This window comes from Microtus oregoni, unplaced genomic scaffold (assembly GCF_018167655.1).
Source record: "Microtus oregoni isolate MIOR12 unplaced genomic scaffold, Mior012 000023F_ref0000262, whole genome shotgun sequence".
Taxonomy (NCBI): Eukaryota; Metazoa; Chordata; class Mammalia; order Rodentia; family Cricetidae; genus Microtus; species Microtus oregoni.
The window spans coordinates 30,968,812-31,040,900 of NW_024543082.1; the positions used below are offsets into that span (position 1 = coordinate 30,968,812).

Genomic DNA, 72,089 nt, shown 5'->3' on the forward strand with positions numbered 1-72,089 from the left:
TTCTAGAAGGGAGGGGGTACCAGAGCTGCAGATGGGAGATAACAGTGTGAGCCTAGTTGGAGAGGCAACAAGGCAGGCATACAGGTGGAACAGGACTAGCCTTCAAGGTGACCACGGACGGTCTCCACATTGTCATGGAGAGGCAAGGTTGCTGGTGGGGACAAGAATGAGTAGAGCCATTGGTAGCTGCCCATCTCCAGGCTGCAGAGGAGATGAGTAGTATGGAGCACGGGGTGCAGAGATTTCCAGGGCTGCACATGAGATTAGTGGCACATGTTAGAGTCGAAAGGAGACACTTCTGGTTCATCCACTTTATTTCCATTTAAGTACACATGAGAGATCGAGGATCCAAACTGCACCTAAAAACAAATAATGATCAAAGATGCTGAAGGCACAGCCAGTGTACTCATAAGGTTAATTCCTTAGTCTGAAACAAAAGAAAAGTACTCCAGAGAGAAAATAATTCCAAAAGATGATTGCCTACCGTCTGGATTTATAGTTACCAAGAACGCCACATTGCTCATCCAAGGCTCACTGCCCCTGAAAGCCTTCCAAACTGTAGAGTTCTGTGGCTTTGCTCCAAAATATGAGTGAAACAAGAAGTCCTCTTATATTTCAAACATAAGCAAGACTCTTCAGCAATACTTTTCTAAGCATTCAAAATCAAAGCCATATTTTTTTAAAAAAAAATCCAGACACAAACATCAATGAAAAAAAAAGATAGCCAAATTTAGATCATACAGATATGGATAAATAACTTCAGAGGAACTGTAAGTTAGAACCACCCACATGCATTATGTTGCTTATAATTTAACTTTTATTAAAGATAAATATTATAACAAATAATAAATAGATACGTCTGCCCCCAAACACATAGTGTCAGCCTGTAGAACCTCCTCAATATACAGGCAAATGACAATTTCAAACACCATTCAATGACACAAACATTTAATTTTTTTATTCTTTAGAAAATCAGATTTGACCACAAATCTTTGTCCTCGGTTTCAGATGAGTGGCTTCCAGTCACGGAGGGTATTTCTTGTCTTACATGGCCAGGTGAAGTGAGTCTGCTCCCCACCTGTGATGTTTCCTGAAGCAGAATGTAAGAAGGGTATCACAGCTCTCTGGACTCACCTCTGTTCGGCACAGAGGGGTAGCATTTGTGATGACATCCAGGACATGGTGGGGAGAGAAGGGTCTGTGGCCCCGTGTGGGTAACGCCCTGAGCATCTGTTTTAGCTTCATTTCTGTTACTGTGATAAACACCCTGACTAAAAGCAGCTCCAGGAATACGGGTTTCATCGGATCACAATGCCAGGTGTAGTCTGTTCTTGCAGGGAAGTCAAGGCAGGAACTTAAAGCAGTGGGGCACATCCATGGTCCCAACAGAAACAGGAAAATACATGGATCCTTGCTTGCCCTCAGCTGGCTTCCTCCTCTCATACTGCTCAGGACACCCTGCCTAGGGAACAGTGTCAACCACAGTGGGCTGAGTCTTCCTACACCAATGGATACAAGAGAGATATTTCTCATTAAAACTCGCTGCAGCGTGATTGTAGGTTGTGTCAAGTTAACAGTCATAACCTCCCAACACAGCATTTGAACTGCAGGCATCAGGAGCTGATCCCCATGACCGCTTCATGGAGGTAGTAGATCGCATGATGCAAAACACTCACCAGGGGCTGGGAAGAGTTTGTATGCAGTCATGGGCTTCATCCCCAGCACCAAAACCCCAAAATAATATGCACCAAAAAAAAAAGACATTTGGCCACAGAATCCATTTTTCTACTTATATTTAAAATGACTATGCTTAGTTACTAGAGAATGCTGCTGGGGCACTTTCAATCTTCACCTCCAGGAACAATCTAAGGCCATCTGTGAGGATCTGTCTTTTCCTGAGAGTCAGGCTAAAAGGCAGGAGACACCTAAGGCAACGAATTTTCCCAACAAATTCTCAGCCAAACGAAAGCACCATACAAAACATAGAGGTGTGAATGAGAGTTTACTTCTAATTCACCTGTGCCAGTGTTCACGCACAGTTTACATCCTGGAGAGCCACAGAGAAATAAAAATAAGCAAAGAGCCTGGGAGGTCAGTGTTTGCAGGAGCCTTTGCAAAGATTATTTTTGTTTGCATTTCATTTATTATGTGTGTGCATGCACATGTGGGCAGGCCCACCATGGGCTTGTGAAGTTCAGTTGTCTTCTTTCATCATGTGGGTCTCAAGGACTGAATTGCATTTGCTAAAGTAATTTGGCAGCAAACACCTTAGCCCACCAATCCATCTTACCCTGGCCAGAAGAGACTCCCAGGCTAGCACCCTCACAGAATGCAGCAGCTTGGCTGGCATCAGACACCTCCTTTGGGAAGTCCCCTCGGGACCTGTGGATAATTACAAGACTCTCCTCCCCCACTATACCAAGCCAAAGTCGCAGCCAGAGAGGAGGAAGCATCCTGTCTACCAGAAGACCCAGCCTAGAGAAGGCTCAGATGCCTTCTAATGTGATGAATACAGGAAATTAGTTCTTAATTTTAAAACCGTGGTATGAGAAAGCAAAGCTTCCAAAAGGAGGGATGGAAAAGATCTAAGCAACATCTCATCTATTTTTTAAGTGATGCCCAGCAGCTACCATATTAAATTCAGCTTGTGAATTATTCAGTCTGCCATGAGGCTGCAGACTCAGTGGGGAAACCAGACGATGTCTGAAGCCTGGCTTTGTTCTTTCAAAACAGCATCCTGAGGCCAGCGATGGACATTCTAGTGTGAGCACTGGTGCAGCTGTGATGGTAAAAGCTGTGCTCCCTCAGCAGGCTGGTGGGTGTGTTTCACTTCTGCCTGGAGGCTGGAGGTCAAGAACCCTCTGGGTGTGCAACTGTGAGCCACTCCTTCAGCTCATGTCCCCACCATAGCTCACCTGGCCTCGTGACAAGCTTGCAGCTGATTGTGCAAGAAAAAGATCAAGGCAACCTCACACTCTAGAGAGAAGATCGGAGGCACTTGCTATATCTCATCCCAAGTAATAAAAGTAGCCTGGATCCTGCATGTAGACACCTGGATCTGTGTGTTCATGTGAAATGCACATGACCTCATGATAAAGCTAGTCTAAACGGGAGGTTTGTGAGAATTCCACGGGGGACCCCAGGGCCACGTGAGTTTCAGGGAGAACCATGAAGAAGTAGACCAACACTCCAGCCAACACCTAGGACAGAGGTGGCATTGTGCGGGCAAAGAGAGATGCTGGTGACTCCTTGGGTAGCACCAGCCCCAGGCCTCTGAGAGAAGTAAGCATGCAGGAAGGTTGTTAATGCTGTGCCAATGGAGAAGGCTGAGGGCTGGGCCTCCACTGCATCTCAGACCCTGGGTGAGTCACCGAGTCACCTCAGTTGCCTCTGCTGACAACCAGTTTGATTGTAAGAATGAAGTGCAGCTACCTGCAAAAAATGTCTCCATCTTCAATGCGAGAGCAAGTCTGGGCACAGGTGAGCACACCTGCTTATGCTCCCATGCACTGTGCATAGTTCAAGAGAACCTGTGCCCGACCAGCTTCTCAGCACTGAGCTCACTCAGGTCTGCTGTCTGGAGACCCTCACCTTGACCTGCTCATGATGTGTGTGAATGCAGTGAGCAAACATGGCTAAAGAAGGAATGAATAAAGGGAAGGTCTGACCCAGAGAGGCTGCTGCCAAGTCCTGATGTCAGCTCTTCCATCCTCTAGGTGGCAAAGCCACCATATTGTTACAAGCCTTTGCTTCCCTCTGTCAAGAGAAGACCTGGTTTGGTTTTGACGGTGTATGTAGTCTCTAGTACAGACCCAGGAACAATCACCCTTTCTCTTTCCCTGGCTCAGATTTTCATATATTCTGAACTAACGGTCCAGAACATGGTGCTGTAGGATTTTGAAGAATGTCACAGACAGAAGAATCCCCCCCCCCCCCTTATGAGGTATGGGAGAGACAGGAACATGTGTAGAAATGAGGCCCTAAAGTATTCTGACTTAAGTAAGATTTCCTGAGTTCAGATGAGAGCATATTGCAACGTTTACAATCACACAGTCACATGAAGCCTTTGCTCCAAGCACACCATAAAATCTAGTAAAATAAAAAGCAGGGTAAATCAATAATTTCAATGATACAGAGCAAGATTACATGACTGCTGGCAATGGCTGAAGGGCCATGAGCCCCTGTTTTTACTCAGTTTTGAAAACCATCAGGGGTAAATTCCAAACCAAAATACTCAGCAGATCTCTGACCATGTGATAAACCCAGTGTGAAGAGGTGGGGAAGGTTCACAGATGCAGGGAGAGCCCTTCCACTAGGCCTATCTCCATGCTCTGAATCCCAGGAGCTTGGACCAGTCCAGGTTCCAGCAAAGTTCCTGGACACAAATACAGGCCATGCCTGTGCCTGGCTGCCCTTGAGTCTGAGATCTGAAGGGTTTTAGTGCTGCAGCTGGTCACCACCATCAATCCATCAAGACATCCGCAACAGAGACAAAGTGTCCCAAAAGGCTCAGAGGAAATGTCACCCTTGCTAGGATTTCAGCAGTGTATTTGGCCTATACAGAAAGACCCAGCTATGGTTTCTCAGCCTGATTTATATGGTCATATAACCAGTTTTCTTCTAGAATGGAGGTGAGCTAGTGTCTGCAGACATGCATGTTTCACGTTGAAGATGCATTGGGTACCCAGTGGCTAACAGACTCAGTACCTAGCTACATCATTCAAGTGAGGGGAAAGTCCTGAGAAAGCTGGTTCATCCCAGACTTAGCATTTCCAAAGCAGGATGGGGAAGTGAGGGACAGGGGACCCTGAAAGGTCCTGAAGGATGCCAGTTAGCTTTAAGATACCCCCACATTAAGCTTCTTTCACCACTGGTCTCTCCCAAAGAATGAGACACTCAGTTGAGTGCCACCAACTGAATTATGATAGCACTTGATTCTCAATCCTGTTCTGTCTGCAGACTGGGAGTCTTTGGATACGTAAGTGGCCGTGGCTACTGGCTCCTGACCTGTAAAATGGGAATGATCACATCCATGGCTTCATATGTATACTGAGCCCTGAAATGAGTAGATGAGGGCATGTCTCAAACCTTGAGAACATAGTGCAAAAGCCTGGTAGATGAGATCTGTTATTGCTCTGGGTGCCAAGTGGGAACAAGTCTTGACTCTGTTTGTGTGTACATCCACTCTAGTGTATGCAGGGCATTGAGAACAGAACTCTTTGCCTTCCTCCTCCTTCTCTCTCTACCCCTGACAGTTCCCAGCAAGGCCATCCCAGATGTTCCCAAAGTATCACCAAAGGTTATTGGAAGTTTGCACCACAGGCTCCCCTCAGACAGCAGAACAATCCTGTTCCTGAGAGTTCTCCAGTGCCTGCCAGTAAGTGAGTAAGTCCTGGGGTGTCATGAAGTGGCAGGTCACAATTTTCTGAAAGCGACACACAGAGAAGCGTAAGCCACCTGGGAAAAAGGTCTGTTTGGTGTGGAGTTCCTCAGGCCGGATCTTCAGCTTAGCTAGGCAGAGTCCAACAAACACATCCTCCAGCTTGAGGAATGGAACACTCTCTGAGATATTGTATACTTTGCTGGCCACATCACTAGAAAAGACATAACCTGTCCCAGAGCAAAATGGTGGGTATTTTTCCCAGGGATATTCAAATTTACTCACAAACCACTTGTTGAACTTCTGCCTGATGGGAAGATCATTGGACTTTATGTAGCCCGTGAAGAACCTGGAGGTTTTGTTTTTTTTCAGCAGCAGGTCAGTCAGATAGCCAACATTCACAAACATGTCTGAGTCTGTCTTCATCACAAAAGCTGCCTGCGGACAGAAGTGGTGGACCCATTCCATGCCCATCAATGTCTTCAGGGTCAAGTTGTAATAGTCATCCTTGAAATCCTTCTGGATGATGTCACGGTGCTGCTTGCCCTCCTGGGCTGTGGCATTCATCTCATCGGTGCTGTCTGAGGCCCCCAGGAGGAAGAGGGTCTTCACAAGCTGTCCCTGCACCTCTGTTTCTCTACCCCATGTCTTGCGGATGGCCATGCGAGCTGCCAGCTGCTTGTGGGACGAAGTCACCAGCAGCACAAGGAAAGGTGGCTTCTGCTTGCAGTCTATATCTGGAAGCTGGAGAAACTTCCCGTGACCTTTCTTGAAAACAAATGGCAGTTCTTTGAAAGGCTCCATGCTGAAGTACAAGCAAAGAATGCCCATCATCAGAATGAAAGCATAAACCAGCCTCATCTTCATGAAGGCCATCTGAAAGAACAAAGACAAACTGCCAGGTCTCCCAAGAGAGAGGGTGGAGGAACAGATATGCAAACACATGGAGATCAGAGGGCTCTGTTCTGGTGTTCAAAACCTCGTAGTAGGGCCAGAATTTATACTTTATGAGCTACTTACAGAGAAGTATTTGATAGTTCCCAGCACAAGGCTAGAGAGACTACTCAGTGGTTAGGAGCACTTCTTGCCATCAACCACCTGTATCTGCTGTCCCAGTGGATCCAATGCCCTCTTCTGGTCTCTGTGGGCACTGAACACGTGGTGCACAGATAAACATGCAGACGAAATTTCCTTATATGTAAACTAAAAACTTTTAAATTTTGCCCGAAAAGTACCAAACAAAGGAAAAATAGATACTTAAGGAAATGGAACTGTGAATCTGTGTAAACAGTACACATTATATATGTGTACTGCATTATACCAAACCTCACATATACACAATTTAAAAATAAACTTTTAAAAAATATGAGTTGATGTGCCAGGTAGGTGAGATAGATGAAGAAATCCATGGTTTAGAAAACTCTGGAGGGGCTGGAGAGATGGTTCAGAGGTTGAGAATATTGGCTGCTCTTCCAGACTTCCCAATTTCAATTCCCAGAAACCACATGGAGGCTCACAGCCATCTATAATGAGACCTGATGCCCTTCTCTGACATGCAGGCGTGCATGCAGAGCACTCATACATAAAATATAAAGAAGAAAAAGAAAGAAAGAAAGATCTGGACTCCTTCAACACATAGAAATGGAAGCCATTCCTCTACAGTGAAGCACACAGGAGAGCCTGCCATGCTGTCCCCCAATGCCAGACTTACAGCTTGGGATTCTAGATGCTGATCCCAGCTCTGGGAACTGCCAGCCCTTCACTGATGGGGTATTCAAACTCCTTGTCAGTAGATGGGACCAGATCTCCCAACAGATCCTCAGCTCTGATCTCTGGTGACTCCATGGCCAAGAATGTCACAATGCATCTAGACAGCCTGTAGGTCTGGAAGCAGTGCATTCTGGGTACAAGCACAGATCTGGAAGCAGAGCATTCTGGGTGCAAGCACAGGTCTGGAAGCAGTGCATTCTAGGTGAAAGCACACGTCTGAAAGCAGTGCATTCTGGGTACAAAAGCAGCACTTAGCCACAGTCTCCTCTGCTCTTATTAAGCATGCTCAAAATTCAACTCTTAACACATTGAGTTCCTGGCAGGCTCATGTGTTTGAACTCTTGGTCAGCTGCTGATGCTGCTGTTGGAAAAGGTTGTAGAACCCTTTTTGAGATGGGGTCGAACTACAAGAAGTGACTCCTGGGGGATGAGTGCTGAGTTTATAGCACTGTCCACTTCATGTCCTCTGCCTCCTGATCCACAAGTTATGAGTAATAATCTCATACCCTGCTACCACAGCAACAAACTGCTCCCAGTGGTGTGTATGTGTTCCTGCTGCAAAGGAGAATCACCTCGAGTCAGGATTCAAAGTAAATACCCACATAAGTCATTTCTCTTTAGGTATTTGGCCATAGCAATGAGAAAAGTAATGAACACAAAAGGAGCTCTGGTTTTCTGATTTGCACAATTACCTTGAAACTCTAGAAACCTGGAGAGTGGTAAGTTTGAGATCACTGGTGTTAGTGTTGTAACAATGAGAAAGAAAGACACTCACTTTTGTTGAGCAAGAAATCAGCTCCCTCCAGAGGGCTAAGTCACAGGGTAGAAGCCACGATGAAATGAATTCCTTGTGAGGATCAGTGCTGACCGTGGCCAAGGTTCCACCTTATCTTCTGAGACAATCTTCTGGACTCGGTTTGTCTACCAAAAATGAAGCTTGTGTCTCTCAGGAATAACTAGGAGAGAAAATAATAGCATTCAAGTTGTTTTCATTTTACTTCATGCTTTGCCCTCTCCCTGTGTGACCTCGAGCAAGTGTGTGAGCTGCATTCCTGGACTCAGTTTTGTGACTTCTAACATAGGTACAGCTGAGGCACAGTGTCAACCATATGACTCAGTTGACTATAACAACAAACCAGTATCTGAGAATCCTCTGATGTCTGATAGATGAAGATAGGCCCTGTGGTGGTTTGTGGGAGAATGGCCACTGTGGGTTTATATGTTTGACGACTTTGTCATCAGTGGGTGGAAGTTTTTGGGAAGGATTAGGGGTGTGGCTTTGGTGGAGGAGGTGTGTCACTGGATGTGGGCTTGAGGTTTTCAAAATCCACACCATTACCACTGTGCTCTTTCTTCCTCATGGCTGTGAATCAAGGTGTGAGCTCTAAGCTGTTCCCGCCATTCAGGTCTTTGCTGTCATCATGGACACTAACCCTCTGGCACTACAAGACCAACTCTATGCTTTTACGAGATCCTTTGCTCATGGTGTTTCACCACAGCAAGGGAAAATAATTAACACAGAAGTTGGTACCAGGGAGTGGGATAGAGCTTGACAGGCCTGACCTTGTTGTGTTTTGGAGGAATGTAAAAGACAGTGGGGCTTTGGATGAGGAAAATGGTTGAACACTGAGTGCTGAGCTTAATGGGCCATCCTAGTAGGAGTGTGGCAGTAGTGCTGTGGACCGTGGGGGTCACCTCAAGAGGTTTCAGAGGGGAGCAATATTAGTAACAGGGATAGAGACAATTCTTGTGATATTTTGACAAAGAATGGGGCTGCTTTCTGTCCTTGTATCAAGAATTTGCATGATGCTAAACTGAAGAGTAAGGGAGTTTGAATGTGGTAGTTTGAATGCAATTGATCCTCATAAGTGCATAAGGAATGACACTATTAGGATGTGTGACTTTCTTGGAGTAGGTGTGGCCTTGTTGGAGGTCATGCTGTCTCTTCCCAGCAATAGAAACACTAGGACAGTTGCTCTGGAAGAGCAATTTCCAGACAGGCTAATACTGACTTTCTCATGTGGTTACTCATGATACCCTTATGCAAATATACAATAAAAAAGAGCATGTGGAACAGAAATTAATATAAAATGTTTGAAGAGAAAAAGAGCACCAGATGGATTTAATGTTGGAACCCAGGCTTGTGCTGAAAGAGATAAGGAGATTAAAGAAAGGCCTGATCCAAACTAGAATAATGCGAGGGTGTCCTCAGGGCAAGACCCCACTCATCTAATCTTCCATCTTGTAAGAGGGAGGCCTAAGGAATTTTCTGTTCCTAAAGAGCAACAACAAAGGATAGATCCTGCAAACAGGATTCAAGGAGGCATCCAGACTTGAAACTGTCACCCACAAGGTTCTGGGATAAGGGGTTGTGGAGTCTTTCTCTGTGGTTAAGGAGAGCTGAGGAGGCCAGACAGTAGTTTATGTTAAGAAATCCCCTGCAAGAGCTGGAAGCCCCGAGAGTTCATTGCATGAAACTGAAACTGAAGCTTGGGTTGCTAAGCCTGGAGACTCTAAGGTGTCAGACTTGCCAGAGCCATGGATGTTTGCCAAAAAGAGCTTCACAGAGGAGTGGGGCAGGAGAGGGATGTGTAGTGTGGGGAGCAAAGCTGGAAGGGAAGGGCCAGCTAAGCCCAGTGACACTGGGTATGGAGCCGTGTTTCGTTTCCATTTTGCTTTTATCCAATATTTCTTCACTATGCTCCTTTTCCTCCACTTGGAATGATGATGTATATTCCCTGCCATTGTGTGTTGAATGTATATAATATGTTTTTTGATTATGTTTTACAGGTGGTTACAGTAAAGAGACTGCCTTAGTCTCAAAAGGAGATTTTAGACTTTTAAACTGAGTTGACATTTGAAAGACAATGGGATTTCTGAAGGTGGACTAAATCCATTTTGCAGTTCAGTATAGCTACAAGTCTGTGGAGTCAGAGAGTGAACTGTGGTGGTTTGAATAGGAATGACTCAGAGCAGTATTCTCAGAGAACCTGAATTCAGGTCCTAACACCCATGTCAAGAGGTTCACAACTAGCTGCAACTGCAGTTCTAGGGAATCAACCACCTTCTTCTGGCCTCAGTAGGCAACTATATTCTATGTGAAAACCCACACAGAGAGACATAAGCACATAAAAACTTTAAAAACTTCATTTTTAAAAATCATTAGTGTGTGTATGTGTATGTTTTGTGTGTGTTTACAGTACAATGCAAGTGTGGAGTTCAGACAAAAACTTGCTGGAAGCCCAGTTTTCTCCTCTCACCATGTGATTCCAGGTCTCATGTCATCAGGTCTTGGGGACAAAGTACCTTTACCTCCAAGGTCCCTTTACTCAGGACACATCACAGAGGTAAAGGTAACTTTTCTCTAGACACTTAACAGAGGTTAACCATTCCCCTTCTCCACTGCATCACCCTCTATGTAAACACTGAATGGCAGTCCATGGCCAAAGTAGATGCCATACCCAATGCCAACACTCCCTGGATTTTCTGTTCCCATAAATGTAGCAACATTTTTCCTATCTATAATAGAATTACCAAGAAACTGTCCAGAGTGACACCCTCAGTATTCTCATGTACACAGTAGGTATATGTGCCTTGAGTTGAAAGGGAACCTTCCTCTTAGTAGACTTGGAGAGACACTGGACCATCAGGAAATAGATTAGGACAGCATTTTTCTTGAAGGACATGATGTCACTGTGTATCCTCAGATTGCAGCCCCAAGCTTCTGGTAGGCAGGAACATTTGGTCACTGTATGTGGAGTCAACCAAATGTGGGCAGTGTGGCATACATGAGTGACTAAGCTTGGGGCTGGGGAACAATCTTTGTACACTGTAAACAAGTACTGCTCTCATTATTAATAAAAAGCTTATCAGCTGATAGCTAAATAGGAGGTATAGGCAGGACAGCCAGACTAAGAGGATGCTGGGAGGAAGAAGAGCAGAGTCAGGAGTTGCCAGCAGATGCAGAGAGAAGCAAGATGGGTGTTCTGTACTCAAAAAGGTACCAAACCATGTGGAATAAAATAGATAAGAAATATGGGTTAATTTAAATATAAGAGTTAATTAGTAATAAGCCTGAGTTATTGGTCAAGCATTTCTAATTAAGCCTTGGTGTGTTTATTTGGGAGCTGCTGGTGTGACAGAAACCTCTGTCTACACCTTAGGTCATTTAATCTTTAAGCTATGGAACTGAAAAGATCCATTCTGATGAGTGTAGCAGAGAGGAGAAAGCAGGTAGTGACTAAGGGTGATGCACAAGGAATGAACTCATAGGTCACCCACAGCTTGAAGCCAGAGAAGAGCAATGGTTCCTCCCGTGAATCCCATCCCAGTATTACCAGGCAAGACTAAGCCAGTCCTTCTCAGAGAAAGGCCATTCCATGATTTGACAGGAAGACAAGCCTCAGGCCACATACTATTCTCTTTCTAAAAAAGAAAGACCTCCACCAAAATTATATAAGCTACAGAAACCACATACTGAGGAAAAGTGTTTCCAAGAGTGAGATGGGGCAGACATCCTTCATAGCTTCGACCAGTCATGGAATGGCAGGGCACAGTGAAATCTTTGGCAATGCCCAGATCCAAATGGGGCCATCAGCTTCAAGTTCCTAGCTGGAATTCAGCTCTTTTCCCATTGGGTGAGGGCCAGGCAGAGTAGCCCACACAGCTCCTGCAATGTGCTGGCTAATTTATATCAGCTTGACTGGCCATGGGGTACTCTCAGACACTTAGGTAAATATTATGTTGGATGTGTATGAGATAGTGTTTAGGAATGAAAATAGCATTCAAATGGGTGGACCTTCCATGACAGTGAAAACAGACCAAAAATTGGTCTGTTCAAAAGGACTGCTTCATTGAGATGACTGCCATTCCCTGTGTTCAGGTGAAACACCTTCATTTTGTGGTAACACCTTAAGTATAACTTTATAAATAATGATAGTGACCCTTAAAGAGGAAATGAAAAATTCCCTTAAAGAAATGGAGAAAAAGACAAACAAAAACATGGAAAAAAAATCAATAAATATCTTAAAGAAAGCCAAAAAAAAAAACCAATCAAACAGGCAAAGCAAACAGTTCAAGCAGTTCAAGACTTAAAAATTGAAATAGAGTCAATAAAGAAAACACAAACCAAAGGAAACCTGGAAATGGAAACTCTAGGTAAATGAACAGGAACTACAGATGCAAGCAGAGCTAACAGATTGGAAGAGATGGAAGAGAGAAACTCAGGAGTTGAAGATACAATTGAGGAAATATATTCATTGGTCAAAGAAAATGTCAAATCCATCATATCCTTAATGCAAACATCCAGGAAATCTGGGACATCATGAAAAGATCAAACCTAAGAATAATAGGGATAGAAGAAGGAGAAGAACTCCAGCTCAAAGGCACAGAAAATATGTTCAACAAATCATAGAAGAAAACTCCCCCAACCTAAAGAAGGACATGCCTATGAGGGTACAAGAAGCTTACAGAACTTACAGAAGCTTACAGACTGGACAAGAAAAAAAGTACCCTTGCCACATAATAATCAAAACACTAGACATACAGAATAAAGAAAGAATATTAAGAACACCCATATATGTGGAAAAAAACACTACTAAAGATTAAATCACACATCAAACCACACACTAATGGGGGAGACTTTAACACCCCACTCTCCCCAATGGACAGGTCAACCAGAAAGAAACTTAACAGAGAAATAAGAGAACTAACAAATGTCATGATGCAAATGGACTTAATATACACCCAAAGAACATTTCACCCAAACACAAAACAATATACCTTCTTCTCAGCATCTCATGGAACCTTCTCAAAAATTGACCACATCCTTGGTCACAAAGCAAACTTCAACAGATACAAAAAATTGGAATAATCCCTTATATCTTATCGGATCACTATGGCTTAAAGTTAGAGTTCAACAACAACACTAATTGTAGAAAGTCTAAAAATTCATGGAAATTAGACAATTTTCAACTGAATCACCCCTGGGTCAATGAAGAAATAAAGAAGGAAATTAAAGACTTCCCAGATTTCACTGAAAATGAACATACAGCATACCCAAAACTATGGGACACAAGGAAAGCAGTGCTAAGAAGAAAGTTCACAGCACCAAGTGCCTACATAAAGAAAGTGGAGAAATCTCACACTAGTGACTTAACAGCACACCTGAAAGCTCTAGAACAACAACAAAAAATCAGACTCACTCAGGAGAGTAGATGACAGGAAATAATCAAAATGAGGGTTGTAATCAATAAAACAGAAACAACAACAAAAAATGAAGAATCAATGAAACAAAGAATTGATTCTTTGAGAAAATCAACAAGATAGACAAACCCTATTCAAACAAACCAAAGGTCAGAGAGAGAACACCCAAATAAACAAAGTCAGAAATGAAAAGGGGGAGATAACAACAGATGCTGAGGAAATCCAAAGAATCATTATGTCATACTTTGAAAACCTGTACTCTACAAAATAGGAAAATCTAAAAGAAATGGACAATTTTCTATATAGGTACCACATACCCAAACTAAATCAAGCCAGATAAACAATTTAAATAGACCTATAAAGCCTAAGGAAATACAAACAGTCATCAAAAGCCTCCCAACCAAAAAAGTTCCAGGGCTGGAAGACTTCAGCGTAGAATTCTACCAGAACTTCAAAGAAGAGCTAATACGCATACTCCTCAAATTGTTCCACACAATAGAAACAAAAAGAACATTGCCAAACCCTTTTCATAAGGTTACAGTTTCCCTGATAACCCAAACCACACATCGACTCAATTAAGAAAGAGAATTACATACTAATTTCCCTTATGAACATTGATGCAAAAATACTCAATAAAATCCTGGCAAACTGAATCAAAGAACACATCAGAAATATCATCCACCAGGTGGTGTGGGAGGTTCTTCAGTCTGTGTGTTGATTTTATTGGTTAATAAATAGAGAAAACTGGCTTGGTTTATAGCATGGGAGGAGGAAGGCAGAGTGAGGAGATGCCATGGAGCTGTTGCTAAAGATGTGCTGAAACTTTGCTGGTAGGCTACAACTTTGTGGTGATGCACAGATTAATGGAGATAGGTTAAATAAAGATGTAAGAGTTAGCCAATAAGAAGCTAGAGCTAATGGGCCAATCAGTGACTTAATTAATACAATTTCTGTGCAATTATTTTGGGTCTAAGCTAGCCAGGCATCCAGGACGAACAAGTGACCCTTCCTCCTCCAACAACCCGGACCAATTAGACTTCATCCCAGAGATGCAGGGATGATTCAACATATGAAAATCTGTCAATGTAATCCACCATTTAAATAAACTGAAAGAAAAAAATGATCATCTCACTAGATGGTGAAAAAACCTTTGACAAAATCCAATATCCCTTCATGATAAAGGTCTTGGAGAAATCAGGGATACAAGAAATGTATCTAATGCTGAAAAAGCATTTGACAAAATACAATATCCCTTGGTCGTAAAGGTCTTGGAGAGAGCAGGGATACAAGGAACATACCTAAACATAATTAAGGCAATATACACCAAGCCAACAGCCAACATCAAACTAAATGGAGAGAAACTCCCAGCGATTCCATTGAAATCAGGAACAAGACAAGGTTTTCCACTCTCTCCACACCTATTCAATATAGTTCTTGAGGTCCTAGCTAGACACCAAAGGGAGATCAGGGGAATACAAGTTGGAAAAAAAGAAGTCAAACTATCACTGTTTGCTGATGATATGATACTTTACATAAGTGACCCCAAAAATTCTACCAAAAACTTCTACAACTCATAAACACTTTCAGCAATGTAGCAGGACACAAGATTAACTCAAAAAAATCAGTAGCCTTCCTGTATACAGATGATAAAAGAGCTGTGGAAAGATATCAGAGAATCAACAACATTCACAATAGCCACAAATAGCATAAAATATCTCAGAGTAACTCTAACCAAACAAGTGGAAGACTTGTATGACAAGAAATTTAAATCTTTGAGTAAATAAATTGAAGAAGACACCAAAAAGTGGAAAGACCTCCCATGCTCTTGGGTAGGCAGAATTAATATAGTAAAAATGGCAATCTTACTGAAAATAATCAACAGATTCAATGCAATGCCAATCAAAATTCCAGCAAAATTCTTCAAAGAGTTGAAAGAACAGAACTCAACTTCATTTGAAAAAGCAAAAAGCCCAGGATAGCCAAAACAATTTTGGGCAATAAAGGAACTTCTGGAGGCATCACAATCCCTGACTTCAAACTCTACTACAGAGCCACAGTACTGAAAACAGCCTGGTACTGGCATAAGAACAGACAGGAGGACCAATGGAACTGAATAGAAGACCTGGATATCAATCCACACATCTTCGAACATCTTCTTTGATAAAGAAGCAAAAAAATATCAAATGGAAAAAAGAAAGCATATTTAACAAGTGGTGCTGGCATAACTGGATATCAACATGTAGAAAAATGAGAATAGACCCATATTTATCACCATGAACAAAACTCAAGTCCAAATGGATCATAGACCTCAACATAAAAACAACCACACTGAACCTCATAAAAGAGAAAGTGGGAAGTACACTTTGATTCATTGGCACAGGAGACCACTTCCTAAATAGAACCCCAAAAGCACAGACACTGAGAGAAACAATTAATAAATGAGACCTCCTGAAACTGAAAAGCTTCTGTAAAGCAAAGGACATGGTCAACAAGACAAAACAACAGCCTACAGAATGGGAAAAGATCTTTACTAACCCCATATCAGACAGTGGTCTAATCTCCAAAATATACAAAGAACTCAAGAAATTGGACCCCAAAAATCACATAATACAATAAAAAATGGAGTACAGACCTAAACAGAGAACTCTCAACAGAGGAATATGAAATTGCTGAAAGACACTTAAGGAAATGTTCAACATCCTTAGTCATCAGAGAAATGCAAATCAAAGCAACTCTGAGATTCCATCTTACACCTGTAAGAGTGGCCAAGATCAAAAATACTGATGACAACTTATGCTGGAGAGGTTGTTGGGAAAAGGGAACACTTCTGCATTGCTGGTGGGAATACAAGCTGGTACAACCCCTTTGGATGTCAGTGTGGTACTTTCTCAGAAAATTAGGAAACAACCTTCCTCAAGACCCAATAATTCCACTTTTAGGTTATATCCAAAAGATGCTGAATCATGCCACAAGGACATGTGCTCAACTATGTTCATAGCAGCATTGTTTGTCATAGGCAGAACCTGGGAACAACCTAAATGCCCCTAGATCAAAGAATGGATTTTAAAAAAATGTGGTACATTTTCACAATGGAGTACTACACAGCAGAAAAAAATAATGACATCTTGAATTTTGCAGGAAAAGGGATGGAACTAGAAAACATTATTTTGAGTAAGGTAACCCAGACGCAGAAAGACAATTATCACGTGTACTCACTCATAGGTGGTTTTTAAAGAAAGCAAAGAAAGCCAGCCTACAAACCACAATCCCAGAGAACTTAGACAACAATATGGACACTAAGAGAGACTTACATAGATATAATCCATATGAGATATAGAAAGTATAAAAAGACAAGATCTCCTGAGTAAATTGGGAGCATGGGGCCTTGGGGGAGGGTTGAAAGGGGGAGGGGAAAGGCAGGAAGGAAAGGAGAGAAAAATGTAGAACTCAATAAATACCATGAAAAAAAGAAATGTATCTAAACATAATAAAAGCAATATACAGCATGCCAACAACCAACATGAAATTAAAAGGTGAGAATCCTAAAGCAATTCCACTAAAATCAGGAACAAGACAAAGTTGTTCACTCTCTACATATCTATTCAATATAGTACTTGAAGTTATAGCTAGAGAAATAAAACAACAAAAGGAGATAAGGGGATACAAATTGGAAAGGAAGAAGACAAACTTTTGCTATTTGCAGATGATATAATAGCATATATAAGTGACCCCAAAAATTCTACCAGGGTACTTCTACAACCCTTCAGCTTCAAACTGTGGCAGGAAACAAGATCAACACACACACAAAAAAAATCAGTAGCTCTCCTATAGACAAATGCTTAAAAGTCTGAGAATAAAATCAAAGAAGCATCACCTTTACAATATCCAAAAATAACATAGAATATCTTAGGGTAACATTAACCAATGAAGTGAAAAACTTGTACAAAAAGAACTTTAAGAAATTGAAGAAGATATCAGAAAATGGAAAAATTTCCCTAGCTCTTGGATAGGTAGGATCAACATAATAAAAATGGCAATCATACCAAAAGCAATCTACAGATTATTCAGTCCCCATCAAAATCCCAACACAATTCTTCACAGACCTTGAAAGAAAAATATTTAGCTTCATATGCAGAAAAAAAAAACAATAGCCAAAACAATGCTGTACAAGAAAGGAACCTGTTAGGAAAACTCTTCCCCCTATAAGCCTTCTCCAGCTTCACCCTCTGCTGACAAGTTTTAAGAACCGAACTATGAGGAGCCATGTTCAAAAGGTCCAGATCTATTTTCACAGCCTTTGAGAAAGGGCAAATTGGGAGCCCAGTAGGAATACACTGATACCTAAAACAGCTGCTGTCAGGAAATACGCATTAAGAGAAAGACAAATAAGTGAACTCCCACACAGCTGTGAAATACAAACAACATATGCACTGTGTGCTAACACAACAGACACTGTTGTAGAAAGGAACTACACAAGGATGGACACATTTATATGAAACAGGAAAAACCTTTCCACAGTAGTGGAAGACAGAGCAGTGATTATCTTTGGTGAGGGATTATTAACTGGAAGGGACAAAAGGAACATTTTGGAGAGAGCTAAATACATCCTATTCTTGATCAGAATGGTGTCTAAAAGGGTATAATTTTACGTTAATATCCATTGAACCAGACAGCTAAGACCTGTGCCTTTTGTTCTAGGCACACACTATGTAATGTGGTTTGAATGAGAAATGTCCCCAAAGGCTCATGTGCTTGAACACTTGGTCCCCAGTTGATGGTGACATTTGGGGAGGCTATGAAACCTTTAGGAGGTGGAGCTTTGCTGGAGAACTTACATCATTAGGGACAGGCATTGGGGATTTGTCTCCTACTCCAACCTCCTGCTCGCTCTCTCTCTCTCCCCCGCCTCTCTCTCTCTCTCTCTCTCTCTCTCTCTCTCTCTCTCTCTCTCTCTCTCACACACACACACACACACACACACACACACACACACAAAGCTGTTCTCATTCCAGCTCAATCCCAGCATGGTGTGTCATGCTCCACACCTCCGTTCTGAATCCCTCATCACATGGAGAACAGGGTAACTAACTTCTTCAAACTACAGTGTGGTAGCATCCACATAGGGTACTCAGGGATGCCAGCTTGGTTCTGCCCCTTGTGCCCCACCTTTTCAAGAGCCTTTGTGGGTACCAGCTTTCCTGTTTATGAATAGAAATTTCCTCTCCATGGATAACTGGAAAGTCCAAAGAATAAGAACCTTGCTCCAAGCTCTCGCTAACATTCCAAGCCTTGTCTCTAGGACAAAGAGCACAGCCAGGGACACACCCCTCAATGAATAATTTACATTGATAAAATTTTTGCTTCGTTGATATAAATTTAAGGTCAATTTTGTTATATGTATACGTATATGTATATCTATTTCTGATATTGATTAAGGTATTGTGATTGTGTAGTTCATTTAAAAATGTAATGTATAATTAGAAAATGTAAGTTCTTAGTGAATAATCATCAATAATAGTCAAGCTTGTCATGTTATATTTTCTAGATATATAGAGATATATTTCAGTTAGATAGACATTCTTCATATCTTTCAAAGACTGCAGAATATGGCATTTAATCTTTTAATAACTTAGGGTTTTCATGACAATAAGACACATCTGCTCCTGGCAGCACCAGCTACTTCAAGAGGAAGATGGGCATTGAAGAGGCTCTTTATGTAATTTGATAGCCATTTGGGCAAGAAACTGCTTTTGCCTGGATTGTTGCATAAACTGGACACAGACAACCCGCAGAGAGAGGACTGCTGAACTTGCCTAAAGGTGAGATGGTCTTTTGGGGTTCCTGATTAATGAATAAGTCTGCGAGACATTCTGCAGGACACAGCAGATAATGACTGAACTGTCTTTGAAATTTCCTGCTTCATGGAAATGTCTGCTGGATACTATGAACCTGAATGCTGAAGATGGATGCCCCAACGGTACAGAGGAACTTTGGGTGACTGTCCAGGCAGCAAGATGTCTCTGTCATTTCTAGAGTTTTGGAAGTTGCTTACTTCTTGTTTACTTACGTAATATTATATCCTTCTGGAGTCTTTGATGGAGTTGAAGAATAGATAGATAGTTATAGTTTTCCATTGTTATGATAAAAGATAAAATAGATATAAATATTGTAATTGCAATTCTTGCTTGATATCTGTTTTTGTTATATGTAATTTTACTATGTTAAAGTTAAACCTTTTCTTTTTTGTTTAAACAGAAAAAGGGGAAATGATGGAGGAGGGTCATCTGTCTATGTGTTACTCTCATTGGTTAATAAAGAAACTGCCTTGGCTTTTTGATAGGGCAGGATTTAGATAGGTGGAGTAGACAGAAGAGAATGCTGGGAGAAGGAAAGCATAGTTGGTCAGACGCCATGGAGTCATCTACCAGGTCAGACATGCTGAATCTTTCCCGGTAAGCCAGCACCTCGTGGTGCTACACAGATTATTAGAAATGGGTTAATCAAGATGTGAGAGTTAGCCAGTAAGAGGCTAGAGCTAATGGGCCAAGCAGTGTTTAAAGGAATACAGTTTTTTGTGTAATTATTTTGGGTAAAGCTATCCGGGTGGCAGGACACAGCCTGCTGCTCCTTCGACAAAGGAGGTTAAGTCTTTTTTATTTGTTTTTAGAAAAAATAAGTTGGCGACTTCAATATACCAAAAAAAAAAATCAAAGCAACAGGGTTTTCTTCTTAACAAAAATCAAACAAAACTACCTAATAGCTACAAAAAAAATTTAAAGATCTGTAGAATGACATCAATTGCAATGTTGGGTATTTTGACCATCCAAGTTAGAAACTATGAGAATTTTGTATTAGATCCTTGGCCATGAAAGCCTGATGAAAAAAAGTATAGAATATATCCTTGCATCTTTTGTACCCTGCAAAGGGTTGAATGAAAATGTCCCCACAGGCTCATATATTTGAATACTGGGTTCTCAATTGATGGAACTCAACTGGGAAGGACTAGGAGGTGTGGCCTTGGAGAAGGTGTGACATTGTTTGGGCTTTGAGGCTCATCATCCTGTTTTCTCTCCCTACATCATATTTGTGGATCGGATGGAAGCTCTCAGCTACTGCTCCAGGGCAATGTCAGCCTGCCTGCTGCCATATTCTCCACCATGATGTCCATAAATTCATGCTCTGAAACTGTACACCCTAAATAAACTCTTTCTTCTAAAATTGCATTGGTCATGATGTCTTATCACAGCACTATGAAAGTACCTTTGACAAGTGGCAAGGGCTTCACCAAGTCCAATCCCTTGTTCTTGACCATGCAACTACCTTAACACTCATGGCTTTTCTTGGTGAGCAAATTCAGCACTCTGAAAGACATGGCTCCCATGGTCTGCATGCTGGTTTGTCTAGTCCTGGTGACTCCCCAATGCCCAGCCCTCATGAAAGTTTTTGTGCCTTGGTCAGCCCCACCCTGTGTGGCTCTTATGCCCCCCATGTTCAACACCCCTGTCTACTACCACATGTCTCCACTTTCTGCCAGCTCCTCCATAGGCTACTCACATCACCAATGTGCTTTGTTGTGCAGGGAACCAGGGAGCTGGCCTGGCCTATCTGCTTTAAGAGGCATCATAAGTTTTTCCTGCTAGAATCCATAGCTCCTGGTGCACCCTGTGCCTTCCAGTACCTGAAAGACCAAGGCACTCCCTCAGACAATGAAGCATTCAGACTACTTTGTGTTTCTCTGTATGTTCCCTCAGAAGTCAAGGAAACAGAGAAGCCTGAGAGGACAATTGTTCTCAGACATTGATCTTCTGTACCCTGTGTAGTTTGCAAACTTCACTGTATCCTGGAAACTGTAGCTTTATTGATCCTGGCAACTGCTGCTACATTCTGTTTCTGATAAAGATCTCAAAAGTCTGTTTGCTCTCAGAAAAATGCCACAGTCTTATTTGTATTGTGACCATCCAAATGGCGTGACTTAATTCCCCATGGCTACATTAGGTGACACTGGTGTGGTAATAAATTTGGGCACTTACAGCACTGTATTATATGGATTTAATTACAAAGTTGTATAGCCCACCTTATCATTAGTTGACAACTCCAGAGAACCAGTTATCATCTATCTGCATTTTCTACTGTTGTAGACTCTGTTTGGACAGATGATTCAGCACATGGCCATCCAAAGGAAAGTTTTGAGCCAATAGATGAGAATGGAAGAGATTCCTGTCTCCAAATTCCCACATTTGTTGATTCATTTTTGCCATTTTGAAGCAGATACTTGGTTTATGTGGCTTCTCAACTACTGATTGAAATGTTGATTGAATCAGATATGTTTGCTTTCTGCATCTTTTCAAAGAAATTTTCATGATTTCTGAAAGGTGAGCCTGGTTTACTATATAAAAGAAGTGGTCAGGTATTTCACCCCCTGCTGTTTATGGGTGTGGCTTCAGGGCTAGTGGGTGGTTAGAGACCCAGTGTGCTTCTGGGACATGTTCAGCACTGGGGTGCTCTAGTGTCCCTGCTGCTAGCTTCCCCGAGCACTGGGAAGTCCTTATCACACAACTGTTTTCCCTTCTTTCTGTTGAAAATGGACTTTTAAAAAAGCACTGATGGCTGATTTTTCATAAGTGATTAGCTCCAAGAATGCAGGGAGGAAGAATAAATGTGGCCATGTGTGTCCACCAGCTGCCAAAATCAACACTCAAGCCTAAAACTTCTCTGGGAAGTATTTCTTCCTTGGTGACTCTGCTGAACAATGAAAGGTGTAGGTGGACATGGAGTGCTTATTATTCTCCTTCCCCTTTCACTACTGCCTGACCTGGCTCATGGCATTTCCCAAAGGCTGTCACTTAGGAAGAAATTTAGCTAGATCAGCTGGAATCAGTAACTAGCCACCTTTATTCAGAAGTCAAAAGTCCAATCTCCCCAGTTTGCCTTTGGCCAGCAGAGACTCTGAACAGAACCTCATCTAGGCATCATTGTTCACTGCCCCTTTATCCACATAAACATCCCTCACACCATGTGAAAATACAGAGATTCTACATGTATCTGATATGGAGCAGATGCTGGGACATACACCAAAGCAATGCCAGATATTCACATGGCTTGTGGCAAGAAAGCCATCCAATATTTGTGCATTCTGGTATATGGCTAAGAAATCATCAAGAAGGAAGGGCATTATGATATGGGAAGTCCTTCTGTATATGTGTTGTTTTTATTGGTTAATGAATAAAGAATCTTCTCTGGCCTGTGATAGGGCAGAATAGAGCTAGGCAGGAAAACTAAACTGAATGCTGGGAGGAAGAACACAGAGTCAGTGAGACACCATGGAGCTGCTGAAGCAGACAGATGCTGGAACTTTGCCCAGTAATCCACAGACTCATATATATATATATATATATATATATATATATATATATATATATATATGGGTTAGTTTAACATATAGGAGCTAGCTAGAAAGATGCTTAATCTATTTTTAAGTAATATAGTTTCTGTGTGGTTATTTTGGGTCTGAGTGACCAGGGAACAAGGAGCCTCTGCCAACAATTTGGTACCAACATAGTCAAGTATATCCACATAAAACCCAAGAGAGCTTGGAAAGGAGTTCTAGACACAGCAGAACAGAGTTATGCATGACTTCTTGGTAGCCAGCCCTTTGTTCATATGGGCTCTGTTTGCTGTCAGTGATCAGTGCCACAGTGGGATTGGGTCTGCTAGGAGTGTACAGGCAGGAGAGCATGGCACATTCCCTCTGCCATACACAGAGATCTATCCAGGCCACACAGTGTGCTACATGACATATTTAGCTTTTACTAAAATAAAAAAGGGTTTGTATGCTTCATGGTGCTACCCAGAGTTGTAGTGATGAGCATGACTCCCAACCAGCAGACCCAGAGCTGGCAGTTAGGTGGTGAACTACCTCTGCCATATTGAAAGGCAGAGAGAGGCAGAGCCAACATCCTTGGCTGCTGTAACCAGCTGTTTACCATGTTAAAAGTGCTCCTGGTCAGAAAATAATTACAGATACACATTATAAAGGCAAATCCAGATGGAAAAGACCTCTAAATGGGTCACAGTGTTGGATAAATGTATATAGACTTGGAGAGAGTAGAAACTGTTATAAAAAAAGTAAATAATTTAAAAAATAGATAAAGTCTTTCAAGGGACAGAGTACAGACAGTCATTGATTAAAGGAGTAATAAAAATATGCCACATAAAGATGGAAAATACACAGAGTCTTAATTATATATATTATTGTGTTTTCTTTGAAATTTTTTACTGTAAATTGATGTAGGAGGGTCATCTGTCTATGTGTTACTTTCATTGGTTAATAAAGAGACTGCCTTGGCCTTTTAATAGGGCAGAAAATTAGGTGGGTGGAGTAGACAGAACAAAATGCTGGGAAGAAGACAATGAGACAGACGCTATAGCTCTCCTTTCCGCAGGTTATCATCTTCCTGGTAAGCCACCACCTCATGGTGCAACACAGATTATTAGAAATGGGTTAATTAAGATATAAGAGTTAGCCAATAAGAGGCTAGAACTAATGGGCCAGGCAGTGTTTAAATGAGTACAGTTTCCATGTAATTATTTTGGGTAAAGCAGGGTGGCCGGGAGCCGGGTGGTGGGAAGCGGCCCACAGCTCCTTCTACAGTAAATGAACTAAATACAGAGAGATATTTCATTGTACAGATGGCTAAGATAAACCAACATATATATTTTAAAGGTATCTTGATGCCTGCTTTTGTTTCCACAGAGGAAGAGAGCCTATGGATTCCTTCCAACTAATGTTATTTGATGGACCAAGAACCTATGCAAGGTCTCCGTGAACCTTCCCCCTACCCCCCAAAAATTAATTTGACAAACAAAAAGCAGGAAACAGTTTGGAGAGAACTATACCCAAATTCCAAATATTGTTTATAAATGTTTGTTTATATTTAAAAGGGGATATGTTATAGAGATGTGCATTGGTATGGATCTTGGTTTATTGATACAAATTTTAGGTCAGTTTTGTTATATGTATACCTCTGCTCTTGATTAAGGTGTTGTGTTTGTGCAACTCATTTTAAAATGTATAGTTAAAATATAGTTAATAGATAGTCATCTATAATAGCCAAACTTGTAGTCATGTTATTTAGGTTTACTAGATGTACAGAGATATATTTAAGATGGATAGTTTTCCTTCAAAACTTTCAATGACTAGCATAATATAGCATTTAAAATGTTTTTCGAACTTAGAACTTTTCATGACGAGACACATCTCCTGGCAGCACCAATGTATTTCAAGAGGATGATGGACATCAAAGAGGCTCATAATGGAGGTGGCTAGCCATTTGGGTAAAAACTTTTCTTACCAGGACTGCTTGATGGTTTGCTGTGAACTGGACATTCATGGCCTGGTATGGGAATTGGTCTGTATTCTGTCAATTATATTTTAAATAAATACTGATTGGCCAGTATCCAGGCAGGAAGTATAGGTGGGATAACCAGACAGGAAGTACAGGCAGGTCAAGGAGTATTATGGGAAGAGGACATAGTCCTGACCCAGCCACAGAGCAAGCAAGATATAACTGCCTCACTGAAAAAGGTACCAAGCCATGTGGCTAACATAGACAAGAATAATGGGCTAATGTAAGTTATAAGAGCTAATATGAAACCTGAGCTAATGGGCCAATCAGTTTATAACTAATGTAGAAATCTGTGTGATTTCTTTGGGGCCTATCGACTGTGGGAACTGGTCAGGACAGAAAACCTCACACAACAAAGGCCCACAGAAAAATGACTGATGAAGTTACATAAAGAAGGTGAGGCAGTCCTTCAGGGTTCCTGCTTCATGAAAGAACTTCCAGACATTCTGCAGGACACAGGAGAAAGTGACTGATGGACTTTCATTAAAAGGCAGAACAGAGCTTAGAACTTCCTGCTTCATAGAGAAGTCTAATGGATACTATGTGCCTGTAGGTTGAAGATTGAATACAACAATGTTACAAAAGAACTTTGGGTGATTGTCCAGACAGCGAGATGTCTCTGTCAATTCTAGAGTTTTAGAAGTTGTTTACAATGTAATTCCTATTTACTTAGGTAATATTATACACTTCTGGAGTCTTTGATGGATTTTAAGAATAGTTACAGTTTTCCTGATTAAGATAAAATATGAAGTAGACATAAATATTATAACTGTGATTCTTGCTTGATAACTGTTTTGTTATATGTAATTTTACTATTTAAAGTTAAAACCTTCCTTTTTATTTGAACAGAAAAAGGGAGATGATGTGGAAAGTCCTTCTGTATATATGTTGCTTTTATTGGTTAATGAATAAACAAGCTCCTTTGGTTTGTGGTAAGACTGAGTAGAGATAGGTGGAAAAACTAAACTGAATACTAGGGGAAAGAAGGCAGAGTCAGTGAGACACCATGTAGCCACCAGAGCAGACAGACTCTGGAACTTTGCCTGGCAAGCCACAGCTACACGGGAATATACAAATTAATAGAAATGGGTTAACTTAAGATATAAGAACTAGCTAGAAAGACGTTTAACCTACTGGTCAAACAGTATTGCAATTAATATAGTTTCTTTGTGGTTATTTTGGGTCTGAGCAGCCAGTAATCAAATGAGCAGTCTCTGCCTACAGCATGAATAAAAGAAGGACCTGCCTAAGGGTAAATCTGTGCTATATATACTGTATAATAACCAAGGAACAGATTCCCAAGAAAGTAAAGAAAATCAAAAGATGTCAGTCAATTAAATTGACTTTGTCTTGTACCTGGGCCACATCATCACACAGCTGTGCCTTTGGTGCCTGAGGGTCAGACTCTAGACACAATAGGGACAGTATCTTTCCCTGTGTGCAACATAGATTCCTCAGTTAGAGGTGGATTGACCATCTCAAAGGAGACTTTCTCCATGACTTACAGAGTATAATTCTCATCAGTCATCCTGCCCTAGATCCTCTGGACCCTATGGTCACTTCTGACTGTGTAGTAATTTGGACCAATCATCTAACAAAGAAGGGAGATGTGAATTGCTCATCTTCTTATCTCATGGCTATTCGGGTAGAGAGAGCTAGTGGATCATAGCCAGCTTCACGGGAATACTAGTTGGATATTTAAAATGATACAGAAATGTCTCTGTGGCTCAGAATTGTCCTTTACCTTCAATACAATGCAAGACACTCCCAGGCACACAAACACTCTCACATATATACACATATGTAAAATAAATTTTGAAAATTGAGGGATAAAGTTGAGCAAGAAAAGGTTTTTTGTTAAGGTCACCCAAGAATGAGCTAGAGGAAGGAGAGCAAGTGATCTTGAGAAGAAGGCCAGCTGGAACTTGATCCCTACAAAACTCTATTGGTGACAGCCAACTCCAAAGGGAGGAGTTCTGGGTTTGTGGAATTCTGCTGATTATCAACCACAAGACCCTGGCTGTATCCTGTGGCCTGAAGAAGGGCAGTGATTTGGAGCATGTGCCAAGAGGGACTAGGAATGTTCTTGAACTCCATGGTGAAGGCATAGAGCCCATGTTCTTCTGTCCAAGACCTTCAAAAAGCTGTTAGACTTGATGAACCCAGATTCCTCATCCATTGGAAGGGAGTGACCCCCAGAGGCAACATACTTAGGGATGAAGATATCCTTAACCACACAAAAGGCTTTGACACACAACACGGGATTTACCATTAAGAGCTGTGGAAATTGTTTAACACTGCAAGGACAGATTCCCTCATGCATGGCTATGGTAAGCCTCCTGTAAGCTCTGCACCTTCAGGGCAGCTGTGGGGCCCACAGCAAGATGGAAATCTAGTAATAATATAGTTTCTATGTGATTATTCAATTCTAGGCAGCCGGGAAATGACTTTTTACATTTAGCTACTGCTATAGAACCATGCTTGCCTGCCTATTGCCTTACTTCCCACACTACGATGGTCATGGATTCTCCTAGGAAACTAAGCAAAAACTCGATTAAGTGCCTTTCTCAGGGTGCCTCTTAACAGTAGTAGAAAAGTAATCAAGATAGTCCTTTATTTTATTTGTCATTTTAGGACAGAGTGGGGAGAGAGAGAGAGAGAGAGAGAGAGAGAGAGAGAGAGAGAAAGAAAGAGAAAGAGAATGTGTGTTAGGTACATTTAGTTACTCATGCACACATGAAAGCTAAAAGAAGCAGAAGGCTTTTTGATGCAATTCAAGGTCTGGCCTTGACAGTGGCCAGAAGATGTCACTCAGCAGAAAGAATCTGAAGAGAATTAGGAAGAGGGGGGAAAGTCTGAGCAGACTGAGCCTGTTAGCACAGACAACAACCAGTCAAGTCAACTGAAAGCAAGGGAAAGGAAGCAGAGTGGAGATATATCCTCTACCATTCCACCCACTGCCCAGCTTTCCACAGCTGTTGACCACAGGCCAATGAGCATCCCTTCCTTCCTCTCCAACTGTAGAAACATGCACATCTCTTTCTGTCTTTCCTCCATCACCAACCTTCCTCTACTACTTCACAAAGGAACAACTGAATACATGTTTTATTCAAACTGTATCATGGCCTATGTTTGTACCATGGGATCACCTTAATAGAACAGGATACTAAAAGGAAGATAGAATTGAGTAACTGAACTAGCAATCACAGGAATAGCAGAAGTAAGTGCTGTGTGAAGGATCTTATATTTTCTGGCTAGATTTGTTGTTGTTGTTGTTGTTGTTTTTGCTATAGTTTGTTTTTTTTTTTTTTGAGCTTGACACAAGCCAGGGTCATCTGGGAAGAAGGAAGCTTAGTGGGGCACTATCTTGATGTGGGGAATCTCAAACCACTGTAGATGGTGCTACCCCATAGGCAGATGGTCCTGTATTATATAAGAAAACAAACCGAGCAGGATACAGAGAATAAGCCACATACTGCATTTCCCAATGGCCTCTGCTTCAGTTCCTGCCTCCAGGATCCTGCTATACTTGAGTTTCTACCTAGGTTTCCTCTGATGATAAACTGCAAAGTATAAGATAAAATAAACCCTTTCCTCCCCAAGTTGCTTATAGTCATGGTGTTCATCACAGCAATAGAAGGCAAACTAAGATTCTATGTGTGAACCAAGTCAGCTAGTGGCAGGAACTAACTATGGTTCAAGAAAGCTAGAAAAACAGTGGTATAATGACAACCCAAGGTAGTCACCCCATACAGAATATTATAAAGCCTCTCCCAGTGCCTGAGGTTCTTCCGAATATCCAATACTGTTTGATTTTAAACAAGTTTCTTAAAACCTTGAGCCTCCGTGTCTTCAAGCTTAAAGTAAGAAATATGATAATGGATTAAAAGAATGCATTCACAGAATAAAGCAAATATGCAGAAAGGGATTTATAAACTAAGAAGAACATTACAAATGTGAGTAGCTATCACCTTAATGCAAAGATCCTGCACATTTTGAAGTTTGTCTTTAGGATCACAAGCTTTGCTCTCTGCAAACAGCATGGCTAGTATAATATGGAAAACTCAGGGCCACTGCCAGGTTCTTCATTCATGCACAAGAATGCAATGACTGTGTACAACAGGGCAATAGCCTGGCCGTGTAGTGCTTACCTGTCACACACAAGGCCCAGTGTTTGGTCTCTAGAGTTGAAGAAAAGAAGACAGGATTGCAGAAAAGCTTAAAATGAAGTCCTTAAGTATGTCTTAAGACTATCTAAGAAAACAAACTATAATAGAATATTCTATAATCATATTTTAAGTTGTATTTGTACATGGATACTATGTGGATTACATTGATTTGTGCGAAGATCACAGTTCAAGATTGCTCAAGATGCCCCATAGTAATATCCTCTTAACTAGTTTGAACTGGTTTCAACAGAAACCAGGAAGGTCAGTGTCACAGTGTATCATGAAGTCACCCTTTTAAACTGACCTTTCCCCTTCATTTGGGGGCTGCTTTATCACAGTGGGGACAAAGACTGTTGAGTCATCTCTGGTCATGATTCACTCAATATGTTGGGACCTAAACCCAGGAAATCTGGCCGGAGCAAACCCTTGTAGAGTCCAGTGTGCGGGAATGCCAGTCTATTCCATTCATTCTCTGATGAACCAAGGTGACCATTCCCCTGCCCCAACCGTCCATTACTCAGCCTTCTAATGTCAAAGCAGGGTAGCTGCATTCCAGTGGCAATCCCTGGGTCAGGAAAGTTGGTACAGATGGACATTTCCGTAGCATGCTGTTTTCAGGCCCTCTTAGGTGAAATTCTACCCACAAAACTATCACGCCGCTTTCTGTCCCTGTGTGCTTTTTCCTTTCCTCACTAGACCTTCATTTTCTTCAACCTTTATTTTATGTATGTTTTTCCTGCATTATGTCTGTGTGCCATATGTGAGTAGTATCCACAGAGGTCAGAAGAAGTTGGGGGAGCCCCTGGATCTGGAGTTTCAGATCATTGTGAATCACTGGATATATGCTGGGAATGAAACCTGGGTCCTCTGAAAGAGCAGCCAGTGTTATTAACAGCTGAGCCATCACTCAGGCCCTAGATCTTCATTTCTTTGAGGAGACCATGCTGCATATAGTGACGTTACCAGAAGACAAGTGGTCACAGAGGTCTAAAGACAGCAGGGACCTCTTTTCAGAATTGGATCCCACTCTTAAGCTGGTGTCTGCCTCATCTTACCTCTCTGAGTTGGAAATGTCAGGGAATCACTTGTCAAAGAGGGTTTAGACAAAACTCAAGATTCTGGGGCTGCCCACTCTAGCATCTGGGTTACTTTTGGAATCTGATTTTAGCTTCTCACACTCACATAACTCCAAGTCTGACTGCAAACACATGGCTTGCAGTGAAGATGACTTTGCCAGGAAGTCTACAGATTTACTGTAAAATGATTCACAGCTAACACACAACACATTTTACAACCTTGTTAAAATTGTTAAACATTGATAGGTTTGTTAGAAATTCTTCCTGTTTGGTAGAAAGAGGCCTCCTAAGTTTTAACAGGTGTCTGGCTTTTCATGTTGGCTGTAATGGAACGGGCTGAAACTGTTTTCCCACGAAAACTCACAGTAGTAATTCTGTCTACAAATTTTATCGATAATATATATTTTACTTGTTTAAAAACCTGTTGAGTGAGGAACCAGGGAGGTAGCCCAGTGGATGAAGATCTTGCTGAAAAAGTGTGATCATCTGAGCTCAGATTTCTAAAACTTGGTAGGCATAGTGACTCTCCTGTAATCCCAACAAGGGAGAGGCCGAGACAGGGGATCCCTCACCAGCTAGGGGCAGTGGATCCCCTGGGAATGAAGTTACAAATGATTGTGAATCACCATGTGTCTGTGGGGAGCCAAACTTGGGTCTACTGAAACAGCAGCCAAATCCTTAAGGTCTAAGTTCGATAAGAGATCATACCCCAGGAAAATAAAATGGAAAGCGATTGGAGGAAATTATCCTCTTCTGTTATCTGCATGCATCCACCCACATGTAAGCACACACACACACAAACACACACACACACACACGTAAAAAAATTCAGTTGAGGGAAAACAATCCTTAATTTTATACTTAAATTAGTGACTTGTGAGTACGAGTTCCAGATTCTAGTTGCCTTCCTGTTAAACCAGCATTTTGGTAATTGTGTAAACATCCACACATCAGTACAATAACGCTGAATTTAAGCAGTGAGTTATCATCCTGGTCACAAGGCAAAAATTTACAGCAAACTTCATAAAGATCAAAACTTCCAAGTACTTAGAAAGAAAATTAGTATCAGGTGTAATCCCAGCATTCAGGCTACTAAAGAAGGGAGATGTTACATTTGAAATCAGCCTCACTAGATAGCAAAACTTTGTCTGAAGGAAGACAGGGAAAGGGGAAATCAAAAATGAAGGGGTAGGGATTTGAAGTCATGTCAAATGCAAAACTAAATATGCAACAGCAGACTACTCGACAAATCAAGTAAGAATTTTAGATTCAATCTCTTAGGTGTATTTAAAATTACTTTCACAGATAAATCCGTATATAGCCTTAGGAATTTCCATTATTAAGCCAGGCTTGGTGGCACATGCCAGCAATCCCAACAGCTTAGGAGCCTGAAGCAGGAGAGGCACAAATTCCCAACAGCCTTAACTATATAGTGAGATCTTATCTTGTTCTTCCAGTGCTGGAGTGGTAGAGACAGGAAGATCCCTACAGTTTGCTGGCCAGCCAGTCTAGATGAACCATCAAGTCCAGGCCAATAATAGACCCCATCCAAAAACTAAAAAATAAAAAAATAAAAATAAATAAATAAAAATCTCCTGAGGAACTACACCCAAGATTGACTTCTTGCTTCCAAGTACATACACACACAAATGGGAACATGGAATGTCTCTTTGACCTATCTTTGTGTCAGATCATTTTAACAACTGCTGTTACTCTCAATATGAGGTAGAACATGGAACTTTTGTTTCTCTGCTGTTCACACTAAAATAAAAAGAAAGTTCAAGCCAAACGCTGATGTGAGATTCCCCTCTGTATTCTGTGAATAAGCTTTATTACCATTGGTTAATAAAGAAGCTGCTTTGCTCCTATGGCAGTTAAGAATAGAGCAAGGTAGAAATTTTAAGCAGAGATAGAGGAGAAAAGAAGGTGGAATCAGAGAGATACCATGAAGCTGCCAAAGGAGACAGATGCTAGAACCTTTCCAGTAAACAATGAGCCTACTGGAAATACATAGAATAATAGAAACTGGTTAATTTAAGATGTAAGATTTAGTTAACAAAAAGCCTGAGCTAATAGGCTGAGTAGTGTTTAAATTAATACAGATTTTTGCATAATTATTTTGGGTCTGGGCAGTCGAGAAATGAACAAGCAGCCTCTGCTTACAAGGCATGGTGATTCATACATGAAACCACACTCTTAGGAAACTGAAGCAGGAGGATCATCATAAGTTCAAGACCTGCTGTAGAGTGAGCTCCAGACTCTGTCTCCAAAAACAATCCCACAAACTTTAGAAAAGCCAAAAATATACAAAGGGCACCCAAAGAGGCACAGCTCTAGGTAATTCTGTCACATTGGAGGTCAGAGGAGGGACAATGGAAGTATCAAATTTTTACATGTACCTTTTCAGCAAAAGGAAAGATGAAGCACTGAAAATTAAAGTCTCACTAATAATCCCCAGGTTAGAGAAAAGGGAACATGGGCATTAAAGGGGAGATCCAAGGGAGATGATCTCTTGGCATGAACTCAGATTTCTGGCCTTGCCCCTCCACTAATTACAGAAGGCTGAGGCAGGAAGAAGAGCCATTTTCATTAGAAGTAACTGTCTCCATAGTAACCTGCATTAGGCAGAGGGGCTGCTGAAGAGGATCAACCTGCTCTGATAAACACTGCTGATAAAAGGAATGGGGGAGAACAGGAATAGATGTGATGAAAAGTTTGCTGATGACTATGCCTAATTGAAAATGTGAGTCCTTAGATCAAAGCTGTACCCTAATTATCACCAGGACAGATTCATACTTCATTATAACAGTGAGACTGAAGAACTGCCAGAGGAAAAGTCAAATTACTACAAAGAATTGATAATGAAGCTAATAGCAGTTTCCTATAATTAACAATATGAACCAAAGTTATCCTCAAAACGCTGAAAAGAAATGCTTTCCAGGCAAGAATTTTATACCCTGCTAAATTAACATCCAAAAGCAAAGCCATAATTGATACATCTTCAAACACATATGTATAAACTGTAGCATCCATGTAGCTTCTGTCATACAACATAGTTCATACTACAAAAAGGGAATGAAAGAATTCATTCTGATCCAAATATGAGTGATCATAGTCAAGGAAATCAAGAGTCACCTTGCCACAAATGACATGCACCACTATGGAAAGTAGTTGCATGTACTTTTTATAGTCACAGAACAAAATCCATCATAAGTGAGCACACTAAGTACATTGGTAGAGATGAGAGATTTGTAGCTCAGTGGGAAAACTTGGCTATAGCTTCAGATGCTAGCTAATAATATAACTTGGAGTTGGTGGAAGCCAATGGTCTCTTAAGTTCATACATGACAAATATTTTACCTGAGAGTCAAAGATTTTAGATCAGATACAGAGGTGGGTGATAAATTGCTATTAAAGGGACTAATGATGATGTAAGATCATTTTGGCTCTTGAGTTACAGCATTCCAACCCTACACAAGCAGGAAGTCCTAAGCAGTCAGTCAGCGTGCAGGATTTCCCACATGGGTAGGTGTGTTTCTTTTCCAGGGAACGAGAGTTGACACAGCCTTATTCTAAGGATTATAAATGGATATATTTGGACAAGATACTGTATAAACCCGTGTATATGTCACAGAATATAGGACATCGAAAAGAACACAGAGCAAGAGGCTGTGGTAGTGGGAGATTCCATCCACTTTAATCCATTAGCAGAGATGAATATTTGCTACAGTGAGTGAGGTGGAGGGTCTTCTGTGTCAGGAGAAGAAGGCAAAGCAATATATTGAAGCCATGGAACAAATCAAGAAGAAGGCAGAGAAAACTACATCTGACAGCTGAAGAAAGAGACTTTCTACCTTTTACATACAAAAATAGGATTAAAGCTAGAGCCCGTTGGAGACTAGACAGCAGCATTGAACAGACAGAAAACAAAAAACAAACAAGAGAGAAAAAAATGATTAAAGAAAATGGGCAAGGGGATGAGGTGGAGCTGAAGTTGGACTGGTTGCACCCTGGAAGTACAGCAATGCATTTATTCCAGCTGATACTGATGAATCTGAGGCTTTCCATAAAAAAATATTTTAAAAAAGGAAAGAGGGGCACCATGGGTATCCAAAGAACTGGGTGAATCTGTAGTAATAGGCTGGCTATAAAATGAATCTTGACTTCTTTGAAACCTGGGGCTCCTGGTGGTCACTGTTTGGGGATAAGATCCTGCCTCCCATCTCAGTCACCTTTTTTCTCCCTGAGTGGAAGAATAGCCTTGAAGCAATTGTATGTGAGGCAGCATACAAATGGTTCCTTGTTTCTTCTCTTCCGCTATTCCTACAACCCACCCTCCTTCTCCATCCAATAACTTTTGTTCCGTATGTGTTACTGCTTATGGAAGCTGTAGATGCAACAAATGAAACTAACTTACGTTTAAAATGACAAAGAAAAGTATAGGAACTGATCAAATACATGATTAAGTTCAGTTTATGCCCATTAAAATGATTACAATTTCATATTTACTAAATTCTTGGTAATAAAGACAAGGCAAAGAGGTTTCTTGATGATTACGTAATGGGAATGCAAATCTTCCATTATATATAGCTAAAATACACGGCTCATAACCAAGACAAACAGCAAACAGATGGAAACATGGTTTCTAGACAGCACAGCAGTGAAGGGAGGAAAAACCAGAGTGTGAGAAATATCCAACAGAAGAGAAAAAGTAGAGAAGAGAGGTGAAGAAAATGTGGCAAAGAGGAAACACATAATGATCTACTCACATCCAATTGCCGTAAGACATTTATTTAAAGGGCTGGAGAGATAGCTCAAAGATGAAGAGCACTGGTTACTCTTCCAGTGGATTTGGGTTCAATTCCCAGTACCCACATGTTAGCATTAACTCCAGCTCCAGGAGATCCCACACCTTCACACAGGTACACATGCAGGAAAAACATCAATGCACATAAAATAAAAATAACTAAAAAGGATAAAGACAAAAAATAAGATTTTTTAAAAGACAAATTTTTAAAAAATGAAATTATCAGATTGGGAGAAATTAGCTATATATAAGTTTAAGTAATATTCTCAAAGGAGATGTGGGGAGCAAGTATGATGTGGGATGCCTTTGTTTATACTGTGAATATGTTTTATTATCACTGGTTAAGAAATAAACTGATTTAGTCAATAGTCAAGGAAGAAGAGAGCCAGGAGGGAAATCCAAATAAAGATACAGGGAAAAAGAAAAAGTCAGGGAGACACTGGAGAAGTAACATGTGAGGTAACAAGACACGAGACTCGTGAAAGGCCTTACCATCTCTTTGGAGTGGATGTGGGATAGGGGGCCCGTGTGGGGTAGGAAGGAGGGGGAACAGTTGTTGGTATGTAAAATGAATTAAAATATTTAAAAGAAGATGAAGAAAAACAAACATACACACAGAATACTATTATCAATTCTCTCCATAAATTCCAAATCTGAAAATATTTTATGGCAAATCATGAATTCATAAAGTTTGCTAAAGAAGAAACAGAATTTGAATAACCAGAGAATGATTAGACAATAAGTCTATAATCAAATGTTGACCTGCCTCTATTCCAAAGTACAACCCAGAAAAGATTAAGGGACAAGGTTTACAAGGATTTTAAAGGAACAACAATGATTATATATATTTATATAAGACATGAATGATTTCAAAGAAACAGAATAGCCAGGTGTGATGACACATACCAATAATCCCAGTATTAGGAAGGTAGTGGTTTAAATAGGTATGGCCCCATAGACTCATGTGTTTGAATGCTTGGTCCACAGAGAGTGGCACTATTAGGAGGTGTAGCCTTGGTAGAATATGTGTGATTTTCTCAGAGCAAGTTTGTACTGTGGAGGAAGGCTTTGGGTCTTATATGCTCAAGCTATGCGCAGTGTCGCACACAGTCAGCTGCTGCCTGCAGATCAAGATATTGAACTCTCAGCTCCTCTCCAGCTCCATGTCTGCCTGCATTCTGCCATGCTTCTCACCATGATGATAATAAATTAAACCTCTGAAAACGTAAGCCAGCCTCCATTAAATGTTTTCTTTTATATTAGTTGCCATGATCATAGTATCTATTCAAAGCAATAAAACCCTAAGACAAGCTGTATCCTAAGTATTCATAATAAAAATATCTAATATAATTAATTGTATTAAAATGCTGAAGACAGGAGTTGGAGAGATGCCCTAGTGGTTGGGAGCACTTCCTGCTCTTTCAAAGGACTCCAGTTCAGTTCCCAGTTGCCATTTGAGCAGTCCACAATTTCCTGTCATTCCTACTCTAAGGGATCAGACAACCTCTTTTGTCCCCTACGGTTGTATGTACACAAGGCATACATTCACAAGACACATATACATGCAAATAAAACATAGCAAAATGTATTTTTTAATATAAAGACATTCTTATGATGACATATGAACATTAGAACCAATAAAAATATAACAAAGTTATCATTTCTTTACAGTATCTCTCTTTCTGGGTTTTGATTTTTTAATCAGGGTTTTTCTGTGTAGCCCTGACTGTCCTGGAACTCACTCTGTAGACAAAGCTAGTCTCAAAGATATCCACCCGATTTTATCTCCCAAGTGCTGGGAGACCAATGTCATGAACTAAATGGTGCCTCCCCTAACAGTCATGTCAGAGTTGACCCCAGTATGACAGAGCCTTCAAGCTATAATTAAGGTTAGATGATGAGGCTCCAGGGTGGAGCCCTAATTTAATTGAATATCAGAAGAGAAAGAAAGAGAAATGCCAGGCCCTTCAAATGACAGAAAATGGAAATCTGCAACCAGAAGAGAGACCTCACCAGAAGCCAGCCACTCAGGGACTTTGACCTAAGACTTACTTGGGCTCTACAAGTTTCTCCTCTAAGACCTGGACTAAGATGTCTGCATAGCAGACATCACAGTGAAAATTAAGGCTCTAAGGGAATGGTGTTCACAGGTAAATGAAGGCTCTAACAAGCCTATGCAACCACTAATAAAGAGGCATCAAAATGAAAAGTGAACAGAAGGTACAAACAGATCCCTCACAGAAGAGCAATGCCAAGGGGTAGGCAGATAGACAGACTTCCTTAATATGAATGTGAAATGTCCCCCATGGCTTGTGTGAATAAATTATTGCCCTTAACCAACGTTTTGGGGAGGCAATGAGCCCTTTGTGTGGAAGCATAACTGGATAAGGTGGAGGCAGCCCTTTAAGTATTGTAGCCTGGTCTCCTTCTTGCCTAAGCTCTATACTGCCTGGTTGGTGTGGTCTGACTATTCACCTTATTTTCTCAGAGACAGGAGATGGTCCTCACTCCATGCTCTCCCTGATGTAATGGACTGTACCTTCTCCCCTGTGATCTCAGGGCAATCCTCCCTCTCAAGTTACTACTGTCTTGATAAGTATTTGGTCAAAGTGACAAAGAGACAGACATAGATGATTGATGATATAGATAGATAGATAGATAGATAGATAGATAGACAGATATAAATATAGATATATAGATACATACATATATGTGTGATAGATAATAGATTATAAATAGGTATATGGTAGGTGATAGAGAAATGATATATGATTTTAAACCAAAGATAGACAGATGACAGATAGATAATAGGTATAGCAAAAAGATATACAATAGAAGTTAGATAAATTGTGTAGAGTATAAATAGAAGACAGATGATAGACTGATGAAAACATACAATAGACTCTTGATAAGTGGTGTGGGACAATTCTATATTCTGTGAATTATATTTTAAATAAATGCTGATTGGCCAGTAGCCAGGCAGGAAGTATAGGCTGGAAAACCAGACAGGAAGTAGAGGTGGGGCAATGAGAACAGAAGTATTATGGGAAGAAAGAAGCTCTTTTCCCAGTCCTGCTTAGACACCCAAGAAGCAGGATGTGACCTACCCCGCTGAAAAAGGTACCGAGCCATGTGACTAACATAGGTAAGAATAATGGGTTAATATAAATTATAAGAGCTAGTACAAAGCCTGAGCTAGTGGGCCAATCAGTTTATAACTTATGGAGATCTCTGTGTGATTTTCTTTGAAACCAAATGACTGTGGGACCTGGTGGGAGAACAGAAACCCCAACAAGCAGCCCTCGTGTTACAGATAAGTGATAGATATGGATAGATGATAGATAGATTACAAGCTGATTGATAGATACACCAGACAATATTAGATGATAGATAAGTGATATATATTATGAATAGAAAATGGACAAGTGATAGGTACATAGGTAGTAGAAAACTAATAGGTGATAGATGGATATATGATAGACAAGAAAATATAGATGATAAATACAAAGACAGTTGAAAGACGGATCAATCAATAGATGATGATGGCAGATTGATAAACAAGAGACAGACAAATCATAGGCCAATACCTATATGTAAATGAAAACACAACCAGCTATGCTAAAATCGGGTAAATGCATCTTCTTCCTTTTTCTCTTCTTTGGTTTTTTGAGACAGGGTTTCTCTGTGTAGCCTTGGATGTCCTGGGACTTGCTCTACAAACTAAGCTGGTCTTGAACTCACAGAGATCTAGCAACCACTGATTCCTGAGTACTGGGATTAATGGTGTGCACCACCACCCGACTTCGGTAAAAGAATATTAAAACATGAGACGGAATTACTACTTTTTCTATTAATACAAATGTAAAGGTCCAATGAATCTAAGTCTTGGCCAAGCTGTGGGGAACCAGACACTAAGTTATTGAACCATATGGTTGGTGGGAGTGTGATTTAGTGCAGCCCCTAACCTCTCAAGTAGCATCCTTCAGGATCTAGGACAGATTGAGACCTATCTAGAACAGCCCTGGAAGTCAATTACATTCTTATGGAAAAATCCTTAATCTACAGGAAATCACACAGTTGTGCAAGAGGAGACAGACCAGGAATGCCTACCACTGTGTTTTATATAAAAGTGCAAAACATTTAGATACCCAACAATAGTGATGAAAATGCAGAAATTAGCACTACAGCTTAATATCGGCAAATTTCAAAAGCATAATAGTAGAGACATGAGATACAGACTCACACGTAGAGATATGAACACGAACACAGGAAGGATGGAGGAAGGATCCAGAGCAGGGAGGAAGGGTAAAAGGCAGGGAGAGAAATGAAAGGCGACACTTTATGACCAACTCACTTTTTACTATCTCACCTTATAAGTCACAGCAGGTGCCGCCCATGTGACAGGGACATGCTCACACACAGCTTGTCTGATTGGTTTAAAATTTCAAGAAGTATAAATTTTATTCCTTCCTAACCTGAGTAGCCTTGAAAACCTGTTTTGGTAAAAATAACATAAATAGCAATCTGCCAAACATGACCATTCACATTGCCTGATTCCTCTCTCTGTTTTTCATAACTTGGGACAACAAAGAAGTAGATTGTGATACAAAGGGTTACACTGAAGCTCTGAGAAGAATTTGAATAAAATCTACATAAGAGAGGCAATAAGGAATGATCAAGGTAACTTGTACCCACAGAGGCAGCCAAGCAGGTGACCCTGCCCTGTTAAACGAGAATGACAGCCTGGCTAATCTGGAAGAAGGGACTCCCAGAAGTGGATCAAAGGGGAGCCTGATAAATGTCTGCTCCCCAGAGAAATTGGGAATGCTCAGTCAGCAAAACACAATGGACATAAGAAATTACAAGATACCCAGGAGATTAACAGGGAACTTGCATAGCTAACACATGGCAATTAACACACCCCTAGGGAACAGAGAAATGAGGTCTTGCAAGAGAGAGAACAGACAGCCTTGAACAGTGACACAGGGAAGGGAGTTTAGACAGAGAGAACAAGCTACATGGAAGAGAGCCCAAACCTGAGTCAGCACACTCGCCACTGTGCCCCAAAGTCTGTCCTCTCTTCTGCTAGTCTACTGAGCCACAAAATATATAGCTCATGCTAATTGGCAATTATTCTTAAGACCAAGTTATTTTATAATTTGAGAAGCTTTTTATTTCTTTCCACAACCAAGCAAAATTCAACAGAGAACTTAGAAAATGATAGGTAATGTAATAATCATTGTCGCCGGTGTCACAAGGAAAGGTGTGACCATATTGTCCTCATGTTCACCCAGAGAAATAATAATATCAGCCTCTGTGGTTTTAATGGAGAGAACTGAAGCACAGTGTTGAATTAATGTGCCCAGTTCCTCTGTCTCCATGAGTACACAGAGAATGAGGAAGTGATCAACTACATTTTTAGCCCTGTTTGGTCCCAAATGACTTCTAGCTCTTACTAAGGATGTGGGATGATGTTCAAAATCAGATACAAAGAGTCTGGATGACAACTTTACCAAGTGAGTATCATTACATAGCATTCTGAGCCCTTGATTCTGGTTTTCAACTCACTACCAGGCTGTTTTTATCAGGTCCAAGAGAAACTAGGGATAAATTCTCTGTGATGCCTATTAGCATCACAAAGCACAAACTGACCTCCAAGCTCACTCAGTTCCTGTGGCTCCTCTCAGCTCCACTAACCCTGCCCCCTAATCCTCTCCAGCTCAGGGGATCCCCTCCCCACCTTCTCCTTCCTCTAAAACCCTTCCTTGTCATTCATGAGCCCCTCTTGACCTCTTCTTTTTGTTCTCCTCTCTTCTCTTCTCTTCTCTTCTCTTCTCTTCTTCTCTTCTCTCCTCTCATCTCTTCCCTTCCATTCCCTTCCCGTCCTCTCTCACTTTACTTTTCCATTCTCCTCTTCTCTCAAAGCTCAGTTCAGTCTACTACTGTCCAGCTCACAACTCTTCCAGGTGCCTCTAATTGTTCACTCCTAATGCCTACAATAAGAACCTTCCCCTCAGCTATACCTTGAATCATCCATGTCCTTGCTTTATATAATTTTGTGTAAAGCTCGTTTATTGTATTACCATAGCTGGGTCTTCAGGCTCTTTCCCTACTAGGTACAGAATACAGATGGCTAACCAGTTCAGAGAGCCAGCTGGAAATTTGACTAGATGGCCAATGACAATCACAGTCAGCTTATATTCCAAAGGACCCTTCTTCTCTCCCAGAGCAAATGTGCTCTCTGAACGGCCATTCATTCAGGCTGAGTTATAAGGGCTGTGACAAGCTCAGATCTTTCTCAGCATGGGATGGTGTGTTTTTATCTCTATATTGAGATTATAATGAGCCTGAGTTCATCTGATATGTCAATGTAGCATCTAGGCCACACGGTTCTGGTCTGGAACATCACCACCCAACTTTCCTTTAGTTGGGTATAGGGAATACAAACTAATAATAACTAGCAACCAAGGATTGTGGTTTCCAGAGTCCAGGCTTTAACCTATTCATGCCATACGACTACCAGGACAGCTGGTCATCAGTTATTTCAAATTCAGTCTGGGGACACTCAATCTCATGATCCTGGCTTTAAACTGAGATTAGGTAACTTTACCAAAACCTCTATCATTCATCTTACCCAGCCTTTCACTCTGCAGCTTCAGACATGGGCTCAGATAATTCCCTCTTACCAGAAGATAAGGGAAGTGTTGTCCAAACCCATGTGAGGCCAGTCACAAAGTCTGATGGAGCACAATCCCCAAGCCTGAGATCAGGAGAAGTGGAAAGATCCCTTGCCAGTTGTGTGTTTCCCTGATGGCAGGGAAGTGAGCAGAGACAAGCAATAGGGATCAGGAGAAAAGCCAACTGGGTACTGGAGGCCACTCCCCAACTCCCATCCCCACCCCCTCCCCCTCAACACCACCCCAACCCCTATATATACACCACACACACACACATACACACACACACTCAGCTCACCCAATTCAGGGTGGGGCAATAACAATGCAGTGAGTTCCTGGTAGTTGATACTTAGAGTCAGGAAAAGGACACACTAGCTCTGTCAGGTTCAAGAAAGGATCACATCCTATTCAGTCAACTCACTTACTGGGGACAGAAGATACCACACAGCTATTCAAGACCACAGGAACCAAGAGTGACTCTCAGGACCAGAAAACCCAGGAGAAATAGAATCTGATGCCCAGTTAAATGGGCAAACAGGACAGATGGCAGGTTCCTGAGCTCAGCATCCAAGGCCCAAGTCAGGCTCAGGAGAGCAGAGACCACCTCTGGAAGTCCTTCTCAGGACTGACCAAACCTTTCCTGACCACTATCTATAACTAGCAAGTGGGAACAGAAGGAGGAGATCCCAGCTGAAAAGAGACTCCCCAGCATGTCAGAACACCTGGCCTCATCTCATAAAGTCCAGTCTCAGAGAAACCCATTGTTTATTCAGAGCACCTGCCCACAAAAGAAGGAACATCTGGTGAGAGGAATGTTCATAAAGGAAGAACTGTCTGGGTCAAGCTGGGGGTGGGGAGGAGGGAGAAAGATCTGCTTCCTCAACATCTCTTCTGGGACTTGGCGACAACAGCCTCACCCTGAGCTTTCCCCTCAAAATTAGACTTTCTTTTTAATTTTCATTTTGCATGAATGACTTGGAAAGAGAAGACAAAAAACTGAAGGTAACAGGAAACAGAGCCATGCAGTCACTCCTTAAGACAAACATCTCTTAGAGGATAGATTGGCATATTGCTCAAACTGTATTTTTTAAAAGAAGAAACACTGAAAAAATGGGGCAGATAGATGTAGCATATACAAGACTGATGGATGATTGACAGGCAGGTAAACATACAGGTTTTTGCTTTCGTTTTCAGTAATGAAGATTGAGCTGTGGCTTCCCACATGCCAGGGATATATTTACCGCTATGATATATTGCTTGTCCAAACTATAATTTAACTGAAAAGCTTCATTATACAAGAATAAGCAACTGGGTCATGGTGGTGGTGCACACTTTTAATTTCAGCACTTGGGAAGCAGAGGCAGAGGCAGGCAGATCTCTATGAGTTTGAGGCCAGCCTGGTCTATGAGTAAATTGTAAGTTTCATGGTGTCCAGGACTACAAGAGAAACCTTGTAACAAGATGGAGAAGAAGAAGAAGAAGAAGAAGAAGAAGAAGAAGAAGAAGAAGAAGAGGAGGAGGAGGAGGAGGAGGAGGAGGAGGAGGAGGAGGAGAAAGAGGAGCAAGAGGAGGAGAATGAAGAGGAAGAGGAGAAGAGAGAAGAGAAGGAAGGAAGGGAGAGAAAGAGACAGAAACAGAGAGAGAGAGAGAGAGAGAGAGAGAGAGAGAAAGAAAGGGAAAGAGAGAGAGAGAAGAAGAAAGAAACAAAGAAAAGAATGGGTATAGGCATATAAGTGTATATATAACTCAACCATGCAACTAAGAATTCCCTACAATCATAAAATGTGCAAAAGCAACCACTGGGCACCACAGCACTGACTGGACCCTTCCCCAGACCCCATCTCATTAAAATCTATTCCCTCATCCCCTTGACTCATGTCAGAAATAGTAAATGAAGGAGAAACAAACCCAGAGCAATGCTATAGAAACACACACACACACACACACACACACACACACACACACACACACACAATGTTCTTTAAGTTGATTGAACAAATAGAAAAGTGAAAAAGAAATCTATAGCAGCTTTCTTCTAATTCAGTTTCCATTATTTGAAAGCTGACTCTGTCCCCTAAAATTAGAAACCTGTGAACTGAAACGGGATGAGGGGGCAGAGGAGTTTCTCAAGTGCTGTATTTTCTGTGTTTACCTTGATGGGTGCACACAGGCACGCAATCGTCGTCATCGTCATCATCATCATCATACCACGGCTTTCACCTACCCCACCCCACCCACCCCCCCCCAAAAAAAGAAAATGCTGATTACCAAGCACAAGGCACTCCTGGGATTTAGAAATGACCAGGAGAACAGTCCCTGGGAAGTCAGCCCCTGGCTGTCACCCCTGGCTGAGGCTTTTTCCTTTCTTGTTCTCAACCCTGGGCCCACACACTGCAGGAGCTGCTGCAGCAGGATGCTTCCGAGTTGGTTTTAGAATTTGGTTTGATTGATGTGATTTCCTCTAGCTCAGGCTGTTCTTTTGAATCATGCGCTGTGTCCATATGATGTGTAGCCCTCATGTATGTGTGTGTGTTGTTACCCACCCAGAAACACAACTTCCTTCAGTGTGTGTATACAAGACTCTGTCAGTGAACCCAGGCTCGCACAAGCTCTGTGACATCTCTGCCTTAATTTTACAGGAAGAAGGAACACATGGATGCCAGCCTGCCCTGCGGTTCCCTCGCCCTGGGGTCCCGGCATTTCCTTACCTTCTTCAGGCTGGAGCTGAGGCAGGGGTAGTGCCAGGGCTCAGGCGGCCCGCAGGCGCTGTCCAGGCTGGGGCGGTCGCTGACTGGGCAGGCATTTGCAGGTGGGCGGAGCGCAGGGCAATGCTCTCAGGGTCTGTGATAGGTGCGCAGTGGAGGGAGGAGGCACACTGGACTCTCAGGGTGCACAGCAGCGGGTCAGTCAGTGCCTGGGCCGCAGGACCATAGACCTGCTAGCTGCTCTGCTGACAAGCAGCCTAACTGACTGCGAAGGTCCCGCCTCCAAAGTGCGCCGGCCAGAGCATCTTCCCTGGCACCAGCAATTGCACAGATCCTCTGCGGAAACGCTGCTGGCTCTGTGCTCTGTCCTTCCCAGGGGACAGTCTCGAAGTTAACTTTGAAATTACTCCAATGCAAGCCAAGTTTGGGGTCCCGAGTTCACAGACACCGAGGTCCCCAAAGACCTTGATGCTCCCTCAAAGAGGGAGGGAGAGAGGGAGGGAGGGAAAAAGGGAGGGAGGAAGGAAGGAGGAGGAGGAGTAAGGGGAGGAGGAGCAAGGGGAGGAGGAGGAGAAAGAAAGGGGGGAGGAGAGAGGGAGGGAGATGATTCTCATATGAAACATTTCTGCAAGGTTAAAGAACTTCATGGGGAAATGTGCCTGCATCCTGGGGCAATGATGAAGGTACGATTCTTTTTTCTCATTTTGCAGATGGAGAAATTGAGGCACAGGAAAGTTAAGAGGCCAGTGCTGGGTAATGCCCTCTGCCACAGGCCAAGTGAAAACAGAATACAAATGTGTTGATAGAACGGAGGGAAAGAAGCTAGCTGGGGTGGCAGAAGACACCAGACCCTTCTCAGGACTGAAAAGTGTTCATTTATTTTTGTGTCCTTATGTGCAAAACTGCACAGTATTTTTGTCAATTGAACACAGCTCTAACTCAGTGCTTAACCTGAATCACACAGTTAAAATCTTTGGGAAGTTCCGAAGATGCCCAGTGCACAGTTCCTATCCCTAGCAAGTGCGTGTTGCTGTTTTCCCATAAAGTCCTGTGTGTGGTGGTCTCAGACAGTGCAGGACCTTATCTGCCTACAGTTAGCATGCCATTGTTGTTACACAGAGACAAACGTGCTCCTGGGCTAGGGACCTGGGGCAAAATTTTAGGACAACTGGAGTTCACGGCCAGACTGATGTGAAATCCTTTCAGGTATGAGAGCGGGGACCTGTGGGTTGCGGGAACTGCAGTCCCTGTGGGAGAGGAAAGGAGTTGAGTGAAGCACCGCCCTCACCCACAGTTATTAAACTCCCACGCTATTCTGTGCAGGGCTTCAAGCAGAAGCTCAGTTTCCTGTGGTAAACAGGCCCTGATGCACAAGCAGAACCAGGTTGTACAGAGCCTCCTGCAGCCAGGGATTGGACCACCCACAGAGTGCAGGACTGTGTCCACTACTTTCCACACCTGACCTCTCCATCCTGACCCTCCCTGACCTCAGGGCAGCCCCTCTCCCCAGCTATCTCATAGCCTTTTCGCCAAGGTCACTTTGACTCTGACAGTTCATGGACCTCAAACAATTGAGGGATGTGATCAGAGGCAGGAATGTTTCATTTCTTTGTTTCTGTGTTTGCTTAGCTTACAAAATTGTGGGTTCAATTATGACATTACTTTAGATTGCACTTTGCTGAGATTCTCTCTGGCCTGGGGTGAAAGCACTGGGGATCCCCTCCTAGGGTGTAGCCTAGAATGCAGGGGAGAAATCCTGTCCTGGGAAGAGTTGTGGTTGAGACTTGGATGATGAAGACACAGGGAAAGGATAAGGAGAGAGCATTCCCGGAAGGAGCTGGCCAGACTCAGTCCTGCAACTGGAACACACCTTCCTGGGACTCCGTGTAGGAGATGAGATAAGAGCAGACATAAGGTGAGGCAGGTCCATATGTTTACAATGCTGGTCACAGGAAAGCCCAGTGGGAAATGAGCTAGGCTCGGCCTTGAGGCTTGGAGGTGTGAGTTAAAATATGGTAGATGATTCCTGACCAAAGTTCAGACTCTAAAGTTCTGACACCGTTCCAGGCTGTGAGCTGTGCTGTTTGTCATGAGCGTTGTTCTGTTATCTGTGAGCTACGTAAACTATACCACTTTCCCTGTGCCCAGTCCACATGCAAACAATCTCCAGAGCCTAGTACCAGAGACTGTCAGTCTTAGCATTCACTTTTGGGGGCCAAAGCAGCACTCCCTTCCTCAGCTGTAGAGACTGTTGTCGGGTCTGACCATTCTTTGTTGTAGTAAAATGTTTAGCAATATCCCTGGTACCAATCCACTCCTGCCAGTGCCATACCTGCCTGCACACACACACACACACACACACACACACATTATCTATGGAACAGCAAATGTGCCATGGAAAGAAAAGTTGTCTACAGTTGAGAACTACCACTCTGGGACAAAAGGACCCAGCCTGGCATGTGGACGAGGAAAAAGAAATACTTTCTGGACCAATGTAATGGAATCCTAACTGGTCTTACTAAATAAAAACCCAGAGTCAGATATTAGGGTGTGAAACCTGAAAGATCAGAGAAGCAAAGCAGCAGTCACTAGTTCTTACCTCTAAAAAAAATCTTCAGACCAAATGGGCTGAGCTCCTGTCTCAGAATGAATGCCATCTCTATGAAACCTCAGACTGCATCCTGAGTTCCTGTCTCTTTCGGCCTTATATTCCTCTCTCCACCGAGTCATATCTCTTCCCATCTCCATCTTCCTATGCCTGGGATTAAATGTGTGAGCCACCACTGCCAAGCTCTGTGTCTCTTTTATACTGATTCAACCTCATACAACCCAGGGTGGCCTTGAACTCACAGAGATCAGTCTGCCTCTGTCTCCCATGTGCTGGGAGTGAAGGTGTGTGCCACCACTGCCTGGCCTCTATGGGAACTAGCATGGCTAGCTCCGCACTCTGATCTTCAGGCAAACTTTATTTGTTAAAGCACAAACAAAATATCACCACAGGACCAGTCAATGAGATGAGGAGTGATGCTGTCTGGTGTCTGTGGACAGCAGCTGGGGATGGAGAAAGGGATGCCTTCTTCCACAGTGTGGGTAGCCTGACACAGGGACAGACCAATGCCTTCTTCCACAGTGTGGGCAGCCTGCCAGGACAGACCAATGCCTTCTTCCACAGTGTGGGCAGCCTGACAGGACAGACCAATGCCTTCTTCCACAGTGTGGGCAGCCTGACAGGACAGACCAATGCCTTCTTCCACAGTGTGGGCAGCCTGACAGGACAGACCAATGCCTTCTTCCACTGCTGACCTGGCTTGGTCAAGGGACACAGAGGAACTGTAGCTCAGCTGTCTCTCACTATTTTCAGAGCCTCAAACCATTGCCAGTAAGATATCTCTGGCTTCTGAGTCAAGAACCTGCGTAGAGGCAGCCTCTGGCTGAAAGATCCAGAGACTTTCCGTGAGGTTCTATGAGGCCTGGAAGATGGTTCTCCCAGAGAAGCCCCTATCCTGATCACAATGACTCTACTGGGAAGGCTTTTCAGACTCACAGCAGTTTTCTGATCCATTAAACACAACTGTCTAGTCAACCACGAGAAGGGTCACTGGGACAGAGAGCTGGAGGATAAATCAACTGCAGCTCAGAGTGTGAGCACTGGGAGCAGAGAGCCATGGACAGTGAGACCACTACCCCAGGGCCCTTGTGATCTGCATTCTCTTCCACCAGGAGATACCCGCTGCCTATGTGTGCCAGGTTGTCCTTTTCTTACCTGGGCGGGAGCCCTCAGTGGGTGGCAGAGTAGAACAGGGTTTTATGCCCTCCCTGGTCCACATTGGTTGCAACCTGTCCCTATGCATGGTAGAGAGGCAAGGCTGGGGCCAGTCATATCATATGTGCTGGCATGTGAGTAGCCCTCATTCCTGTAAGCAGCTGGATCCCAGTGACCAGGTGATGGCATCCACCCTCTGGAAAGCTGAAGAACGGACCACACTGGAGGAAAGGAGGGTCAGGTTAGTGGAGGATGGCTGCCTTTTGAGGTCTTTGTTTGCCTCTGAAGTGCAGAACCTACCAGTCCTGCTGCCACAGAGAGAGGATAGGGCTCTGGATGTGGAGTGCCCAGCCAGAGTTCATGTCTTAAAGACTTGTTGGAGAAGCAATTGGATCCCGGGACTCTGACCTAATAAGTGTCCCTTGGTGGATTTGTACTTGATAGCGCTATTGGGAGATAAAAGGTGAAACATGTTAGTGTGTCCTGGAAAGTGTGTGTGTGTGTGTGTGTGTGTGTGTGTGTGTGTGTGTGTGTGAGAGAGAGAGAGAGAGAGAGAGAGAGAGAGAGAGAGAGAGAGAGTTAAGCGAGATTCCTGATAGGCAGCAGATAGGGAGAGGGGTCTCTGATAGATAATAAAATTGACACATGTAGCTTCTTCCTTCCCCCTTTTACCCAAAACTGTAACATGAAGTGTAATTGGTCTTAATAAATAAAACCTGGAGTCAGATATTAGGGGCTGAAAACCGAAGGATCAGAGAAGCAGTGCAGCCAGCCACTAAAGAGACCTTTTACCTCTACCAATGCTCAAACCAAAGGGCTGATCCTGTCCTCAGACTGCACTAAGCTATTGTCTCCTCCTGCCTTCTATTCCTCTCACTGCCCAGTCATATCACTCCTGTATCCTCCTGCCTAATGCAGGGCTTAAAGGTGTGAGTTCCCAAGTACTGTGATCACCTTTGTGTGAGCTCCATTACTCTTTTAGACAGATTCAATCTTATATAGCCAGGGTGGCCTTGAACTAATGGAAATCCTTATGCCTCTTTCTCCTGAGTCCTGGGATTAAAGGTGTGTGCCACCACTCCCTGGCCTCTAGTGGCTTAGCTCTGCACTTTAATCTTTAGGAAAACTTTATCTGTGAAAACACAAACAAAATATCACTACATTTTCCTTATTTTGTCTAAAATAAAGAAGGGTACAACTAATATAAGAATAACTATATACAATATATACAGGCGATATGTACATCAACAATGTATAGTCCATTTGCATTTGAGTAATTCAGAGTAAATACTTTGATGTGTAATTCCCCCCTTGTATGTTGTGAATACCATTGGTTAATAAAGAAGCTGCTTTGAGCCTATTGCAGCACAGAATAGGGCAAGGCAGGAATTCAAAGGAGATGGAGGAGGAGAGAGTAGGCAGAGTCAAAGAGAAACCATGTAGCTACCAAAGGAGACAGATGCTCCGGAACCTTAATGGTAAACCACGAGCCTTGTGATAAAATATAAAATAATAGAAATGGGTTAATTTAAGATGTAAGAGCTATCTAACAATACTCTTAATCTACTGGCCAAGCACAGGCAGGAGAGCATGGTGAATTCCCATCATCATACAAAGAGGTATTTCTAGGCCACATAGAGCATTGCATGGCAGATTTAGCTTTTACTCATATGAAAAATGTTTATATGCTGCACGGTGCTTCCCAGAGTGGAAGTGGTGAAGACGGCTCCCACCTGCAGTCTCAAAGGCAGTGAACATGCCTCTGCCATGTTGGACTGGGCAGAGCAAGTAGGCAGGGCCTAGGTGGTCCTTGTCACACCTGCTTATCATTTAACAAAAGGGTGCTCCTGGTCAGAAAAACAATTACAGATACATATGCAATAAAACAAATTCAGATATCAAAAACCTCTAAATGGGTCACAGTTTTGAATAAATGTACGTAGGCTTGAGAGAGAGAGGAAAAAGAACATAGAGAGTTATAAAAAGAAGTAAATTCTTTAAAAAAAATAAAACTAAATCTTTAAGGAGACAGAATACAGACAGTTATAGATTAAAAGAATAAAGAAAAATAAGCCATGTAAAGATGGAATATACACAAAAAGTCTGGATTATGTGTATTATTGTATTTTCTTTGAATTCTTTGACTGTGAAGGAGCTAAGTACAGATAGACATTTCATTGTACAAGCGGCTAAGCTAAACCAACGTATATACTTTAAATGCTTAATTTTTGCATTATGCGTTTTATTTGTACAGGTATACCTATAATGGCCAAAACTTCCAGCAAATGTGTGATTACCAAATCAATTGAAAACCTGAATAAGTACAAATGGTGTGCTGTACGTATTTTAGTTTTCCAAATTCTACAAAATGGAACACATTCATCTGCCAGATCTCATTCCTTTGAGTACCCTTTGAGTTACTGCCTCCAGGTAGTGGTGCTTTGTTGTATAAAGAACAAGTAGTACATTTCCTTATAATTTCCTTGGTTTGTTGCCATGTGACTGAAAAGCCTTTTTTTAAACCTGTGTTATTAACATGATTTTTATGAAATTCTGAGGCCTCCAGCACTTTCCAATCAATAGCTGATCAATTTCTGCACTACCTTTTGCTAGAGAACCTGGCAGACCCATAGGGATCAGATAGATGTTATGTATATGGGATGATTCCTATTCCTGATTATTTCTTGTAACTGAATAAAAAATAAAGTGGATTCTGTATCATGTGGTATAAATCCAGCAGTTTCAATATGCAAAACAATGCATATTGTGAGTTAGTAACTATGCTGAAAGGTTCTATAAAATCCTTTAGTACCATGATAATAGCATGTAATTCTGACTTTTGGACAGATTCATAATGTCTTAGATCTACTTTATTAATATTTTCTTGGTGCTGGACAAATCTGTATTCTGTCAATTATGTTTTAAATAAATGCTGATTGACCAGTAGCCAGGCAGGAAGTATAAGCAGGACAACCAGACAGGAAGTAGAAGTGGGTCAAGCAGTACAGAAGAATTCTGGGAAAGAGGAAGCCCAATCCTCTCCAGTTCTGTCCAGACACCGAGGAAGGAAGATGTGACCTGTCCTGCTGAAAAAGATACTGAGCCATGTGGCTAACATATACTAGAATAATGGCTAATATAAGTTATGAGTTAATAATTTGCCTGAACTAATGGGCCAATCAATTTATAACTTATAAACACCTCTGTGTGATTTTCTTCAGGGCTAAACGGCTGTGGGACCTGGTGGGAGGACAGAAACCAGGAAGGACAGAAACCCCAACAACATTTTCTAACTTGTATCCTGCCTTTTCTGATTTATTTGCATCAGTATAGAATGTAGGGGCTCCAGATATTGGTGATTCCTGTATAATGTGAGGAAGTATACAATTAATTCTCTTTATAAGTAGAATGTTTTTGCTTTGGGGACATTTATTGCTAATCTCCCCCCCTCCAAATTACTATAAGCTCCTTGTCAGGGTTCACTTTCTTCTCATAGTTTGCCCATCTCTTCACTATTAAACAGTCCTACAACTTCTGGATTTATTTCTGCTAATTGATGAAGTTTCAACTTTTCTTTTAGGATTAACTTTTTTTTTTCACATAAGTTTTTAAGTTTTTACTCGGTTTATATAGTAAAAAGATCCGTTCTGAGATGCTACCTTCCCTCTACATTAAAACTCCTGTAGAGGAACTCTTCGAGGGTAACATGACCAGAATGCAGCTAAGCTTCAGATCTCATGATTCACATGAGCATTCTGTAATTCTTCTGCCACCAAAGCTTTTTCTGATAATTTCCTGGGACTATTTAAGTCCTTTTTACCTTCTAAGGTTTTGAACAAATTATTCAGTTCATTTTTTTCTATTCCAATACTGGGCCCTAGATAGGAAATGTCTTCTAGAGATCTTTGAAAGTCACTAATAGTCAGTGATGGAGCTCTCCTATTTTGAACAATTTGCGGTCTAATTTTCTGGAGAAAATTTATATTTTTATTCTAAATAATTAATATAATCGCTTTTTAAATTTTTTTTCAGGAGCAATTTGTAATTCCCACCAAGGAAAATACTTCCTTACTTCTTCAAACATTTCTTTCTAAAGTATCTACATTTGGGTCCTTAAGTAAAATATCATCCATATAATGGTAAACTATAAATTAAGGAAAGTGCTTACATATTATTTCCAAGGGCTGACTTCTTATATAATATTCGTACAGGGTGGGACTATTTAACATTCCCTCTGGGAAATTATTCCAATTCCACTGAAGTCTCCTAACAGGACGATAATTACTGTAAGCAGGCACTGTGAAGGCAAATTTTTCTCTGTCTTTTTCTTGTAAAGTTATGTTGAAGAAATAATCTTTTAAATCAATAGCTGTAAGAGGTCATCCTTTAGGCAATAGAGAAGGCAAAAGAATGTCAAACTGTAAAAAGCCCATTGACTGAATCACCTTATTATCAGCTCTTATGTCTGTCACCATTCTCCATTCTCCAAATTTCTTTTTAACAACAAACACAAGAGAATTCCAAGGGCTAGTTGATTCTTCAGTATGCTGAGAATCTAATTGCTCCTGTACCAGCTGTTCTAAAGCTTGCAGTTTCTCTGTCTTTAAAGGGTTAAAGGTCATTGCATAGCCCATACAGGTTTCTCTGTCAACCATTTTAAAGGTAGGGCTGTTGGTGCCTTTGAAAGATCAGCAGATACTGTGCACTGTTCTTGTACAATCTGAATGGTCAGTGACTGTTCTTCATAATACTTTCTAATATTTTTTCCCAGAAAAAATTGTTAATTTATTTATTTCTGAGATTGGGGGAATATTAATCTAGTATTCCATTGCTGTAACAAATCACATCCCCACAAATTCATTGCTATGTTAATCACATATGGCTTTAATTTTCCTCTCTGCCCTTCTAGTCCTATATATATCTCATGCTCTGCTTTACTTGAGATAAAGTTCCAATCCCCAAAATCTGAACATTTACCTCCTGAAGAGGCTAGTTTGTATGTCAAGATTCTGATGCAATTATTGTAGACATGCACCTATGTCTACCAAACCTTCAATGACAACATCATTTATTTATATTTTTAATTTTGGTCCTTGTTTGTTTATAGAAGATTGCCAAAATAATCACTTTATGGTTTTTCCTTAATTTCTCTTTTCTTTTATATAGCTGTTCTGTCACCCAGACCAGTGTGGTTTCTTACAATAGGCCTTAGGTTTTTTAATTGCTCTGGGAAGGAGTTTTCTCCATAATGGCAGGAAATGATAAAAGCCCGTGAGAGGCCCCTCAAAGGGTTTCCCAGTCCTAATGTCCCTTCTTGATCTACATTCATTAGTTCAATATTTGCCTTTGCCACACCTTCTGCATATTCCAGAAGAGAGGGGTATTGTGTTTGTATTATGCTTAGAAAAAATATTGCTTCTAGGAATGCCCTATTTAGAGCCCCTTTTAAGTGACCTTGTGTGCCACAATTGAAACACTTGACATTTTGATTTTTCCTCAAACCTCTGGAAATCACCTCTCCTATCCAAGTATCATCATGGTCATGAGATTCAATATTGATTGTATCTCAGATCCATTCCTCCAAAGGCACTTATCTTGCCTTTGAAAGCCTAGTTGTCCTTTTGCATTGAGAATTAGCATTTTCAAAAGCCAGAGATTTAATTATTATTTGTCTAGTTTCTGAATTTGGTATCATTCTACTTACTGATGATGTCAGTCTTTGTAAGAAATCCATGAAGGTTTCTTTTGAGCCCTGCATGACTTTAGTAAATAACCCAATCTTCTTTCCTACTTCAGTACTGTCCCGAGCATTCAAAGCTGCTGCGTGGCATAAAGTCAGGATGTGGTCATCATATAAAGATTGCCTTTCTCTATTACTATAATCTCCTTCTCTAGGAAGTTGATCTTGGGAGACTTCCATACCTCTAGCTCTACTCTGTTGTTCAATGCTCTTAGCCTCTTCTTTCAACCAGGTCCTCCATTGTAATTATGGACCAACCTCCAAGAATGCTGTAAGCAAGTGGTATGGGAGGTCCTTCTGTCTATGCGTTGCTTTTATTAGTTAATGAATAAAGAACTGCTTTGAGCCTATGGCAGGGAAGAACAGACCTAGGCTGGAAAACTAGACTGTATGCTGGGAGAAAGAAGGGCGGAGTCAGAGAGGAGCCATGGAGCTGCCACCAGAGTCAGACATGCCGACACTTTGCTGGTAAGCCACTGTCATGTGGCAATAAACAGATAATAGAAATGGGTTAAATTAATATGTAAGAGTTAGCCAATAAGAAGCTGGAACTAATGGGCCAAGCAGTGATTTAAATAATACAGTTTCTACGTGGTTATTTCAGTGCTAAGTGGCTGGGAACCAACAAGCAGCCTCCTGCTACAAGAGAACAATGAGTTGGTACATGGATAGCAGTGCTTGGAAGTCTTTCTCTATGCTTGTACAATCCAGGATCCCCTGCTCGAGGAGGAGTGCCACCCACAGTAGGTGGGTCTTCCCATCTCAATTACCTGACAACTCCCCACCCCCACAGTAGCTACCACAGACCAGCCTGATCTGAAAAATCCTTCATTGAGGAACTCCTCCCACATGATTCTAGATTGTTTCAAGTTGACAAAGTTCCACCACACTTAGACATGGGACATCTACTTTAGGCAGTAGGCTAGCTAGTCATACAAAGCTACTCTGTGACAGAACTCTCCAGCAGGTTCTGGAAAGTCCAGCCCTAAGATGAGTCAAAAGGTCTTCGAGACTAAAATCCACCTGGAATCATAGGACAGAAGTTCTAAGCCAGAGAGAAGATGTATTGGTGGGATATGAAGTGCTCGGCCAACTGTCTATAACCTCCCTACGTTCTGGAAGTTGGCTCTACCCCTCCATTTCTTCATCTAAAGACCAGGTACCAGCTCCAGTGATGGAGGAAGGTCATTGGCTAATAAAGAAACTGCCCTGGCCCATTTTATTGGTTAGGACATAGGTAGGTGGAGTAAACAGAACAGAACACTGGGAGGAAGAGGAAGTGAGGTCAGAGACTCTACAGCTCTGCTCTCCGGAGCAGACGCCTCAGCAGAGACGCCATGCTCCTGGCTCCTGGGCAGACGCACGCTAAGAAGCTCCGACCCAGGATGGACATAGGCTAGAATCTTCCCGGTAAGCGCACCTAGGGGCGCAACACAGATGATTAGAAATGGGCTAAATTAATATGTGAGAATTAGCCTAGAAGAGGTTAGAGAGAAATGGGCCAAGCGGTGTTTAAAAGAATACAGTGTCCGTGTAATTATTTTGGGGCATAAGCTAGCCGAGCAGGCGGCCAGGGTGCTGGGAACGCAGCCCCGCCGCCCCTTATTACTTCACTCCAGGTCACTGCAGGGACTGTAGAATAACCATGCAAGCAGAAGCTCATAGTCTCTTGGGAGCCTCGCACTTGGCATTGTTAGCAAATATAACATTTGTTTGGTTTTATTTCTGCCTTGTTTAACAGGTGACAGTCTATGGGAAAGAACCGGCACTATCTTACTGGTGTTACTTCCCCAGCTGCTGTTTTAGTGCAGGGCCTGAAGTGATGGGTATTATAAATTGTCAACTTGACATAACCTAGAGTTTCCTGGAAAGAGAGTGCCAGTGAGAGACTGTCTCAGTCAGGTGGCCTGTTGCACACCTGTGGAGAATTAGCTTGACTATGTTGACTGAGTTGAGATGATGGAAACACTACGGGTGAAAGCATTCTCAAGACATGAGATTCTAAACTGAATGGGAGTGGAGGAAGAACTTACAAGATGGCTTAACTAGTAAAGGTGCTTGTCTGAACTGGAGCTGCACGGAAGAAGGAGATAACTCCCAAAAGTTGTCCTTTGACATACACACACACACTGTTCCCCATGTGACCATCACATACACATGCACACTCATACACACAACCAGTGTAATTTTTAAACAGTGAAGAGAAAAAGCTATTGCTCCTTGCTTTCACTGTGGATGCAATGTGACCTCCTGCTCTGAGTTTCTTACGCTTTGATGACAAACTATGACTTGGAACTGTAAGTCAAATAATCCATCTCTCCATTAAGTCTCCTTTCTCTGGATATTTTATCACAGCAACAGGAACAGAAGGGACTGTATGAGCACTCAGACGAGTGGCACAGGATAGGCAAAGCAATAGAGTACCAAATGCATTTAAAAATGAGCAGAGGAGTAAAACGATCACAGAGGCCAGAAGGTCGCGAGCATGCCATGCACTGTCTGCTCCATTTGTCATCTTCAGGGCTCATCATTTCATCCGTTGCTTTTGGAACAACGGGCCTTTTGTTAAGAAAATTGCTCAAGACAAAGATGACACCATCGGTGGCATTTTGGGGGAAGGACGACCACAGGAGCTCTCTTCCTGTGCACAAGCAAACAGAAGACACTTTCCATTGGTCCTGTCTATATCTCATTCAGAAAAGAGGATGGAAACAATATGGACCATGGCTGGGTAAAGCACTTGCAATGTAAGCATGAGGTATCGAGCTAGGATCCTCAGCGTCCATGTAAAACCTGGGTGTCATGGCACTTAGGAGCCACAGACAGGCCGATCCCTGAAGCTCATTGGCTGGCCTGCCTCACCCACTTGATGAGTCAGGTTCACTGAGAGACCTTCTCTCCCAAAATAAGATGGAAAGTAACAGAGGAAGGCATCCAACATCAACATCCCTCTGGCCTCTACATACATGAGCACGTATAAGCTAGAGAATACACACATATTTAAACATGTACCTAGCCATTAGCCAAGCATGCATATCACATGTATACACACACACACACACACACACTGAGAACTATCTTTCTCTCTGACACTAACAATGGTACATGCACATACAGAGAACCAGAGCTTGGAGAGAGGAGACAGCTCTGGCTGTCAATCAGATTCAAGGATGCCTGGACTTTCATTTATTTTTATTTTTTTAGATTTACTTATTTATTATGTGTTCTGCATGCATGTATACCTGCATGGCAGAAGAGGGTACCAAATCTCATTATAGTTGTTTGTGAGCCACCATATGGTTGCTGGTAATTGAACACAGGACCTCTGAAAGAGTGACCAGTGCTCTTAATCTCTGAGCCATCGCTTAACCTGCCTGGACTTTCTAAAGTACCATCTAGAAGCAGAGTTGAACAGACTATAGCTGGATTAATTAAGAAGGAAGCAGGAAGAAGCACCATTCCAATGTAACAAGCTATTCCTTTGATGATACAGCAGTCTGACACCGGTCAAGTTAGCCTGCACGTTAAAAGTCACATCCTTATCCCAGCCGCCCCTAGTATATCTGCCACCCTCTCAGAAACTCCTTCTTCAGAGACACTTGTCACTCTTAGAAAAGCCACCTGCTAGTGGTGGGTGAGCTGGTGACACATGGAAATCAAATCCATCATCAGAGAGATAAGGAGGCTTTTAGTGATTCTGAAAACAGCTAGGAAAAAAAAAATGAGACCTGCAGCCATTTGCACTAGGAGACACTTGTCTGAAGAGTACCAGTTCTTTGATGGCTTCATACACTGATCTCCTTAATAAGGGCGAGGACTTGAGTCTCAACCCTAGAGCTCACATTTTGTTTTAAAAGCTGAACATGGTAAATGCAGGCTTGTGACACCACTGCTTGGGTGGGAGTTGCTTGCCCAGACACGTGGATCTTTGAGGTTCACTGTCTGGACAGCCCATCCTACTTGGCAAGCTCCAGAACAGCGAGAGACCCTCTCAAAAATTACGGAGGGTAGCTTAGCTCCTGAGAAACAACACAAAAGTCCACAACCTCTGGACATGTGTCCAAATACATGCACAAGCACACATACACAAACACACACATATGTATGTATGTATGCAAACTTACATGGTAACCTTTTTTTCTTAGGAACAAAGAGTAGCAAAAAGAAGACCAGAGTGGCAGTCAGAAGCCTCCCCTGTCAGGACCAGGATTCATGCAGGGACATTTCAACACAGGATGACAGATAATGGAGAACTCCAACCTCCCAGCTCAGCAGGAATTGATCTACTGCTCTCTGTTTAAAAGTTAGAAGCTCTCAAGCTTACATGTGTGTGGACTTGAAACAAACCAGCGGAGGCAGCCTTCATTTGGCCGGTAACAGGGACAGCATTAATATCCTCTCTATCACTCTGGGTCAGAGTATAGGCTCATTCCTTTCCATTTCTGACTTCATACACTGGTCAGTGGGACCCCTGAGCAAAACAGAGAAAGGAAGCCACAGGGCCAGTGGCTCTGTGAGGGCAGCAGCAAGCAATTGAAGTTTGGGGAGTCAGCTCACCAAGAGGTGAAACTCTGACGGATGAATCTCAGATAGACAAGGACCACAGACTCCAGAATGTCTTTTGTTTCCACTGTGCCATCTTTGTCTGGTCCCTGGTATGGTGTGAGTGGGTGCAGGGAGAGCCACATTGCTGCTAATGTGGTGTTGTGTCTATCTTGCGGAAACATCCCACTCTACTGGGCATTTTAACCCGTGGATTGTTAAGATGATTTCTTCCCAAGATGTACGGTCTAACTGATAATAATAATAATGTCAGTTTAGGTAGAGTTTTGAGGATTAAGGATAAATACAAGGAGGTGTCACACAGCTAGGGCCTAGGAGGTTCTGATCTAATTTCCATCACATCTGGGGTCCCACAGCTATCAGCATTTAGCAAAATGCTTAGTCACCCTAGGCGCTAGCATTTCTGAGGTCCCACAGCTGTGCATCAGCATTCAGGCACATTCTCTGGTCACCCTGGAGCCTTATGCCCTAGGTTTTGAATGCACATGTGTAGCATGGCCATGTAATCTATATGTATGCCTGGCATAGCTACATAAACTCCTATATACATGCACTGAACTACCTTTAAAATTCAGACATGACTACTCCACACTCTCTTTCACTATGTTTCTTTCAGATATATCTGTGTACCCCCTTTCTCTTTAATAAAAATAACTTTTAAAAATTAATTTAAAAAAAATAAAAATAAATAAAAATAAATAAAATTTAATTTAATCTTAATTTTTTAAAAAAGAAAACCAGCATAGTCAAGATGGAGGAAGAATAGAGATGAGAGCAAGGAAAGAGATATTTTGATTGAGGAATTCGTGATGGGGTTAACAAGAAACCTGGCTCTAGATGAAATCCCAGGATTGTACAAGAATGACCCCAGCAAGGACCTTAAGCAATAGAGAGAGTGCCCAAACTGGCCTTTCCCTGTAGTCAGATTGATAAATATCGTAAATGTCACCATAGAACTTTCATCCAGCAACTGATGAAAACAGAGGCAGAGGCCTGCAGTGGAGCATTGGGTTGAGTTCCCAAAGTCCACTTGAAGGTAGGAGGAGTGAGAATATGAACAAAGAGGTCAAGACCATGTCAGGTATACCCATTGAAACAGTTTACCTGAGCTAATGGGAGCTTACCATCTCCAGCTGCACATGGAAGGAAACAGCATAGGTCCAAACTAGTCCTTCTGAATGTGAGTGACAGTTGTCTGGCTGGGGCAGTCTGTGGGGCCACTGGCAGTGGCACCAGGTTTTATCCCTACTGCTTGTACTGACCTTTTTGGACCTATTCTCTTTGGATGGATTCCTTGATCAGCCTAGATATAGTAGGAAAGGCCTTGAACCTTCCCCAAAGCAACATGCCTTACCTTCTCTGAGGAGTGGATAGAGGTGTGTGGGGGGGATATGTGGAGGGAATGGGAGGAGGGGAGGGCATAGGAGCTGGGATTGTTATGTAAAATGAAAAAAGACAGTTTGTATTCTTTTTTTTAAAAAAAGAAAAAGACAAAAAAGAAATGTGGATTATGCTGTAAGAGCTAGTTAGTAATAAGCCTAAACCATTGGCTGAGCATTTATAATTAATAATAAGTCTCAGTGTGATAATTTGGGAGTTGACTGGTGGGACAGAACTGACTAAAGGCACACCAAGAAAGTCTACAAATGGTGCCCAAATTCCAACATCTACATCCATATAAGACCCCGAGAAAGCTTTAAAATTAAATGTTTTAAATACACACAAAACACAGGTAGGCTCAGCACTAGCAGCAAACTAAGGTACAACTCTCTTTTAATAAGCTTTGCTACTGAACACTTAAATGGGAGTTATGAGCAACAGAAAGTGTGCTACTGGGTGGCAGCATGGACCCAAAATCTTCCCAGAGTTGGGGCAGTAAATGCGGCTTTCTGAGTATCTACTCCATGAGAGTCAGCTCCCAGAGAACTGAGTGGGGGAGGAACCAGCCACCAGCATGCCATGACCTCTGTAGAGCAGTTTGTTTCATTCATGCAGACAGAAAATATCACAGGTCTGAAATAAAGACAAATCCAGATGAAACAAACCTCTATATGGGTTAATGTGTGCTTGAAAATGTACATAGAATTTGGAGAGAAAAGAGAAGGGTATAGAAAGTCATAGGAAAAAAAGCTTAAAATTATATATTAATAAAGTCTTTAAAGAGAGAAGTAAAATAAAAAAAAACAGAGAGATGGGAAATACACAGGAGTCTGGATCCTGTATGCCATTGTGTTGACTTTAAATATTTAGGTTGTTGATGAATGAACAATAGCTGCTAAGAGACAATGGATTATGGAAGCTGCTAGATTAAACCAACCTATATATTTAAAAAATGTCTTGGCTTCAAAATGGAAGTCAAAAGATGTGTTGTTTTGGGAAAGAGGTTATGCTTTCATTTCAACAGAATACCGAAGGCTATGGATTTGTTCAGGGTTGAAGAAGATCAAGTTTGATTGAGGAACACCCCCTGATAATCTTGTCTACAGACATAAGGAAATAAACATAAGAAAAACTATAAGACTTGTAAAATATATTTTACCTGCTGAACTCTAAAAAAGAAATCATCTTAGACTGTGTACAACACACAGTCTATACTCGTATTAATGCAGATTTGCATGTTAATTTTAAAGGTTAATGTATTTTTCAGAGCAAATGAACCAGACACCAATAACAATGAGTGACCCAGGCAATCCAGCATCTCTCATAGTGTTTCTGTTGCAGTTTCCTCAGAGTTGTGCATCCAGAACAATTTCAAGACTGTAGGCTGAGATGATCCAGCCTCACAGACTAACTACTCCAGCCAAGACTTAACAAATATCCTGATTTTGTCAAGGCTCACCCAAAAGATACCAATATCTCCATATAACAATAAGCAATATAGATAAAATAATGCCCACATTCCCAAAATATGGCTTATGGATGTTTGCCATTCTTTGGGGGAGTGGTGTTTATAATTATTATTGGTCAAGGTCAGAAAAAACTCAACAAAGGACTTAAATTCAAAGATCTTTCTTTAAAGGTTGATATTATATATAAATGATGAGAAATGGGGTAGATTATCGACTATAAAAACTATAATCTCACATTATTTGACATAGATATGGATTTTGGTGTACTAATATAAATTTAAAGTTATTTTTGTTACACTGTATGTTTCTACTCTTGTTTGGGGTGTTGTGCTTATGGAGTGTATTTAAAATGCAATGCATAATTAAGAAATACAAGTTAAAAGTCATCTATAATAATCAAACATATTCATGTTAGGTATGTTTTCAAGGTCATACAGAGATATATTTTAGATTGATAGGTGATCTTCAAATACTTCAAAGACCTACAGAAGATGCATTTAAAATGTTTTAATGACAGAAGGTTTTTCTTGATAGTGAGACATGTCTACTCCTGGCAGCACCAATCTACATCAAAAAAGTATATGGACATCAAAGATACTCCATGTGAGTATGCTTTCTTTGTGGAAAAAGTTAGTTACTGGGCAGAGAAACTGTCTTTGCCTCAATTGTTGACAATATACTTTCCAAACTAGACCAGTAGATAACAAAAGAAAGTAACTGCAAAACTTTACCAAGACAAGATAGAATTGTCCTTCAAAATTCCGTGTTTCTGAGAATAGTTTGTTAGATATGCTAGGCCTATAGGCCAAATATGGATGTACCAATAGGATATATAGGCATCTATTCTTACTATTTACCCAATCATCCCCTGTTACATTTTATAAAACAATGCCCTGTTCCCTTTCCTCTCAGAACTAGATTCACCCCAATGCTTCCCCCAGCAATGCTTGTCTTTACTGATGACACAGCCTTGGGACAAGCTGTTTTAAGTATTGATGGCCACAAGGAGTCCTTTCCTACAAAGGAAACCTCCACACAGAGGGTAGAATTAATAGCAGTAATTACTGTTGTGAGAGGCTTAAATACAAACTTTCTAATGTACATATGCATATATATTAATGTATATAATGTATTCTCAACATGTGGTCAGATTATGTCCTCATATAGAAACTGCACCACTGCCTTCTAGTCATTCTACAATGTTAACTTTGCTCTCAATGTTACAAAATGTAATCCAACCTAGGACCTATCCCCTTCCTGTGAGGCACGTTTGAGCACACTTTATATTTTCCGGCCTTATACATGAAGGAAAATGCATGACTGACCCCTTGACAAGACTCATAGCCCATTCCACAGAAGCAGGTCAACAGAGCCACACACTCTATCATCACAACACTGTGGTGTTCTACTTTCAGCTTCAATTCCCTCACGAAGCTGCCTGGACAAGTGTATGGAATTGCCCTGCTTGTCCCACAACCACACATACTCTCCCCATGGTAGTCAACCCACGAGGCCTAAGTCCATGTGACTTATGACAAATGGACATTACTCATGTCCCTTCTTTGGAAAGCAGGCTAGTTTTTGTCCATGTGTATGTGAATACATACTTTCATGTTATTTGTGCTTCTGACCACTCTAGAGCAACATTTATTTTATTGTTTTATAATATGGGGGATGCCCAGGGCCTTAAAGACAGATAATGCCCATTTATATTTCTAAAGCTTTTAATAAATGTTACTCAGTTTTTACTATTTCCCACTTCACAGGTATCCCTTATAATCCTCAAGGACAGATAGTTGTAGGGACAACCCATCAAACTTTAAAAATTTAAATATCTATGTTACAAAATGGGCATTTTATATACTTATCTCTCCATCATATTTTAAATCATGCCCTATATGTAATAAGTCATGTAAATATCTCTGAGGACAAAATGAGTTCATTCCTTAGACATTTTACTACCAAAATTATTCCTAAACTTTTGATAAAATGTTAAGACCTGTGAATGGGTCAGTGGAAGGGTCTAGATGTCTTATTTACATCAGAAAGAGGCTATGCTTATATTTTTCCTCAGGACGCTGATTCACCTTTGTGGGTACCAGACCAATTGATCAGACCATATGGCCAGCTGGTCTAGATCAGGTGCATTCAGAGGCTCCCTGGACCACTGCAAAGGAGGAGATTTTCACCCCGGATGCTTCCTTCATGCCCACCTCATTCTCCAATATCTCAAAACACCACCTCAGATGAAGACACTGGAAATATTCAACCAACACCTTCCTGGTGGACTGCCTCCAAATTCATCAGCCTCATCCTTATCACGCCCCACAGTCTGTTGCTTCTACCCACCATGGTTGGATTCCTTCTTGAGGACAGATTAACCAGCAGAAGTCACTCAGGTTTTACTGAATCAGGGAAAAGCTCAACCTCCTGAAAATCTTTTCGTGGTTATGTCAGCTGTGGATACTCTGCAGATACTGTGCCTTATTCCTTGTGCTCGTGCTCAAGAAGCATATTGGGCTTGTGTCCCTGACCCTCCTCTGTTTCACCCAGTTACATGGAACTATGAAAAAGTAAAGCTTGTCACTAATGGTTCTTTGTTAATGGGGGATCTGGTTTTGTTCAACTCCGTTTAACCGAGCCCTTTGAATTTCAGGGACATTCAGATAGTCTTTCCTTATCCTCTTTTACATCTGCTGCGACCCCATTACATTATGTTTGCTTCTAAAATACAGGACACTCAAGACTAGTCAGCCTACACAAACAGCTGGAAAATAGACCTGGTCACTAAATATGACTTCGGCTGCAGACCGGTATCAACCAGATAAACTAACTCCTGATCCCACACCCCCTACTAAGGGTCTTCCAGATTGATTCTAGAACATAAATCATACTTGGAATGGCATTAACCCTGTTACCCACAGTCCCAGGTGGATACCATGTGCTTTCCCCAATACAGGAGTTAGTTTCCATCCTTATGGAAATACATGCTGTAACACAATGGACTTTGACTGGTCCAACCCCACATGTGTAGCCCTAGTCATCCCACTACCCTGAACCTCAGACTCAATTGTATCACCTATTTGCTGCCCTTACTTACACTAACTTAAAATTGCTTTTGCAATCTGATTGTCTTTCTCCTAGAATTCAGTCTTGTGTCACATCACATTTTGCTATTTTATATCTAGGAGATTCAGGCCTTATAAATATCGTTATGAATGGATCTATATATAACATTTCCTGTAAAACTTGTTATTTGACAAGATGAATTAACTCTATTGCGAATCCCAATGCTTTCCTTATAACCATATGTGTTGTCACACATTACGCTTTCCCCACCCTGGTGTGAAGATCCTGTTGCTTTCACATTCGAATGGGTTGCTAACTCTCTCTTTCATGGCCTAAAAGATTCATGGCTATACCTATTCTATTGATTGACATTGATTGCTAAAGAAGGGATTGATTGAGGACTAACAGACAGAGTAAATGCTCTAGAAAAAGCCGAGGGGTTTCACTTCAGGAGCTTCAGTGATCACAATTCAAGTTAATGATTAAGGAAAACAGTTTAGTCCAGGAACCAGGATGGCTGAAATTCTTTTAATCTTGGTGTTGAGAGATTGAAGATTCACAGGTTTGCATTTTATCATTGCTGAAACAAAGCCTTAGGATGACTTCAGGTTAGATTGAGATGTTTTGATAATAACTCTAGAAAACAATCTAAACCCTAGAAAACAATTCAGAAGGACACATCCAACATCAGCTAAGGGATAGATTCATTAGGTTAGGCATCTGTCTTAGGGTTTCTGCTGCTGTGACAAAAAATACCATGACCAAAGAGCAAGCTGGGGAGGACAGGGTTTACTAGGATTACATTTCAACATTGCTTCTCATCACTGAAGGAAGTCAGGACAGGAACTCAAAACAGGACAGGATCCTGGAAACAGGAACTGGTACAGAGGCCATGGAGGGGAGCTGCTTACTGGTTTGCTTCCCATGACTTCCTCAGCCTATTATAGAATCCAGACCAGCAGCCCAAGGATCCCACCACCAACTGTGGGCTGGACCCTGAACCATTGATCAATAAATGAGAAAATGCCTTCCAGCTGGATCTCATGGAGGCATTCACTCAGTTAAGTCTCTTTCCTCTGATGACTCTATAGCTGTGTTAAGTTGACAAACAAAACCTCCCAATACAGAATCAAAAATCAAAGAAACCCAATTACTAGTTGACGTACTTTCCTCGCTAGGATTGGTTTGTGATCAAAGATGATGATTAATTCCTTGTGCCCATTTCTGCACTCAACTTCCTGATATAAAAAACTATTGATGAGTAGGCTAAGCCCTAAAGATTTAAAGTAGAGTTGGCTAATTGTTTTTTATGTATACAAATTTAGATTTGTAGTTCTGTATAAGATTACTTTTCAAGATAAGTAATAAAGTGATTGATTCTTCCTTTGTAACCACAATATGCAGACTGCCAGCAAAAGAACTGGCTGAGAAAATCACCCTGCATGCTCACACTCTGATAATTATAACAAGTTACTTAGATGTAAATGTATGTGGGTTTTGGGATGATTTTGTCTTCATCATGTAAACAGAAATGAAAAATATGTTCTTACTTGTATTCATTATAATCATTCACTTGAAAAATAAAATGTAACCACATTGTAATTTCCATATTGTCTGAAAGATTCTGTTGGGGTATATAAGCTGTAGATGAAAAACAAAGAGTCAGAATATAGAAGAAAAATAAAGAAAATGTCCGGAGGAAGCCATCAAGAGAATGTGTATCTTTCCCCTTACTCTCTCCTACAAAAAAAAAGTCTTAGTACACTGACCCTGTGGATTCCCTTTGAGCCCTGCACGGTGAAGGCTGGCCCTCCCAGCAGCAGAACCATAAGAAGAGGAAACCCAGACAGCTTGTCACCCCAAAGTCCCAGGCATCTCCTGCTGCTGCTCTCAAACAGTCCTTTATGGCCGGTCCACGTGGTAGGGTAGAGGGACAAGAGCTCTCTTGTCAGCTCTCCGCAAAGGCAGGGATGACACATCCACAGAGTCTGAGAGAACAATGCTGGGCAACCGTCGTAAACAACATGAGATACTGAAATGACACGTTCACAAAACCTCTCTTTGTAAAATCAACATGCACAAATAAAAACTTTAAGGAATGATGCATCCAAGTGAGCTTTTGAGATCTACCATCTCCCACCAGAAAGCTGTGGCTTTCAAAGCACTGTTTAGAGACATCCAGCACAGCTTCTGATAGGCTCGGAGTGGGCAGAATGTATTATTTACACCTGAAATTGAGACCCACGGGTGACTGAGCCCATGGTCTCTTGTTACCTCTAAGTGCAAGTCTTGCATGTGTTAGTGCTGGTCATTTAGTGAGCAGGCCCTTGGGAGGAGGAGGAGGGAGTGGCAAGACAGGGCCCAATCCTCTGTGTTCCCTCCTTTCCCCTCCTCTCACTCTGCCAGGCTAGTGTCCTTGGAGTGGTTGTGTGCACTGCAAATAAGCAGAAAATACAGCTTGGTGAATAAAAATAACATTGTGGTAGAAAGACCATTTTCTGTGGTTCATCTTGTTGAGTAAAACTGGGAAGAAAAGAGTTAATCAAGAGCTTTTTAGAAATGTATTTAAGTGCCCTTTTAAAGCAAAAATATTGTTCTTATTAATTACTATAATAACTGTGTCATTCGTGATTATTAGTGCCATATTAACTCATTTCCTTCCCACCACACTCCTGTAAGGCAGATGACATTAGCAGATGACAGAAATAGCGCACAGAGAGGTCAAAGCATTGAACCAGGGAAAACAGCATCATAGCAATGTGGAATTAATACTGTAATACTTTATCAGCTGATGTGGTAGTGATTTCTTTCTAATCTGTTGCTTTCATTGGTTAATTAATAAAGAAACTGCCTTGGCCCATTTGATAGGCCAACCCTTAGGTGGGTGGAGTAAACAGAACATGTTCTCTGAAAAGTGGATTCCAGTGTCAGACAATTGTGGGAAATCCTGCACCCCTCATGCCGTTCTTCAGTATTCGCAATTTACCATCAAGGCTCTGAGAAAGTCTGCAGTGTGAACAGTTGGCTCGGGCTGGGAGATGTTGGATCAGAAAGGAGAGTGCTCACTGAGCAAGCATGAGGTTCTGAGTTCAGATCCCCAATACCAAGCACTGACAGCACATCTATGATCTCAGTACTGACGAGAGCAGAGGCAGGAGAATGCTGGGAGAAAGAAGCTGAGTCAGGCGGTCACCATGATTCTCCCACTCCAGACAGATGCAGGATAAGATCTTTCCTGGTAAGCCAGGTCGTGGAGCTACACAGCTTATTAGAAATGGGTTAGATCAATATGTAAGAGCTAGCCAATAAGAGGCTGGAACTAATGGTCCAAACAGTGTTTAAAAGAATACAGTTTCTGTGTAATTATTCCAGGTAAAGCTAGCCGGATGGCAAGACACAGCCCGCTGCTGCTCCTTCAACAATCAGCAAACCTAATTCCTCCTTAGCTTTCTTTTAAAGATTTATTTTTACCTTGTAAGTACCAGTGTTTGGCCTGCATGTGTGTTTTGTGCATGGTGTACATGTGGGAGCCTGCCAACACCAGAAATGGGAGTCAGGTCCCCTGGAATTGGAGTTACAGTCAGTTATGAGATACCTTGTGAGTTCTGGGAACTGAACCTAGCTCTTGTAAGATCGTTAAATGTTCTGAACCACTGAGCCATCTCTCCAGGACCCTTTCTAACTTTTTATAATAATAAATGAGTCTGAAGTCTCCAGGGACAGAAGAGAAATCAGCCTGGGGTGGTTGGGTGGTGGAGGATAACAGCATAGATTTATTACAAAGGGAAAGAACCCTAAAGCCATAATTAACTGCTAAGCCAGAAGGCAGATGAGACACCATTAAAAACAGAGACAAGGAACTAATTACCCTACTTTCATCTAAAGTAAAAGATCAAGAAATAGAATAAGTAAGAAAATTATCATGAGCGAGTAGGGGGGAAATGAAAATGGAAGGTGAAGGCAGAAGACATTTGACATCCTCCTACAGGTCAGGGGATGCCCCACTCCAGCTCCAGGGCTGCCCAAGGCTCTACTGCTTTCACAGACTCTCAGCAAGACCTTAAAGTCTAGCCTAGTGTGAATGCGCTATGACAATATTCACAGTGGTCTAGCCCCCAGGTGTTAAAACTACAGTCAGCAAAAAGTGCAAAACAAGGGGACTGGAAAGATGGCTCACTGACTAAGGGCACTTACTGATCTTGCCAAGACCAGAGTTTAGTTCTCAGGACTCCAATGTTGGCTTATAGTCATCTATAATTCCAGCCCAGCAATCCACTGTCCTCCTCTGGCCTCCTTACACACCAGGCATACATGTGGTACATAAACATATATTCAGGCAAAGCACACGTACATGTAAAAATGCAATTTTAATGCAAAACAACACACAGGTTTTGTGTACTGACAACCAATAGAGAATCTACAGTTTTGAGGAGCAAGAGAGACAGAGAGTTGTATGTGTTCGTGTGTGTGCACAGACTGTCTGGTAAAAGTGCTCACGTGAGCACATATATGTGGAAGCCACAAGCCAGGACAACCTTGTCTACTCTACAGCTCTCCACCACGTACATCTAAAATGGTGAAGAAAACCGGGGTCTCTCACTGTACCAGAGCTCACTGACTGGCTAAACTGGATGGCCAAGGAGCCGGGAATTCTCCTGCCTCTGCTCTCGTCAGTACTGAGATCATAGATGTGCTGTCAGTGCTTGGTACTGGGGATCTGAACTCAGAACCTCATGCTTGCTAAGTGAGCACTCTCCTTTCTGATCCAACATCTCCCAGCCCGAGCCAACTGTTCACACTGCAGACTTTCTCAGAGCCTTGATGGTGAATTGCGAATACTGAAGAACGGCATGAGGGGTACAGGATTTCCCACAATTGTCTGACACTGGAATCCATTTTTCAGAGAACATGTTGTATAGACATGTTGAAGATTCCACTTTGGGTAAAAGTTGTTCTAAAAACAAAGTAAACCTAGAAAATAACGACATAAATATGTGTGGTTACCTATTTCTGCGATTATCTGAGACTCTTCATTGGGCAATTTGACCCTCAAGTTTATGAACGTAGGTGAGAGGCACCTGGTCATGGCCTAGGAAGGCTGAGAAGTGAGAATCTGATACAGTTGACTTTTTCATACCTATGGAAGCAGACCACACTGTCCCTAAATCTAGGGGACAGTGTTATACTTAGAAATAAATGTGTTTTTCAGAAGGCAGTTATTGTATTATATTCTGCTGGGCCCAAACCCCTGTATCCCAAAGGAGGACAGTAGGCCATACTGTCAGGCAGCTCAGAAATGGTGGCTTTGGAGCCTAACCAAGAGGCTACGAGAGTCACTGTGCAGGCCTATCATGGTGACCCCAATGGTGAGATATAAATCAATAGGACAGGTATGCTTTTGAGTAGGGTAAGCTGGAGAGGGCTGTGTCCTCCTGGATGGAACAGTCTGTTCACTGACTCATGGGGAAGTAGCTCAGTTCACAGAATGCTTAAAACATGCAAAGCCCTGGGTTCCATCCCCTATACACTGTAGACAAGTGTGGTGAGCACTCATATGATCCTAGCACTTGGGACGTGGAGGCTGGAAGATCAGGAGTTCAAAATCATCTTCAGCTGCAGAGAAAACTCAATGCCAGCCAGGGACACAGGAGACCCCATCTCAAAAAGCAAGGAGTGAGTGTAGAGATTAAGAATTATAGCAAGATCAAGTCTGTTATATTATCCAGCTTTTCTTACATTCATATCTCTCCACACCACATAATGCCCAGCATTGCCTTGGAACTCTACAAAGTCATACCCTATTGCCAACCTTCTTTCTCAGCAGATGCAGCCCTTGGTTCACTTCTTATCAAGTACTATGAGATGAATGAACTCTTGTGCCTTCTAAGTTACTTAGTCTGTGCCATTTGGTTTTATCAAAAGAAAACCAAAAAGACAAGGACAAATTCCAACTCCACTCCTTTCAATAGAGCCAGACACACTGGCTCGGGTGGGAAGATGCAGGGCCAGCCTCTCAGGTTGTGCCATGGAGGCAGCGTGTGCTCAGCTCCCTCCCTCGAGACACACGTCTCCTGCTGATAGCATCTCCTTGGAACCACAATCCTCGCACAGTGGATTCATATCCATGTGGAACCTTTGACCCATTCCAAGTCAAAGATGTCAGGGAGAGTCTGAGAAGCAGAGAACACAGATGCACCAAGGTCCTTCCTCCAAGTTGTATTCAGACCTCCATACTGACCTTTCTAGGGATGCAGGACCATTATCCTCTTGACAACTAGGGCCAAAGCCTTGAGTCCATCTCATCTTTCATAAACTCTGGCCATTTCTTCCTTAACATCTCTTTTCTTAGAGCAACTGAGAGGTCTTCCCCATGGCTAGTGGGCTCTCTGCAGCATCCCTGGGTGGCCTCCCGCATGAGCTCCCCTATCAGCACTATCCTAATGAAATCAAGCCCTTACATAGAAACCACGACTACTCTAGCCAGAAATGCATGCACTTAAGAGGTCTCAAATTGTCCCCAACCTCATTTCTTTCCACCACAGTTCAGTCTCTGTTGCCAGTGATGGTCACCATCCGCCATCACAAGACCCTGACATCATTTGTCCCCTGGCTTCCTCAGCACTTCCTTCACCATATTACTAGAAAACTCCTAGTCATTCCCACAACCCAACACATGCTACCTTATGTGCCCTGATTCAGTTAGTGACTTTGTCCTTGGGGCATGTTTGTTCCTGGCCCTGCAGCAGCATGGATCATGTGGTACCATTAGGGCTACTCAGATCACATGCCTGTACCCTACTCAGGGTCAGGGACTTCATGCCACCAATTTCTCCCACTTGCATGATACTACCATGTCATTGTTAAATAGTGAAGTGGGACAAGCTAAGTGTGGTAGTTTGAAGAATAATGGCCCCCATAGGCTCATATAATTGAAGGCTTTGTCATTAGGGAGTGGCACTACTTGAAAAGGAATAGGACATAATGGCCTTTTTGAAGGAAGTGTATATCACAGGGGGTAGGCGTTTGGGTTTCAGAAGCTCAAGCCAGGCCCAGTGTGTGTGTGTGTGTGTGTGTGTGTGTGTGTGTGTGTGTGTGTGCGTGTGTGTCTCCCTGCTTGTAGAACTCTCAGCTACTTCTCCACCATATCTGCCTGCATGTAGCCATGTTCCCTGCCATGAAACCTCAGAGACTATAAACAACTCCCCAAACTTATGCTTTCCTTTATGAGAGTTGCCATGGTCATGGTGTCACGTCACTGACTAAGACTTAGGAAATCCCTAAGATGCCACCCTCCCCAGAACCTGTCTTTACAACAGGCAGGCTCTGGCAGGGGAGGGAGGAGATGGAGGCAATAAGTAGCTCCTCTTCTGCTAGATTTCATTTTGTGCCACCCCCAGTGCTAGTATCTGTCTGCCCTCCCCCATCTCTGGCTAAGACATGGCAGAGCCATGTGTGGAAGGGAAATGGCATGTATACAGGACATCTGCAGTGAGGACAGGAGAGTTTCAGTTGAAGGTGGTGGCCACAGACAGTACTGCCAGCCCCGCTGCCCTCAGACACAGACATTTCCATCAGAGGAAGGGCAGCTGGCTGGAAGCCCAAGGAAAGATTGATAGAGACCAGATTTGGAGTGGTGGTGACAGAAGCAAGACATCTGATGTAACATGAGGGCCTGCTCATTGGGGTTTCTGTCCTGCCCAGTTCCCACAGCCAGGAAATCCCAAAGAGAATACACAGAAGTCTACATTAATCCTAAACTAATTGGTCCATTAGCCCAGGCTTCGTATTAGCTCTTATAACTTATATTAACCCATTATTTTTTATCTATGTTAGCCACATGACTCAGTACCTTTTTCAGCGGGGTAGGTCACATCTTCCTTCTTCGGTGGTTTGGGTAGGACTGCTAAAAGAG

The 72,089-nt window shown here is 42.0% G+C and overlaps 1 protein-coding gene across 1 annotated transcript; it reads right to left on the reverse strand.

The window, feature by feature from the left end:
* Positions 1–304: 304 nt before the first annotated feature.
* LOC121461685 (beta-1,3-galactosyltransferase 5) lies at positions 305–44,239 on the reverse strand. Its single transcript, XM_041672826.1, has 3 exons — positions 44,197–44,239; positions 7,926–8,106; positions 305–6,256 (listed from the first exon to the last, which is right to left on the reverse strand). Exon 3 carries the CDS (start codon positions 6,254–6,256, stop codon positions 5,330–5,332), a length of 927 nt encoding a protein of 308 aa, XP_041528760.1. The 5' UTR covers positions 7,926–8,106; positions 44,197–44,239; the 3' UTR covers positions 305–5,329.
* Between the last annotated feature and the right edge of the window lie 27,850 nt (positions 44,240–72,089).

Bases quoted from the DNA above. Each gene is read 5' to 3' on its own strand.
- LOC121461685 (XM_041672826.1), bottom strand. From the start codon at position 6,256: ATGGCCTTCATGAAGATGAGGCTGGTTTATGCTTTCATTCTGATGATG.